Source organism: Heterocephalus glaber, unplaced genomic scaffold (genome assembly GCF_053883595.1).
Source record: "Heterocephalus glaber isolate CG9 unplaced genomic scaffold, H.glaber_assembly_v1.0 deba00001531, whole genome shotgun sequence".
NCBI lineage: Eukaryota > Metazoa > Chordata > Mammalia > Rodentia > Bathyergidae > Heterocephalus > Heterocephalus glaber.
Window position 1 is genome coordinate 23,928,929 of NW_028258329.1, and position 63,453 is coordinate 23,992,381.

The 63,453-nt window shown below is 45.4% G+C and overlaps 1 protein-coding gene across 6 annotated transcripts; it reads right to left on the minus strand.

The window, feature by feature from the left end:
• Positions 1 to 21,423: 21,423 nt before the first annotated feature.
• Minar1 (membrane integral NOTCH2 associated receptor 1) lies at positions 21,424 to 54,619 on the minus strand. Of its 6 annotated transcripts, XR_002392131.2 has the most exons (5): positions 54,520 to 54,619; positions 33,349 to 35,702; positions 29,745 to 29,999; positions 29,340 to 29,405; positions 25,330 to 25,451 (listed from the first exon to the last, which is right to left on the minus strand). XR_002392131.2 is itself a non-coding variant. In XM_004874807.3 (4 exons), exons 2-4 carry the CDS (start codon positions 35,650 to 35,652, stop codon positions 25,254 to 25,256), a joined length of 2,727 nt encoding a protein of 908 aa, XP_004874864.1. In that variant the 5' UTR covers positions 35,653 to 35,702; positions 54,520 to 54,619; the 3' UTR covers positions 21,424 to 25,253. The 6 variants fall into 6 exon arrangements, 4 of the variants coding, with proteins under 4 accessions (XP_004874864.1, XP_004874863.1, XP_012924725.1 ...); XM_004874807.3 differs by lacking the exon at positions 29,340 to 29,405 and having other exon boundaries at positions 21,424 to 25,451; positions 29,745 to 29,969; XM_004874806.3 differs by lacking the exon at positions 29,340 to 29,405 and having other exon boundaries at positions 21,424 to 25,451.
• Positions 54,620 to 63,453: the final 8,834 nt, after the last annotated feature.

Genomic DNA, 63,453 nt, shown 5'->3' on the forward strand with positions numbered 1-63,453 from the left:
GCCCTTAAGGAAAGGATCATCCCTTTTGCTCCAAATAGGCCTTCACCTGACTGGATGGGGCTCCCCTGTGCCGAGAAGGGGAATCTGGTTTCCTCAGTCTGCAGATTCCAGTGTTTGTCTCATCCAGGCATCCTCACAGACACACCCAGGGTGATGTTGGATGGCACATCTGTACACCTCATGGCCCATTGAGGTTGACATATGACTTAACCTTCCTAAGAACAATCCCATTTTCCCCAAGGAAAAGCTAGGAATATCTTGTCTGTCAGCCAAGGGATCTGTTCTTTGAAATGGTTATATAGCCACGATTTAGGGTCACAAATGCTAACTTAACAGAACTTTCTAGCATCCTTCTTTAGCCCATTGAGATGGGCTCCTTCAGTAGTGCATTCCCTCTCTCTAGAGCTGCCCAATCAGAAGCTAACCCATATTGTGGACAGGAGGCATTGGAGAGGACCCAGCATCACATTCAGGGCCTGGAAAACAGACTTGAGCAGAGATTCCCCCCTAGCATACCCGGGAGTCAGTGGTTCTGTGACTTTATGGAAGCTTCCTACAAATGCAGGCAGTATAATTACCTGACATCTCTCAGGACAAGACACTTAAGATAGCTCATCCAACCACAGCATCCCAGTCATTCTCTCCTGCCAGAGTGCTCACGTAACACTCTTCTCTTGCTCAACCACCATCAGGAGCTCCCATCACTAGGGAAGAACAACCAGATTTGAGCCAGGGAAGAAGCGGAAGATCTGGGGGAGGATTAACCATGAGCACTCTGTGCACATGTGATTGGGCTTAGATTTCATTTTATTATGGCTTAGGTATCATTTCCCTTAAAAAAGCTACATAATAGTGATTTAAACAATCAGTTCCAATAAAAGATGGTGTGTTAGTGTTAAGGATGAGCAAGTTTCTGTGGGAAGATGAGAGGATTTTCCAGAGTGATGCTGGCCTGTGAGTGGAGGGGGCTGTCCTAGGCAGAAGTTCATCAGGCAGGACAGCCAACCAGGGAAAATCCAAGTCCAGGGGTTGTCAGGATGACCCAGAGAAGAACAAGATAAGATGAAGCCTGGGACTAAGGGCTAACAAAAAGGCAGGCCCCTGGATGGGGACATGATGGCCAAGGCCAGGGCTCCGATGGCCAATGACAAGGGGCCTATGTTAAACTAGTGTGATCCACCTGTCCAGGAATGTGACAGAAATAAGATAATAAATAACCAGTCCCACCAAATCTCTATTCATTTCCCTCTGAGGAGTGCCTTTGTTCTGCTTGTGCTGATGATTTTAGAAAAGTTATAATTAATGGTGCTTGCAAAAGTACACTTCCAACAAGTTCTTATAGGCCTACTTCTAAGTCAAACTTTCCTGCTTATAACCCCATAGAGTGATCTCAATTTGGCCCAGGGTACCCTAAGATGTAGTGATTTTTTTTGTGTATAAAAACCCCTTGATAAAGAGTCTCTATGGCAACCAGCTTGGGCTGGTATGGTGAGCTTTTTGCTTTCACTCTCCAATAAATGCTTTTGCTCATTTCTCTTGTGTGACTCTGTGCCTTCTAATTTTTTCAGGGTTGAGAGAAGAACCTACCAGCCAGACAATAACAAAACTCATTGGCTCATCATACAAAGCCTTCTAATAATGTCCAACCTGTCCTCACAACCTGATTCCTGCTGCTTCCTGTACAGACCCTGTGCTGCCACCCAGGGTGTGCCCTGGATGTTTGAGGGCTGTATATTCTTCATCTGAAGATGTTCTTCCAGTCTCTGAGTCCCCTGGACCAGGCTGTCCTCCTCTGAGTGCCCTCACATCAGCATGTGCCACCCTGCCTGTGATTACCTGGTTCCTTGGGTCATCATGACCAACACGAGGTTAGCCCAGGCCCCATGACAGCAGGAGCTGCAGCACTTTTGGCATTGTGCTCAAATACTGACCTCAGCACCTGGTACTTGGTGACAGTCTCACGCACCCGTTACTGACATGAAGGGTCTTTCACAAATTCCTTCCATCTGCAAGCTCTTCCTTCGCTTTTCCACAGCATTTTAACCCAGCCTGTATAATGCCACCCATCCAGCTGCCCATTCATCCAACTAATAGCAAATGTTTTCTAGGAGCCAACCCTTTCCTGGAGCTGGGGCTAGATCTGGGAAGAGGAAACAGCTTTGCCTTCCAGGAGGCTCACAGGTGACACAGACAAGAGGAGAGGCGATGACTAGACTCTCATCCTAACAACCTCCTTCACCAGACAGAGGCTCTGGAGGAGAGAGGATCCCAGGTTCTTCACCTTGCATCTTTAGCACCTAACCCAGAGCAAGTAAGTTGCATGTCACTGCTGAATGAATGAATGAATGAATAAGTAAATCTAGGTAACTGGGCCATCTCTAGCCATACTATCTAGAACTGAGACAAAAGAGTTTTGGAGCTAAAAAGAACCTCAAAGTTCAGAGCCTGGTCCCTTATCTATGATTTTAATTCCTTCCAAATGTCCCTACAATTGGCTTTGTAAAGACAATCTTGAGCACATAGGCAGAGAAAAATCATAAGAAAATATGCTATTTTTTGCTGAATTTTAGATATGGTAGAGATGGAGATTTGCAAACCACATACTCCAAAAACACCAACATTCTGCCTATAGCTGGCACATCCACTGGTGTCACACATCTGCATTAGTACTAGTACAGTGGAATAAGATCCACCCTGTTACACCAGACAGTGACACCCAGAACTTCTGCTGGTGAGAGTCATCAAGCTGCAGCCCACAGCCTGCTGATTCCACACTAGTCACCCAACAGGCACAAATAAAAGAACCTGGGCAGTTCTCTGAAATTCACTGTGGTGGTATTTGTGTCTGAATTAAAATCACATTAATTGGGCATGTGTGATAATTCATTTGGGTTCCTTTGGCTTGGCTTGCTGTGCAAATTGGTACTAGATACAAGGGAAATATTTAACATAATTGAACACACATACGCCCATACAGATTCTGAGTCAGTCTTAAACCACTCTGGCAACTGTGTTATTGAGGACAAGTAATAAAAGTGCTAAACACAGGCAATTTCAGCCATGTATAAAAGCACTTGCTAGTTTTCATGGTGCTATTCAAAAGCTTGTCTCCAACAGCAGCAGCAGAGCAAGAAATGAACTTATGTGACATAATTAAATTTTCACAAGTCTTTGCCATTTTCTTACCACCTCTTGTTCGGGGATCCATGAGGCTCCACAGTAGGAGGACTTGGGAGGGCTTGAGAGGGCCGCGGGAGGTCCTGAGCCTGTGTTTTAAGTGACCAGCATGGTGAAGTGAGTGGTTGTGTTTCTGTTCCTAAGAACAAAGTCCAGTGTCAGGAATGAGGCTTTGGGAAATTCAGAGAACATCACAACACTTTTATGCCCTTGAGAACAAACTTATAAACTTGCAAACATCTGGTAAGGACATAGATTGGATCAATAGGAGCTGGGTTATCAAATAAATTAGGAAGTAAGAGATTTGTGCTAGAGCTTTGGAAACACAAACTGGTGTCAGTTATGCTGCACCCTTGTGTGATCTGTCTGTAAAAAGGAAGCAGTCACCTCTCCACGGGTCACGGGAAGAGGAGGTCATGCACCCAAGCAACTGACTCAGCCCCTGACCTTGGTGCTCAGGAAGTGGGAGCGCTCTTACTTGTGCAGTCTGTGGCAGTGGCAAGTTCAAGAGTTCAGCTTGGGCCCTTCAAAGAGGAAGCATCCCTAAGAACAGTTAAAGGAGTGAGTGATCAACTGTACTCACCACCATCCATTATGAGGGCCAGGAGAGAATGTGACAAAGTGCTTGGCTTTCTTTCTTTTGTTTTTGGTACCGGGGATCAAACTCAGGACCTTGCGCTTGTGAGTCAAGAGGCGGCATCACTGAGCTAAATCCCCAGCCCTTTCTTTTCTGTCTTTACATTAACACATTTATCAGCACAAGAGAAGGAGAGAGGAAATAAAAGAAGTGCCAGTGTCAAAGAGAATCTCTTACTGATTTTGTTCTGCAGGATGTTCTCAATGAGAATGGGAAGAGATGGTTTCTGTAGGTGTTGAGAAACAACCCCCCTCTGTACAGGAGGACAGCCATAGTGGCCTTGGGTGGCCCACCTGGCTCTCAGAGTCTGCACTTCCCCTCTGTCACTTTTATAAAAGAAGGGGCGACATGAAGAAAAGAGAGAAAAGAAGGAAAATGAAAACAGTGCTTCATTCTTGTACAATGGCCTGAGTGTGTAATGGTGAAAAGTTGGAGAGCTTTGGGTTTCAATCCAAAATTGAATCCCAGCTCAAGCCTGGTAACTGTGCAACTGGGAATATTTACTCAACCCTCCAAACTTGCAAAGTGCTATGGTTTGAGTCTAGATGTCCCCCCAAAGCCTCATGCCATCATAAGTGAGGCTTTTCAGAGGTGGTTAGAACTAGGTGTGTGATTACTAAATTAGTCCATTGACTGGTTGGGCATAATTCTGGGTGTGGATAATGGGAAAGCCTATCCTGGGTGTGAGCACTACCTTCCCTGAGCACTTGTAGCCTGGATAGAATATAAGAGACAGAAAGGGCTGCTACTGTTGCTTGCTGCTTCTTCCTTACTTCACTACTTTGCTGCTTTGCTGCCTGCTATGGACTGCCCCTCCTCTGCAATGCCCCTCTGCCATGCCACCCTGCCTTGGAGCCAGACAACTAAGAACTGAAATCTTTGCAAACTGTGAGCTAAATAAACCTTTCCTCTCTTAACTTTGGGTGTTGGGTGTTTTGTCTCAGCAATGAGAAAAGTCACTAAAACACAAAAGGTCGGTGAATAGGTGAAGGAAACTGTCTTGAGAGCTAAGTGGTTTTGGCTCAGAGCCACAGAGCACAGTAGACAGGAGGGGAAGTGCAACTCAGAAGGCAGGGTTGAAAATCCCATTTCTGCCCCTGCCTCCCTGGGGATGAAGTACTGCACCTTGGTTTCCCCTCTGCTGTTTTCATTTGGTGATGGAAGGGGTGGGTGAGTAAGAGCAAATCTGAAATTCCAGGCTCTTGAGTGAGAGTTATGGTCACTGCCTATGGACAGTCTGTTCTAGTGTGGAGGTCCACTGAGCCCCCTCCTGGTGTTCAGAGAGGCAGGGTGCCTTCCCTAGGTGTGGCTCCCTCATGGCACTGTGTCTCACACTAAGCTGGGCATCTTGGGAGAGCACAAAGGCTGTTCCCACCTTGGAAAGTCCTTCTTTGAGAGCCCTTGTCACCTACTTTGCTGCCCCCACCCTGGACTAAGTTCTGCCCCTCATTGTAACAGCTCAGAGCCCTTTTCCTCTCTACATGCATGGGAATAGTGCACTGGGTGTGTTTTCTTAGGGACTCATACTGTGAGGGTGGGATGGATGGCATTAGAGCATCCCCTTCTGTATCCCTGACTTTTAGCATAGTCCCTGACACATTGGATAGTTCAAGAAAATGTAGATGAAGGAATAAAAGGATGAACAAAGGGCACACCTTGGTAGCAAAGGAGAACTCTGAGAGCATGCAACATATTTGGGTGAACTACACTTCCTGTGCCACAATGGGCTCTCCCCCCACTCCCGTGTGCCTCAGTTCCCCATGCCATTTAGACCTGCAGAAAGTGGTTTGCTTTGAGACCAATACTGCCTGTCTTGATGGGTTCTGGCAAGACTCTGCACCTCACCAGAGATCAGTGCCCACCCGAAGGTGCCCACAGACCCATGGTGTGCACAGCCTGAGCCTCATAGCTTTGCACACAGGGCTTTTGTCAGAGGGACTCAGGCGCGCTCACTGGTTGCCACATGGCAGGGAAGCTCCTCTGTCCCAATCTATGAAGCAAAGTGTGTGCACCTCCCCACACACCTGCACACGTTCACATACAGACACCCCCCCACAGATATGCACACATACACACACACGCTCATGCACAGCTTGTGTATACTCACAGTCACAGTCACAGTCACACTCAAAGCAGACTCACATGTAACCACTGAGCCAGGAGGGAGAGGAAATGAACGAGGCTCCTGGTCTTGCAGAGGCAGTGTCCAGCTGTCCCCTTGACTCTGGGCAGGTGAGACCCCTGGTCAGCAGCCAAGCTCTGAGACCTGGCTGTCCCACACCAGGCCTGTTCCAGCTTCACCCTTGTGCACCTCCACCCTGTCCATTCCATCTCCTAGACCTCGGGCCACTGCTGTCCCTCTTGTCCCAGCACTAAGTGGCAGATGTCCCACCCTCGAGACAAGGTGGACAGGCTGTGGGATCAGCAGATGAAAGGCTGAATCCTGCCTGGCCACTTTCCTCTGGCTTTGGGTAGATGTGGCTCAACTTTCTCTGACCCTGGTCCCCTCTTCTATGCACCATTCCTGTCTCAGAGGAAAGGACCTTCAGTTACCACCCTTTCCTGGATCACCTTCGCTCGGCTGTCCTCTTCCTTCCCACAGGGCTGGTACTGTGGTTGCCCCCTCAGGACAGAAGGGTGAGGGGCCCCTCACCTTCCCCAGATGACTGCTCTGATGTGGGGCTATCTTCTCTCCAGGCCTCAGTTTACCATCTATAAAATGAGAGTGTAAAAGTGTGCTGCATTTTTGCACAGCTGTGTTCAGTTCTTATCCTGCCCCTAGGGCCCTTTCTCCCAGAACACTGGGCCTGGGTCCTCTGCAGCCAACCAGCCCTGGCACATGGAGGGTCTCCTCTCAGTCCTCAGGCCTTGGGCCTGAGCTGGAAATTCGGGCACTTCCGTAGCACTTCCCTTCTGTGCCTTCGGGCTGGCCCCAATCTGGACTGACCTGGGCTCCCACTGCCTGTCTACTCTGCTGTTTTTGGTCTATGACCCTGGGAGCCGAATGGCTGGTTGTTCCTCATCCATACTCCAGGGGAGACAGAGAGGCCAGGAAATGCCAAGCAGAGGAGGAGAGAGGTGCAGCAGGACAGAGGCTGGGGAGCAGACTGGAGCACACAGGATGTCTGCCCTCAAGGTGGGCACCACCACATCCGGCCCCACTCTGCCATCTTCCAACTCCCATCTCTCCGAAAAGAGTAACTCTTATAAAATACACTTTTAGAGATGTCTTCTGTCTATAGATAACAATACAATAATATGATCCCTGACCCTCTTTGTTTTTAATACAAACAATAGTATAGTAGGACTCAGTATCTGCAGCTGGATCGCTTGGCAATGTGTCTGATAAAACTCTCAAGTGGTGCACAAATGTAAGCAATGACTGTCATAATGTTAGAATATTTTAGTAATGTCAAATGGTAATTATGAAGATTAAATTAATTTTTTCTTAGGACTTGTAGAGAGAATGACTTTGATACAATACAGCTTGGATGCTTTAATGAAAAAAATGCTACTTATTTCACATTTCTCTAAATTTAATTTAAACACTCCCTTGGCTGTAAAGAACTGATCGCAGACACATCCTCACACCCAGGATGTGCCAGGATGAGGACCAAGCAGCTGCCTCCTTACCCGATCCTGGTGGCCACGCCTTCCAGGTACTGCACCTTCCTGACTCTTCCATGGCTCCCTTACTTCCTGCTGTCCTTGAAAACCCTTGGACCCTAGGAAAATCAATTCATTTCCTCTTTTCTACATTTTAATTTTCATGACTAATTGACCCTAAGAACACAATGCTGGTCCACATATGGATTTAGCAAAGGAAACATCTAGGTTTGCAAGTGTCGAGTCATATCTAAGGAGCCTGAGGTCTCTTTGGAACCTCAAGCCTGCTGGTCTCCAGCCTCAAGGCCTTTGAAGGACGAAGAGGATGATGACTTAGAACACACTCTGAGGGCGTAGGAATTTGCATTTGCAGCAACTCCCCAGGTCAGTAAGGGTTGGGTTTGAGGTTAAGGTTAGGGTTGGGTTTGGGTTGGAGTTGGGCTTAGGGTTAAGCTTTGGGTTTGGTTGGGATTGGGGTTAGAGTTTGGTTTGGGATTGGGCTGAAATTTGAGTTGAGCTTGAGGTTAAGGTTTGGGTTTGAGTTTGGGTTGCATTGGGATTGGGGTTGGGGTTGGGGAGATGGCAGGTCCTTAGCTGTTGGAAGTGTCACCGCTGCCCTTGGGCAGACCTGGCCTGAAAATGTCCCTGCAGAGGGCAAAGCACCCCCAGAGGGCCATGACCTCCTGAAATTCCCAGGCCAGCGTGATGAGCTGAGGCCTCTGCTTTCTCCACACACTGCTCAGCCTCTTCGCTTTGCTTTGCCCCTCTCTCCATGCTGCGATGCCCATGGCAGCCCTGGGAATCTCCTGTTAGCAGATTTCAGTCCCTTGGAGAATCCAGCCTGAGACACTGCTTCCAAACTAACTGCTTAGCCTGCTGACTACAGAGAAAGCTCCACAAACAGCAATGTAAAGGTGGCTTCTAGACTGTGTGCACTGTGTTTATGCAAAGGTCCATTATATTTATTTTTTTAAATTGTGTTTTACGCTATTTCATATAACACATATAAGATGTTTCAGGTAATTTGCAATTTATTTATAGATTTTCTTAGTTCACTGAGTATTCCAAGTCCACATTAATAACATTCTTTTCATGGTAGGCAACATTTCTTTTAAGCACTAACATGTACTGGTTTTCACCTTTAAAACAAATATTAAGCAATATCCATTCATTCTTTCCACAAATATTCATTGAAAGGCTTGGGATTTAATTCTATTCTAGGTGTTAAAGATGTAGCCCTTATGGAGATTCTATTTTAGAATAAAAGATGGAGTACAAATTGCAAGTTTTATAGATGAAGCAAGACTAGTAAAGATGTAGACAGTGTCTGGGCAGGGAACAGTTTTGGGGAGGTGGTTGGGGACAGCCTCTCTGAAGGTGGCATGATGACAACATTCATCCTGGTTCAGCAGACAGTGAGTGTGGCAGCCCTGAGGGTCAAGCAGGGGCCCATGGGCCCCAGGAAGGTGAGGTAACAGGGGAGGAGGTTGGGGACCTGGCTGGGTCCTGAAGATGCTACTCTAGTGTCACAGGGCACCACTGGGGGTGAGGGAGCAGATGCCAATGGAGTACACTGGTCTCTGTGGCTTCTGAAAATGAACTGCAGGGTAAAGGAAAAGCAGAGACCCAAAGGAGAGGATTATTATCATAGTCCAGGTGAAACCATGGTGGCTTGAAGGAGGGTTGTGACAGCCGAGACACTGGAAGGGTCTCATTCAGAATATTTCTGTGAAGCAAGGCAGTGAAACAAGTGACAGACTGGATGGGAGGAATGAGGAAAGAGGACACACAGATGCCTCTCGGGTTCTGAGCTGCACTGGGGGCAGTGACCTAATCAGGAAAGGAAGATAGAGAGCAAATTTGGAGAATGACTCTAGATTTCCAGCTCTGGCATTAAATGTGAGGCATCTGTTAGCTGTCCCGAGGACATGTCCATTGGGCATTTGGCTATGGATGCTGGAGGTCAGGAAAAATCAACAATGAAGATTAATCAGCATTAAATGATCCTTTGAGCCAGTGTGGTATAAAGCACTAGCTTAGGAAACCAGGGAGTCAGAAAACAAAGAGCTCAGGATTAAGCCAGAGCATGGAAAAGGGTAGAGAGAAAAGGAGGAGCAGAGGAAGGCTGAAGGGAGGAAAAGAACAAGAGTAAGAGAGAAGCCACAGAGGAAGGAAGGAAGACTGGAATGGGAGGCAGGTGGGGGAGGAGTGGTGCAGCTCCTGCACTTGGAGGAAGTGGAACAGAGAAGGGACCACTGGGTCTGGCCAGAGGGACATCACTGTGCACTGTGGGAAGAGCAGTTTCAGGTTGCTTATGGGATCCACTGGAGCAGTTTGAGGAGAGAAGAAGGCTGGGAAGCAGAGAGAATGCAAATAGCTAATTGTGTTACACAAAGTTTAGGGAGGTTGTTGCTGCTATTGTTGTACTTCTAGGGTGGAAATTACCAGAACATGTTGGCTTAAATGAGCATCACCCAGAAGAGAAAGAGAAATTGTTAGTGAAGGAAGGGAGGGAGAGAGCAAAGAAGGAAGAGGAGGGGTGGAGGAGGAAGAGAAGAGGGAGAAGGACGAATAAGAAAAAAAGAAGAAGAGGAAGAAGGGGAGAAGAGGAGCGAGAATGAGAATATGATGGCAGCATCAAAGTCCCTAAATAAAAACAAGGGCTAAGATTCAGAGATTCAGTGAAGGGAGTTAGTCTGTGATAGGAACTAGAAAATCCCTGCCTTCGTAATGGAGGAAAAAAGCAATGAATATGGGGATACAGGTTCAAAACTAATATACATAATTATTAACTAAACTCCATAGTTCATTTGCTTTCTTTAGTGTTTATCTAATGTTCCTTTTCTGATCCAGGATCCCATCCATGATACCACTAGTCATCATGTCTCTTTGGCTTCTTTCCTGGAGCAGTTTCTCAGACCTTACTTCCTAATTTTGATGATGTTGACAGTTTTGAAGTGTACAGGTCATGTACTTGGCATATTGCTCCACTGTAGAAATTTGCCTGATATCTTTCTCATAATAAAACTGAGGTTATGAGTCATTAAAACAAAGACTCAAAGGTAAAGTGACATCCTCGTTGCAGAATTTTAGGTTCCTCTGTCTTTTCCTAGCTTGATAGTTCATGTGTTTTTTTTCTTGCTCAGTGATATTTCACTGTATGCATGTACCACAGTTTGCTTTTCCACTCTAAACTACTGAAGAATTCCTAGATTGCTTTTAGTTTGCAATAAGTATAAGTAATGTTGCTGATTTTTATGCACACGTAAGTTTTCAATGCAGTTAAGTAAATACCTAAATAGTATGAGTGCTGGATCAGATGTTAGGACTATGTTTCCCTTTGTAAAAGACTGCCAAACTGTCTTCCAAAGTGGCTGTGTGTTTTGCATTCCTGCCAGCAATAGATGAGGTCTTGTTGCTCCGCATCCTTGCCATCCTTTGGTACTGTCAGTGGTGTTGTATGCAGTGATGTCTTATTGTGGGTTTAACTTGAAGTTTCCTGATGATAAGTAATGATGAACACCTTTTCATGGGCTAATTTCCCATCTAAATACCTTCCTTGGTGAGTTGTTATACAATGCTTCTCATAGCATTGTTCTTTGTAAAAGCTCCAATTTCTAAAGTACTCACATGCCTGTAAACAGAATACATAAAGACAAATATTTTGTACTGAGGAATACAACACAGCGATAACAGACAGCAAACTACAACTATTGCATAACATGTGTGGTCTTGCAAACACACTGTTGACAGAAACATACTCAAAAAGTGCATAGAGTATGAATGCATTTAAATAAGCTTCAAGAAAAGTTACAAGTAATAAGGTGCAAGTGGTAATATGATCTGAAAAGGTAATATCACTTTAAAATGCAAGACTTTATGGTGGAAGAGTTCTGGTTCTCTCAGTGGCTGACCTGGTTGTTTCAAATACCTATTCATGCAGAACAAGGTGCTCTTGTGTGGTGTAGGGGAACCGCACACAAGGGTGAGCACCAGTAGGGGGAGCACTGAGGACAATCTCAGGTGTTACAAAAGCATTACTTCAAATCATTATAGCAAAACTGCTGAAACCTGGAGACAAATGGACATGTGAAAAGCAGCCAGAGAAAAAGAAATAATACACTCAAAAGTGCAACAATAAGGCATAATCAATGGAATACAGAAGACAGTAGAACAATACCATCAAAATGCATGAAAATTAAAATACATGTTACGGCAACCTAGAAACCTGACAAAAAGTCTTTCATAACATGAAAACAAACACATTTTTAGACAAGCAAACCTAAGGGAGTTCATCTTAAGATAAATGTTAAAAAACATTCTTTAGGCAGAAAGAAAGAACCCCAAATGGAAGTTTGGAGATACAGGAAAGGGTGAAGAGCTGTGGAAATGGTAAATGTACAGGTAATCTAAATTATTTATCCTGTAAAGCTATATCATAATGTTTTGAGTAAAGAAATATTAACAAGAACAGAAGCGTAAGAACTAGGAGGTGGTAAGTGGAATTAAAGTGTTTTAAGGGCCAGGAGATTTAGCTCAGTGGTTCTGCTGCCTGCGTCGCAAGCACAAGGTCCTGAGTTCGATCCCTGAACCAAAAAAAAAAAAAAAAAAGGTGTTTTAAGATCCTTGCATTGTCAGACAAGTGGTAAATGTACTAACTTATGTTAGACGATAAAGACAAGAGGGTCTGTTAAAGGTCAAGTATGCATATCAGACTATCACTAAAATAATGAATTTTTTTAAATGGATAATTATCAAGCTAATTGGGTTGTAATGCCCCATAATATAAAAGGCTTATTCCAAAGAAAGAAACAGACAATGGACAGACGTACAAAAAAACAAACAGCAAATAGCAGATATAAGCCCAAATTTATAAGTACTTACATTAAAAGTAGTTAGAATAAATATATCACTATTTTAAAAGGAATTTCAGACTAGATTTTAAAAAGAATGTCTGCTTTCAGGTACTATAAAAAACATCTTTAATATAAGAAAAAAATATTGAAAGTCAAGAGATGGAAAAAAGATATATCTTACAAACACTAAAGGAAAGTAGACATAACTGGACCAAAATAGACGAAGTGAATTTTGAGAAAATGAACTCGAGTAGGGATAAGACAAATATTTCGCAGCAAACAAGAAGTCAAACCACTAAAAACGTTGTTACAGTTTCAAAGTTTTATGTACTTAATGACACATAGCCTTAGAGTGCATAAAAAATGAACAAAAATAAAACTTAAAAAATAATAAAATTCACAGTAATAGGAGAAGGTTTTATCACGTCTGTTTCATCAGTTCTTAAAATAAGAAGACAAGGCAAAAACAGACAGGAACCAGAAGATTTGAAGAGATTATTGCACTTTTGTCAGTTTTTGCTTCGGGTGTTGTGAAGACTGGGAATCAGTACATTTAAGATCCTTATGAATTCTTGAAGCATTGGAGCACTTATTCTTTTATCATTATGAAATATTCTTCTTTGTGTTTGGTGATAGTCTTTGCCCAAAAGTTTTCTTTGTCTGATTTTTATTTTATTTTATTTTATTTTTTCCAGTACCGGGGATCAAACTCAAGGCCTTGTGCTTGCCAGGCAGATGCCATGCCACTGAGCTATGTCCCAGACCTGAAGATTATGTCTGATTTTTAATATGGACATTTTCACTCACCTGTGACTAGTATCTACAGGTATATCTTTTCCCATATTTTTTATTTTAACCTACATCTTTAGATTTAAAATGTATTTCCTGTAGACACAACAGAGATGAGTCTTACTTTTTTGTTTTTTGTTCAGTTAGATTATCTCTGCCTTTTGATTGTTGAGATTACATTATTTACATTTGATATCACCATCGATATGTTAGCATTAAGTCTTGTTATTTTCTTTGTTCCACGTGTTCTTTGTTAATTTTCCTCTTTGCTTATCTTCTTTGGCTCAATTAGTTATTTTTCTATTTCATATTACCTCTTTTATTGGATTATTGGATATATTTCTTTCCTTTATATTATTTTCTCTCAAGTCTACAGTAAACACATTTAATTTACTACTGAATATCTTCCAATAGTTAAATATCACTTCATAAAAAAATGGAAGCACCCTACAAATAGATACTTCTATTTCTTGCCACCAGAAATTTGTGCTGCTTTTATTACACAGTTCACTTGCACATTTTACAGATCCCATAATGCATTGTTATTTTTTCCTTAAAAAGGAAATATCTTAGGGACATCTGCTTCTGACCAACCTGGAGGAAAAAGTTACAGATTTTCCTTCCCACATGTAACAACCCCAAACAACTAGACAGTATGCTTAAAACAATAGTTTTCAATATACAGGAGTCAGGCAAACAAGGAGTGATCTTTGAGGTACAGCAAATAGGTGAGACCCAAGTCTGTCTGTCTCTAGGCCACAGCACACAGGGAGATGCTGGGGCCAGCAGACCTTTGAGTTAAGAGACTTAATGAGAGTCCCCAGGAGCCCAGGTCTTTCAAACCCTTGGACGTGGTCCCTGAGCAGTGCGGTAGGGAAAGGCCCATCTACAGGGACCGGGAAGAACAGCATCCAGTTCTGAGCAGAGCCAGGAGTAGTGCCTGTTCCTACAAAAAGACTGGAAATTTTTTTTTTCCAGTACTGGGGATCGAACTCAGGACCTTGGGCTTTCCAGGCAGGTGCCAGCACTACTGAGCTAAATCCCCTGCCCCTGGAACTTATTTTTTAAAAATTATTTAAAGTAACTTGTGGATCAAAGAAAAAATCAAAAGGAAAATTTAAGAGTATTTGAACTGAGAAAGAATGAAAACACAACATAAAAAAATTTGTAGGCTGCTCCAAAAGCAATATTTAGAGACAAAATTATAGCACTAAAATACCTATGTCAAAATAAGAAAGGTTTCACAAATGACTTCAGCTTCTAACTTTAGCAAAAAAAATCCGGAAGAGTAAATCAATGTGAAGTAAACAATAAAGGAAATAAAGGAAAACCAGTGGAAATTAATGAAATAGAAAAACAATACAATCAATATAACTAAATGCTGGTTTGTTAAAGAAGGTAAAGTTGAAAAATCTCTAGTCAGAGTGATTAGCAAAAAGAGAGAAGCAATGAGAGAGGTGACACCGTTACAGATTATGTTATTAAAAGCAACATGAGAAAATAATACGAATAGCTTTAAATCCTTGGACATATTTATAGTAGCTGATTAAAAGTATTTGTGACTGTTATTTCCATAATCTCATTCATTTTGAGTTTGTATACATTGAACCTTTTTTTTTACTATGAGTCCCATGTTTCTGCTCACATTTTCCTGCTGCTTTATAAATCCAAGGATTTTTTTTGTTACGTGTTTGACATTGTCAGTGTTATGTTATTCAGTACCTAGACTGTCCCCATCTCCTTTAAGGAGCATCCCCTTTGCTTTGGCAGGCAACTAAGTGACAGTCAAGCTGCTTGTCTTCTTTGGAAGCCTGTTCCAGAAGATGTGTTAGCACAGTTCTAGAGTGGTCTTTCTCTAGGATTACCTTAGCCCTGATGCTAGGGTATGGCCCTTCTGGACACTCCTGGCTCAGTGAGATGATCCTACTTCGGCCAGCCAGACTCTGAACATCTCTCTGTCTCTGAGCTCTGAGACTTGTCTCCTTGGAGGTGCTCAGCAGTGGCTCTCCAAACAGCCTTGCTGATTGGCCCTGCAGTGTGGACTATTTGCTCATCTGAAGGCTGGGGGAGGAAGGGACCAGACTGGCTGAGTCTGCAGAGCAGTGGAACTTCTGCTGCAGTGTAGCTCATTCTCCTGGTGCTCTCCCCTGTTCAGCTGCCTGCATGTTCACAAGCTTGGTCCAGCCTCTCTGCTCAGTGAGGCTATGGTGCTCTGCAGACCCCTCTTTGTCTCCAGCCACTGTGCCACTGACTGCAGGGTCTGAAAGCAGTTATTTCATTTAGTACATATATTTCACCTAGTTTTCTGAATTCTACCTGTGGGAGAGCAAGTCTGGTGACAGTTTCTCTGTCATGGCTGGAAGCAGATGTTGACTCTTTTGTATTATGTAGTCATATTTATCAAAGCTTTCTTTATAATTGCCTTGATGTCATACCTAGAAAAGGCCTTTTCATTTACTTATATTTGCTGTCAGCACCTTAATGATTTCATATTTTAAGTGTTAAATTCTTTCGCCCGTATAGGTTTTAATTTGATGAAAGGTGTAAGGCATTAGTCTAGCTTTTCACAAATGGTTAGCCAATTGTGCTAACCCAATTTACTAAATAATCTATCCTTTCCTTAGAGAAAAAAACCTCTTTTATATACCTAAATTTACATGCAATTGCGTCTATAGCTTGACAATGTTTTGTTCAAATAAATTGTCTATTGCTGAAGCAGTACAGGAAAATTACTGTGTGCCAAAATGCTAACTTAGAAATTAATTGTTAAAGCAAACTCCATAGGAAGAAAGGGTGCTAGAACCAAAACAGTGTGGGATCTGGAGGCCAGGAGCACTGGCTTGACTGTTCTGCCCCTTGCTCCTGTTCAACACTGGACAATTCTCTTGACCCTGGAGCTCTACTTTTACTAGTGGTAAAGGGGGCACTAGCTATGGTGTTCCATTCTTCCCACTTCACTCGAAACTTTGTACTCTGGCAGGACAGGACATCTTTCCTTTTGACATCTCTGTGCACTGGCTCAAACTGTTTTCTTGGTGTTAGGCAGCTTCCTGTTACTATAAAACAATTACCCAAGATAATCAACTTAAAAAGCCGAGAGGTTTATCTTGGCTCACAGTTTCAGAGATTTCACTACCTTTGTCATTTGGGCCTGTGGTGAGGCAGCAGATGTTGCTAGGAGAACACGGTGAAACTGTTCATCATGTGTTCAGGATGTAAAAGAGGGAGATTAAGAAATTGGGGTCCCCATTGCCCCTCCAGGGACACAGACCCAGAGATAACCCCTGCCTGCCAGGCCCCACATCTTCACGGCTCCATCCCTTCCCCACAGTGCCACAAACCAGCCTTCAATGGTCTCGGGAATACAGGTGGAAACCAGGGTACTCTGCTCAGAATAGCTGTCTTATTTTTCTCTCTTGTTGAACTCTTCCTCATCCTGTAAGAAATAGATACCCATGTCATCTTCTTAGATGCTTTTCTGGATTCTCCAGGTTACATAGCCCTCCTCTCTCCCAACAGCCTATGTCCACACTTCATTGTGGTACAATTATTTATTTACCTCTATGACTCTTGTTGCTGAGTTTAACCTCCCTGGATATTTAAAAAACTGTGTTTTTCTTATCATTCTCTGATCACCATCATTTGCACTTGGCAGGTTCTCGGCAGACATTGGTTGAATGAACAGGTGGATGGGTGGGTGGTATAGACACAGCCATGGCCCATCAAGTTGCCCTTGGTGATCACACCTCAGACATTTTGCCTTCTCAGCACAGTTCCTACATTCAGCTCTTCTCCCTGGTAATGGAGAAGAGATGTCAGAGCCCTTTTCTCCCTTGCAGACCCCGGGACCTTGATGCTGGGTCTCTGAACACCTATTTCGCATGTTCCCAGTAACTGTCCACTTCTTTTCCAGCAGCCACTTTGTTCCCTGCTTTCTGTGTCAGCTTTGAGTTCTTATTGCGAGGTTTTGTAACCTCTGGACATTTGCATTAAAAACTCAGGTGGGTCAGGCTCCGGTCCACTAGCCTCTGGAATTGTGGCTTTCTGGGGTAGTGCACTGGCTCCCAGCCTGGCCCTTCTGTCCCATTCTCTGGCCTCTGGGGTGACCAGCTGGCCTCATGACCTCAGAATTACAGAAAGGCTGCTAGTGTTCATTGAGCAATTATTATGAGCCAGGTGCTTTATGTATGGCTTTGCATTTAATCCTCTGAAAAGCTTATCAGATTGGGGTTATTTTTTCCGTATTATTTCTCCAGGCTGAGACCTGCTTGAGTTTAAGTAGAGGATGACAGAATCAGTAGCAAAGCTTATTTCTATCTGATCCTCAGCACCGTGCCTCTGCCACATCCTCCTGTGAACTGTCTGTCTGTTTTCTAGCATTGTTGGTACACAGCCACCACTGAGCTGAGATGTGTTGGGTTGTGCAGATTTACTTAGACCTATGCAGTGGATCCATGTGAGTGGCTCTGACTAGACTCGAAGTGAGAGGTGCCCCCACCCTCATGCTTCCAAGTCAAACGCCAGGCAAGTGCTTGGGATTTAGAATTAGTGCACTTGGGCTCACCCAAATCGGAGTTCATGTTTGAGTTGTGTTGCTTAAGGACAGACCTCAGGCAAAACTCATCTCCTTGGCTTCTCTGGCCTTCAGTTCCAATCCCTACTCATCAGGCTGAGGCCCTCTTGGTCTCTTGTACCCCAAGAGCTTCTTGCCATGGTCTGTCTCTTCACTTTTCTGGTGGGGCACACCCCTGTCTCTCAGGAACCATCTATTCAGTGGCAATAACCTTCTGTCCTGTCAACCTTATTTATCTCTAATTTTATATAAGCACTTTCTCCTTCAGAACAGGCTGAGTCCAAGAGTTGAGAAACCAGTTGTACCATCTAAGACACAAAATTCTGTGGCTCCATGCCCTCAGCTGGAAAGTGGGGAGAGTATCCATTTCTACTGAAGGTGGCTGTGATAATCAGGAAAGAGATGGCTTGGCACCCACTAGTGCTCAGCAGAGTTACCATCCTGTCTGGTCACCACTGCTCCACACGTGTGTTCACCACTGACTCACCAAGTGCCTACTGTGGTAGAGTGCATAGGCCAGTGGTACGCAGTAGCAACCTTCTCTTAGACAGTGGCATGCGTTTAACACATTTTCCACTTTTCCTCAGCCTTCCGAACACAAACCAAAGCCTCTTGGAGTCTGAAGAATTACAGTTTGTTTATGAGTGGCCAGGGAAGAACCCAGCCAGAGAAAATCCCTGCCTGCTGTGGGCCCTGAAGGAGCTGTTGTCTCCGATGATCACATCTCCAGACCAGCACAGGTCCCAGGGGGCTGCTGTCCATACCGTGGCAAGGTGGGCTCACAACAGCAATATGAACTTCGGGTCAAAGTGAAGCCACATAGGGACCCAGCTGTGAGCCAGAGGTGCCAGAAGAATGACTTCAGTCAATATCTTAAGTCAACAGCCTTGAGTCTGGAGAGAGTAACAGGAGAAAGCCAAATTGTAGGTGCAGACATCTGTGCAAAGAGTGCGTGGTATGAAGTCAGAGCTCTACTTGCTTTTTTTTCAGGAACCAGACTGAGACCCGCAGGTGGAGAAATGGTGGGGACACAAGGATCGAAGACTGTCATTCACTCCTGTGTTCACTCACTTGCTCCATGATACTTCCTAAGCATCCAGTGTGGACAGGACATTGCTTCTCTGGAGACACAGCAGGCAACAACATTCCGCCATCCAAAAGGTAACTTTGGTATTATTATTGCCCAATAAATACTGCCTAATGATGCAAAGAAATTAATAAACAAAAAGGTTGACTTAGAAAAGAAATATATAGGTCACTTGTACATTGCTAATTGTAACAATGAACTTTAATAAGAAAGCAGCAAGATGCTAATTTGGCCAGGCTGAGACATCCAAATCAAACAGCATTGGTCCAGAGAAAAATGAGTTAGGATAGGCTCCCTCCTTGGGACTTTTGAAATTATGCAAGAATCATTAAAATGTAGAACGTGGCTGGGAGTAACCAGCATGAAAATACCATGTACATTTCTTCTATTACTCAGTGACTTATTAGGCATAATTTATTAAGTGCTTTCCTTGAAAAATGAAAGGAAACAGTATTTGCAATTAACCATACTTGCACTGCTGATTCCTAACAATAATTTTATGTACAGGATTTAATGAATCTTTCAGGAATTTGCATAATCTGCTATGAGCCAAAGCCAATTTTAAGACAGCAAAGACAGTGTTTACAAGAGCCACGTTCCAATGGTGGAAATGCCAGAAACTCAGCATCTTGCTGTTCTCAGGTCCTACCTTATTTTTCACATGATATAGTATCACTTCTCTGTAAAGTCACGTGGACCTTGTCCCTTTGCTTTCCATCACAAAGACTGACGAAAATATAAACTAAATCCACGTACAGAGAAAGCTCAATAATTCAGGCTTACAGTGGAGAAAGCCAGTGGGAACTACTAAAGCCTGACATTTAGAGCCCTAGGAGATGGTGTATACTTTTCAAAAAAGTACATCTGATAATGTGAAGTAACTTAACCAAGTATTGACTTTTGCTAGTCCTTGGGGGGGGTAAATTAATGATAGATTAAAATGCCTCACCATAGCATATTGCATATTGATTTGTCCTCTTTGGGAGAATAAACATTTTTTCCCTACAAGATAACTTCCACATTATTTCTTAATTCACTTTTTTCAGAGCACTTAACATTCAATCTAGATCCAGTCCAGCTAAATGCAAACTTTGAATCCTTGAGTCTGAATTTATATTTTACTGCAAAACTAAAAAGCATTCTTATGCCCACTGTTGGATAGTTACCCTGACATTCTCCAAGATCTTGTCAGAGATTTCTTTCTGTGTTTAGATGTCAAGATATTAATTGCTTTTTTCAATGTGCTGTGACTCATGCTTAAAGTAATTACTTTTCCTTAATGACTCAAGCAGGGAAGCCGGTGACATTTGTAAATGGTAGAAGGGATAAAAGGAGCCGACATGCTCTCTTTTCACCATCTTCCTCCTCCATGCTGTGATCTCATCTGTGAGAAAGGTGCTGAGATGACTTCCTTTGTCAGCTCTACCCACTGCTTCCAAGGTGAGGACACCCAAGTGCCTCTGGGAGGAAATTACACTGAGGGAGGCTGTGCTTAGTGAAAGGAAAAGACTGGACCACTGGAGAGAATAAAGAGCCCCAAAACCTAATAAATGCCACTGATTAGTGGATAATCAAATATGAAACAAACGTCTTCATCTCCTGCTTCACGTCATGTACAAATACGAATTTCAGCAGGAGTACAGATCTACAAAAAGTAAAACAGAACTTCTAGAAGAAAACTTGGAGCATCTTCATAATTTTTCTTAAAGGTCAGATAAAGATTTCTTAAGCAGGACTAAATTGCCAATCACAATGGGAAAAATAATGAATTTCTGTATTAAAATCAAGAACTTTCATTCATCAAAAAGATATCATCAAGACAGTAAAAATATAGTTCACTGAATGGAAAAATAACATTTGTAATATATCAAAGAATTCATTTTTGTAATATATAAAAAACACACAACCCTATAGAAAACTGGATACAAACATAAACAAGCACTTCACAAAACAGGGTGTCCAAATTACCGATAAACATACAAAAAGGTAGCAAATCTCATTAGTCATCAGAGAAATGCTAATTAAACACACAATGAGATTATACTACACACTCAGCAGAATGGCTAAAATGAAAGACACTAGCAACTGCTGAATGGGATGTGGAGAAGGGAACCTCCAAGTGTACCCCGGATGACAGTATAGCTGGTGGAACCATGCTGAACAAGGTTCTGGCAGTATCCACAGAACCAAAGCACTGGCATGTCTCATGACACAAAAGCTTTACTCCTGGGCATATGAGTTACAAGAACGCTGACCAGAACACACAGCCCTAATGTAGACACCACCTAAATGTCCACTCAGTGATGAAATGGTAAGTCAGTCACGACATAATCCCAAGAAGTGACTGAAGCGGGAATGAGAGGAATACAAACACACCACAGCATGGGGATTTCTTGCCAACATTGACTTGAGTGATAAAAGACACAAAAGAGTACACGCTATCTGGTTAAATTTACATAACACTCAGAAACAGCTAAGCTAAGCTAAGCTGTCTTCTTAGAGAACAGGAGGGTGTTTTTTCTTTGCAGGATTTTTAACTGGAGGGCCTGTCTGGATGCTTAGATGTTCTGGTTTTGCTCTGGGTGCTGACTCCATGGAAGTGTTCAATGTATGTAAAAACATCAAGCTGGACACTCACTCTGTATGCATAAAACTGAACACTTACAATCTGTGCATAGAATAAAATCTTGCTGCCAGATATTTTACAGTCTCCAGTTTATTTCTGATTATATTTGGAGAGGCAGATTTTACATGATAGCTTCAAACCAACCATTTTACATTAACCAAATTTTACACAAGCCATTTGAAAAAAGATCTAAAAATGTGCTTAGTTATTGGTATTATATAACATTTATCAAGCACCAAGAGTGTGCTGAGAGCTGTACAGAACAAACGCAGAAAAGACAAGGTCCCTGCCTTTGTGGATACCCATCCCATAGGGTCTTGCACATAAAACTTCACCTTGTATTTCACACTCTTTTGTTCATAAGGCATAAATAAGGAAGTTTGTTGCATTTCTCATTGTTACTGAATAAACAGCTAATACCCTTTTCTCCAGGTGTACGAACAATCACTTGTATCTTTGCCTTTAAATACAAATTTCTGTGATACAATATACAGTATATATTGATTTGGTATTCATACAATTGATCACAATATCCTTGCAGGTTGGTTATAATATGAAGCACGTTGAATTTCAACATTCACAAATTTTATACCACTTAATAGAATCTTTTATTGTTGGCAGAGGGTTTTTTTTAAAAAACAAACAAATGAGGTGTCACTGTAAACAAAAAAACACACTGCCTAGATTCCAGTAAGGGTATCAGACTATGGCACAGACACTCAGGATAGTGATTTAACACACAGACTAAACTAGCCTTGCAGATATCAGTCATTGACTGCATGCCCCAAAATACATATGATCAGCAAGTAATGGGTGACATGAGTATGATCAGCTTCACTGTATCTCCAGGTTAAACATGGGAGAACTGGTATGAAATGTCTGAAATCTGTGAGCAGGGAAATTTTCTTTCTTTCTTTTTGGCTTTTCTGCAAGGCTGTGTTCAAAACAAATTCAGATTAGAAAAGAGGAGAAAGCAATTCTGAATTTAATCATTGGCTAAGGACATTGGACTTCAAAATAATCCCTTCAAGAATATCACCTGATTATTTTTTAAAATGCAAGAAAAACGAAATGAATTTTGATCATGTGGAGTACAAGACTTGGGCAGAAGAAATTGTACTTGATGTGACAGTGCCAAGGAGCGTGCTGCAAGATGGCCCCAGTGCAGAAGGGAGGCCACCCTCCATCACCTGGGAGCTCACTGAAGCCTACATGAGGGACAGGATAAAGACACTGGAGGAATGGACAGCTGCTCCCTTCTTGGCCAGACTCTGTCTTGCTCCACTCTGCAGACTGAGGGATGGGAGGAGCTGGGGGAGTCTGGAGCCCAAGGGAGGAAGGGTAGGGCAAACTTGGTCAAGGGAGTAAGGATCCAACTTTAAATTTTACCTTCTGTAGATCCCCAGACCCCAAGCATCTATGAGCCTTGAGAATGGCAAAGGTCCATCCTTCAACAAGGGATTCCGTGCCCACCTTACCTTTGGCCCTGTTACCTGCTCTCCCATGGCATTACCAGGTCTGGTTGTTTCCATTAGGTAGCAAGAACAGTGAGCTGAATTTTACAGTTCTACTGCACTTAGAGCAAAATGGATTTTCTCTGGCTACCTCCCAAGACATGATAAAGGCAAAGGAAAATTTTACAGTGCCCTCCTACTTCCATGCTTGAGGTGAGGCTTCGCCTCATCCCCTAGGTAACTAGGCACATGGCCCATAGGGCCCAGTAAGAATAGTTTCACCCATGGGCAGTGACAAAGCAGTTTGGTCCAGCCCCCAAGATCCTACCTGCCAGATGGAGGAGTCAGGTTGGGATCTGATAAGATTTTCCTTATTCTGGGTGAGCACATCTCTAGTGTTTTACAAATCACAGAGCAAGAGGTTGGGAACTACTATCTCTGATGCTCTGACAGCTTAATCTGTGATAAAGAGGAAAGTGGCAGGATTAGAATGTGGTGTAGAGTCTTACTGGTTGAAGTGGACGGGGGGTGGGGGGATACTCCCAAGGGTGTCAGCTAGTACCTTCTTTGGAGTGAAACAACCTTATTTAATGTGCCCAATCTAAAACAGAGCACCAAAAGACTAAAATTCTGACAACAGACAATAATATGTAGATATATTTTTTTCATTTTCAATTATAAACCCTCCATACTAAGGCTTAAGCTTCAGTCACCTAATTGAAAATCCACCATAAACATGAAAATAGATAACATGAAGACCTCTAAAATAAAGGTTCCTACAGATGACAGCATCCATTCTTTGTTTGTTAACATCGAAAAATGCACTGACTACCCCTTAATAATGGACAGTGAATTAGATACAGCAAGCTAAGCATTGTTGGGATTGTTTAGGATGATTGCTGGACTCCTATTGCTTTAAAAATTGAGATGCTTCCCAAATCCCACCTGCAGGAATTTATCATTCTATCCAAAATGACGATCCTGTCAAAATTAATGTATATCCTACTTTGCTATCAAAAGAATTTAAGGTTGCTAATTTCTGTCAATCATCTTTTCTTTAACATGTAACAAGACAAGAGATGCAGATGTTGATAAGGATTCGTTCTGTCCAGTTACTGTCTGAGCACCATTCTGCAGGTGGAAGCCAGATCACCCTAGGACGAAATTACACTGGGAAAACCTTGTTCTCCAGTTAGTTAACAGAGAAGACATAAATGAAAATTAGGTATCCAGACAGACATGTAGCTAGATAAATGGTTAAATAGATGCTATTTTTTGCACTGCTGACAAGTTTTCCAAACCGTGGAGTAGGTGTTGGGTAGTTGAGAAGACCTCAGTGCCAGTATCATATTGTTCAACAAGCTTTCAATATTTTTTTAAAGCCATTAGGAATGGCTGACACCAGTGGTGCATGAAAACTGTGGTTATAATATTGACATTTTGCCACTGTCTCTGCTCTTCAAGGCACAAGGACAAGTTCCAAACTCTTCAGAGTAAAACATCTAGTACCACTGGGAGAGAGAGTTTAGGAGTGGGGCCACATGCCAAAGCAAGAGGGGGACATCCTTAGGGGCGGCTATGACTTCTGAATATTGACCTTGCACCAGCAGCAAGCAGCTCCTGCATATCATGGGTTGGGGACCAGAAGGTCTCCAGGCCTGAATGCCTTGGCCTGTTCTGCAGAAAGAGCACAATTTGGGCCATGCTTGGCTTGGTAATCTCACTTCTTTCTCCCCTGGGCACAAGGAGGAATGTCCAGCCTGTTCCCATGAAGATCCACAATGAGGCAGACACTCTGCTGCAGTGTTGAGAGAAGGGCAAGCACGAAGTCAGCAGCCCTTGAGAAAAGTCAGCAAGAAGTCAGATCCTTGAAGGACACACACCCTATTTCTTTACCAGCAATGGCCTCAGAGCAGTAAGAAAAACAGCTCAGCCCTTGTTTTCTCATCTTCCCATCTCCCTTGGCTCTTCCAAGGAGACATGTATTAAATACCCTCTGTATAATTTATACCCCGCCACAAAACATCATCAATACGGGAAGAATGCAATTAATCTTCCCCTTTTTTTTGCTTAGTATATTTAATTTGGATTTACTGATAGTCCATTACATTCTTTTGGTAGGAAAAGATACTGCACTTCTAAAAATGCATCAAGAGTATAATTAAGTCAAAGCTAATAGGTAGGTAAATGTCTCTCTATATATGCTCTTAAGACTACCTTTAGCATTTACAGAAAAGATTCCATGATTTCATCTTTACTTCAATCATCTGTGGCCACACTGCTGCAAGCTTTTAAAACACAGAGGAAGAGGGCTGGGGATTTAGCTCAGTGGTTCCGCTGCCTGCCTCGCAAGCGCAAGGACCTGAGTTCGATCCCCGGTACCAAAAAAAAAAACCACAGAGGAAGACATGGGTCACGGTAAGCTGCACACAAGACCAGTCCATGGGCTCACGACTTCATGGTGCAGATGGGCACAACAATGACAAGGATGACAGTGCACGTAGCAGCCGCAATCAGAGCAGCTATCTTGCAGACCTTGGCTCGTCTGAATTCAGCTTCTTTCCGTTTCAGTAATGAATCATAGCCTGGAGTATAAATGTCTTCCATCCAATACTCTAAGTTGTTTGGATTTAAAGATTCTTGTGTCTAAAAGTGAAGAGAAGATGTTAGAAATATGGTGAGTACTTGAAACCAGGTCAAAGGCATTGTGACAGTCATCACTCCTGAAGCACTTAGGAGCTGTCTGCAGCTGGGAGCTGGCAGGGACTGTGTCAGAGTTGCAGCCCCAGCGGCCCTGTGCCCTCCATGGCCACCAACGACTCAGCTGCACATCATGGACCGACCTGGACCCTCCTTTACTAAAAGTGCCACGATGGTGACTTTGACATAGGAAAGCCCAAGGGTCTCCCGTCTATGAGCAAAACGGGGCTGGGACAAATAAGACTCTAAGCTTCAAGGGCAGACAACCAAAGGCAGGCTGGCCCCACTGCCAGGGAAAAAGGGAGTTGTTGTAAAACACTCTTTGCCAGCAGCCTCCCGGAACAGACCTGCTGGAAGCAAGGCCATCGTAGGACTCCAAGTCAATTCCTATTTCTCAGAAAGACTTAGGCTAAAAATCAAGGCACCTCCAAGATAAGCAGCTCAAACAAAACATAAAATATTTCAGCTTCAAACCTTTGTTGAGCAGGTCAGGCTCAGAGTCAATGTCTACAGACTCGTGGCCAAGCGTCGCCAGGCTCACCTTGGTGACCATTGTGGGTTGGGTGTAGCTCAAAGAGACAGATCCAGGGGTGCCTGTCTCCTGGGGTCCCTGAGATTAATGAACTGTCTGCAGGAGAAATATCATGTTGAACCTATATTGCTCATGATCCTTTTCCATGTTGATGGTGATAATCTACTTCCACAGAGAAAGGCAGTGTCTCATTTTATGGCAAGCATTTGATAATGTAAGTGTCACATAAAGTGACAACACATTGTACTTCCAAGTGAGGTCACCTGAATCTCCAAAACATAAACCAAATACCTATTTTGAAGATTTCTTTTGAATTGGTTAATGTTCATAAACACAAGGACACTAAAAACCACACACACACACACAAGGATCAAAGCCAAACCCTTCACTACCACAACAACCTCAGCTGTACTAAGCTGTTGGTGAAACACTGATTCTGATGCATGTTAGGAACTTTCCACCTGCACCTTCGCTGTGCCCCAGGAGATGGACCCGTATGGTGCTTTATGGGGTCCCTGTGTGGGGTCAGGCTGGGGCATGGAGGACAGAGAGGTGGAGGCATTTGCTCCCTCAGCTCCGTACCTGCTGTGCTGCAGCCTGGCTCCCACAGCTGTGGGTCTCTACAGGTCTGAGAAACAGCTCACACCCTGGGCTCTAAACACAGAGTGGCAACAGCTTCTGCCTGGGCTGGTCCCTGTGGCCCTGAGCCTGGTTCCTCCATGGGCACAGTGCCATCCTGACCAACCTCCCAGGCCCCTGTGTGTACATTCTGCTACCTTACCGCTCTATTCCTGGTCCCTGCAGACTGTGGCCTGCAGATCCCACCTGCAGACCCCTCCTCAGACTGGCTTTTCTATTTCTAAAACCTTGAAAACATAAAAAAAGAATAATATCATGTGACACGTAAAAATTATAAGACATGCAAATCTCAATTAAAAACTAAAGTTCTGTTGGAACACAGCCAGGCCCATTCATTCACAGATTGTCTATAAGTGCTTTTGCATTGCAGGGAGAGTTGAGCACCTGGGATGGAGACAGCCGACACTCTCAGGACCCCTGCTCCCAAGCTATGTGGAATGGCTGGGTACTGTAATGGAAGAAGGACACTTACTCGGGACAGGTCTTCAAGTGCAGGTGATCTGTTTGCCTTGATCCTCTGCAGGACAGGCCTGGGCAGGGGCCTGGCACCATCCCACAGTCTCACTTTGAGCAGCTCCACCAGCGCCACTCTGATATGAGAACATGTCCTTGCGCCCAACTACCCCCCCAGCCACACACACACACACACACACACACACACACACACACACACACCACAACCGTGCACACAAGCACATAGAGCTCTACCCTTGAGGGCACTAGGGCTGGCTGCTCTCCCAGGATGAACCCACGATGGGCTGATTCTGCACCATTTTGTCTGCGTGTTGGGGGAGGTGTTACCCCACAGCACTCCCGACCTGGGACGCTGAAGGTGGAAAGGTGGAAAGAGCCTGCCTGCCTTTCTTCCCAGCCCCCGGGGCTGGCTGAGATGGTAAGCAGTGTGTACAGGAAACATCAGATGTTGTGCCTTGTTCCCTCTGCCTCAGATAGAAGGAATCAACCTCCTTTCATAGCTACTGACTTTATTACAGGCTAGGATTCTGCCTGTGAAATAAACTATTTTTAATTAGCTTTTTTTTTTTGTAACTGCAAGCTGTAATGGTACTGCTTAGCATAGAGGTAATCTCAAGGTTTCCAGGGGTGCGGGTGGAGCCCTTCATAGCTAATTAGGCTGCCAGACACTGGAAATAAATACAGGGCCACACCTTTGCCTGCCCCTGCAAGAGGAAGCACCAATGGCGAATGCACATCTGGACAACACGGACCTCCAGATGCTCAGCTGACCTGAGATGGTGCCTGTGTCTCTGCAAAGGCTGAGAACAAGGGACTCGATGCCTCTCTATCTCCATCAGGCTCTGCTTCGAGGCAGACTTCTCCCAAAACACAAAGCCATTTCCTCAGCTGTGTAACTGGATGCTGCATCCTTCGCATTGTATGGAGTTTTACCCAAAGCTCTGTAACCTATTATTATTTTTTTATAACTGCCTCTATGCTTGCAAACATTGGTACATTAAAATCACACATATCCATACAGGCAAATCTTCCAATTCCCTGCCCCTAAACCTTAAAATGATGTTCTTCAGTCTCATTTGAGGCATCAGACTTGCTCAAGGGCATCCTGTGGCACTGGAAATACTGGGGATCCCACCAGTTGAGCTTTTGGCACCTGGGGTCCTCTCTGGCAGCCTGGAGGCTCGTGGCTGCCTGACTCCCATACAGCAAGGTGGCAGCAAGCTCAGCAAAGCTACACTGGGACCCACTTGGGGAGACCAAATCCTTGTCCACAGGAAGGTCACAGTGGCCCAAAGGACAAGTGACAGGCGACACGTGGAGATATACACACATGGAGGCTCTGACAGAGCTTCCCCTTCCTGTAGTCGCTGTCGTTTAGGGCCTGGATATAAATGCAACTGCAACCAGCTATTTGTGACATAAAGCTCTAATAACTCTTATCAAGAGAAAAATGAACCGGTGTAGAGGTGAGACTTACTATGGGATGCTCCAATGTGAGTTTAGGCTTGTCTGACCTGGGGCAAGTTACTGAGCCTCCTAGTGCCTCAGTTTTCTCATTTGTAAACTAGAGATGGTGGTGACAATCCCTGCATTGCAGGCCACTGTGCCTGGACCTGGGTGATTCCTGGGAAGAGCACCATTCCACGTTGACTGATTTTAGCACCTTTACCAGCAGTCTGGGAGCCTACTTAACTCCAGCTCTTTGGGCAGATTGCTTCAGGTCCTCACAGGGATGCTATGACATTGCCCAATAGTATGGCCCATTGCACAGGTGAGACCAGTGCTCCAGCTCACGTGGCACAGGCACCTGGGCTGGAACCCAGTGTTGCTGGAATCCCGTCCTTTCTGTCCTCCACCTGCCCCTGCGCAGACCTCTGCCCCACAGCTCGGCCACCGCAGGGAGCCTCCCCACACCAACCCCTACCGGAAGCTCTTGCCAACTGTGCCTCAAGAGCACATCTTTCTGGGCATGAACGGGTACCCTTGGTGCTCTGACCTCGCTGCCCACAAAGCCTCACCCACAGGCGGGAACAGGTGCTTCCTTTGGCTCGTGATGATGTGGAGGCTCAGGTAGATGTTTGTGGGTGGAACCAGGAGCTACCCAGCAGAATAAAAGTGTGGCCCAAACCCAGCCCTGCCTGCCCTCTAGCCACAGTGGCATTCCCAGATCTTCCAGGGATGGTTCTTACCTGGGGCTGTTCCGAATGGAAACATAATCCATAGCTTGGCTCCCACAAATATGCTTATCCCACGTGCTACATAGGGAGGGAGAGAGCAGCTTGCGTTTCATTAGGCTGTTTGGCTCAGGTCTCGTGAGCAAAGATTAGAATCTGCACTTGGTCTTAAACGTATCGTTAGCACATCAGACAGCCAACAAGTAAGTAAACAGACAAAGCAAGCATCCCCACTGCTAAAGGTTTACAAACAACTAAGCTAAGTGACAATCCCCTTGTTAAAAATTTCTGCTCTCTGATTCACTAAGGCTCAGAACTTCGTGTTGGTGTTGGTCCCTGGAGTCGAAGGGTAGGGAGTCATGGCCTAGTCTGCCCCAACTGCTACTGCGCCTGCACCTGCGGGCAGAGACAAATGCTCACCTGCAGGTCCAGGGCCGCCAGCTTGCCTTTGTCGCCGGCATTCCGCGCATACTCCTCCACTGTCCAGGAGGGTTGCCCCCGCCGTACCTCAGCCAGCTCCGTCAGCCTCATGTCTGTGTACAGGGGGTTGCTCTTCATGTGGGCCTTGAGGGACGCAGGGTAGGGGTGGGGGCTGAACACCTGCTCCACCAGGAAGCCATCCTTGGGTTGCTTGGGCAGGTGGTGCTGTGGGGGGACATCATATTGCCTGTCAGCCTGCAGAGGGAACAGAGAAGGCAAGAAGCACGGCTCTTGCAGTGCCACAGGGCAGACAGTGGCTTTTGTCACGATGCCCTGGCAACTCCAAGCTAGCAGCATTCAGTCACTCAGGAGCACACAGGAAGAGCAGCTGTGCAAGGCAAATTCTCTTCTGACTGAGACTGTACTAATCTGAGCTAAGGTTTCCACCCCAGGAGCAGGCCCTTCAATCTGACTCATTCACCCCAGCTATACTGCGGTTCGGGTGTCACCTGGCCTCAGGGTTTATAACGGGGCCTCTGATGCCTTCCCCTTCTACCTTCTGGCCCTCAGGTCTCCACACTTCACTCTTTGCAGCAAGCCCTCCCTGGCCCGCAGAGGTCAGGACCGTGCTGGTCCGTGTGACATCCTAGGACTGGTAACAGATCCCTTAACCAGCGTGTGTCACACTGAATGGTCACTACCCATTTGCCTGTCTATCTCCCTGCAAGGCTAGGAGACTCCTGAAGGCAGGGGATCATCTTGCTCGACTTTCAATGCACTGAGCAAAACACTTTCCATCACTATTCACCAAAGGCAGAGAAGACAAGACAGAAAGTTGAGTGTATGAATCAGAGAGCAGCCCAGCTGGAAAAGAATGGGAAGAAGGAAGTGTAGCCCATGTACATGTAAGGAGAAGGAGCATGAGGTCTTGAGACACACAAGCCAGAGTGTGTCACTTGTGGTGGCCCATTGTGTCCCTGGCCCATTCCTGTCCCCAGAGAGACCACGGTGCCTGCTGCTGCATTCTTCAAGGATATTGGCAGAGACACAGAACGTGAGATGAACTCAGTGAAACCCCAAGAAGAAATAGGGTACTAACTCCCTGGGAGGCCCCCGTGGACTTTATTAACCTGCACATCACCACTCCCAACTCCTGTGCAGCCCCCACTGTGCCCATGGCCACCCACAGCGGCAGCTCTGGAGTGGTGACCACCGCGCAGTGCCAAACGCAAGTCCTCCCGCTGCATCTTCTCTTGGACATCTCAGGTTGTCCCTGCAGTGATCCCCACTGCAGGTGTGGAAACTCAAGTCAGAGAGGTTAAGAGACTGACAGGTTGCATAGCTACCGAGGGGCGGGGCAGGATGCACTCGACAGGTCGTTAGTTGCTGTTCCTACGCTGAGGAGTTTATGTTTACACTCGGCAGTCAATTTATGCACACATTATGTGTGCCTTAATCCCTGTCTGTGCTGGCTCCACCTGGACAAAGAGGCCCAGGACCTAGACTGCAGAGACCAGGAAGCTTCCAGAAACTCATGGATGAAAGGAACAGAGGACTTACTTAGATCAGCAAAGAGGAGGGGGATCCACTACTTCTTTCATTTTTTTCTGGTACTGAGGATTGAACTCTGAGCCTTCACACTGAGGTGTATCCCTGGTCCTTTTTTAGTTTTGAGGCAGGGTCTCGCCAAGTCACTATGTTTCCCAGGCTGGGCTTGAAACTTGGGACCTTCCTGCCTCGGCCTCCCTGAGTTGGATCAGCCATTCTTGACGGAGGAACTGCGGACGTAGAATGGAGCCTGGCCACAACAAATGCTTGGCTGGCACCACAGACTGGGTCACAAAGTGAGTGAACAGGGCTCAGGGTGAGCAGAGTATGCTGGCTGGGGAGAAATACCTGAAATCTGCAGAGCTTTAAAGTCCAGGCTAAGAAATTTGACATTTTTTTCTACAGCAATGAAAGGAGAGCCAAGAAGGCATTGAGCACAGGGGTCCTGCACAGCTACAGAGAGTAGAGTTAGGGAAGTGTGAACACAGTGGCCCCTGAGCTGGGAGGAAGGCAGGGAGTGAGCCCCAAGCCCCAGGGGGCTGTGTTAAGAGCCAGACAGGGTGGGGATTCAATGGAGAGGAGGCGGGAATGCAGGAGACATCACAAAGACAGAACCACAGGGTCCAGAATGTGCGTGAGAGTCCAGCACAGCATCTAGGTGTAGAGAAAGGCTAGAATAGACCCCCACCAAAGGGAGTGACAAGGAGGAACACCGGCTTTGAACACATAGAAAAGTCTGGTTTGAGACCTGCAGGAAGAGATCTGGGGCCTTCGACAAGAGGAAAATAGGGGTAGAGGCTCGGAGGGGGCCCAAACAGAGCACCACCATGGGAATCACCAGCGCAGAGGAGGCGAGAGCCAAGAGAAAAAAGCAAGGTCACAGGAGATCTTCCAGTGGAGGCACACAACTGCTGGAGTGCCCCAAATGCCACTTTTCATGTTAACATGGCCTAAGCTAGGGGCATGGACCAGAGGACAGGGACTATGCTGGGCACCTTGTCTAAGGGGCAGGCATCACCCTCTGGCCAAAGTCTGCCTCACAGTGACTGGCACAGTCCCCACAGGATGCTTTGGAGTCAGGGAAACAAATGACTTCTTCAATGTCCTCTTCTCACTGCTCCGGACCCTGAAAAACTTACATAGAACTTAGTTTTCCAAGCTTTTATTTCTTTGCATCACTGAAAGATTCAGCCTCCTGGGCTTGGAAGCCATGTCTCCCTCCCTCTCTAAAAGTCTGTCTTTGGGACCTCAGCAGCCCGAAGTCTGGCCAGTGACCTTGAAAAGCAGGGAAGGGAACAGAGGCCAGCAACAGACTAAAGCAGCCAGAAGAGGTTTGCCAGAACCCACTAGGAATGAAGAGGAGGAGCCACAGGTCCCACTAAAACGATCTTTCTTATGGCACGAGGAGGGAAAGAGGACAGCACTGATTATCTATGTGAGTGCACAGGTTCCAGAGTGAGAGGTGTGCAAAACACCGAAGCTCACACACAAAGCACAGAACATACAACTGTGAAGGGGGAAAAAAACTAAAGGGGAAAGGAAGATTGCATATTAAAAGCAAACAATTTTGCCTGACAGAATAATGAATTAGTTCCTTATTTACCTTCTCTTCTTACTAATTATCTGTCTGCTAATGAAAAAATAAAACCCATTCTTTTAAAAAGGAACATCGCCTATATAGCAAAGCTCACGAAAGGGGCAGGTCAGCATTTCCCCTGTTTACCTCCATGGGCCTCAGCAAGGATAGGAAGCAAAGCTCAGACATCCTCGCCTGCCCTGACACACCACCTTCTATGAAAATCATCCTCACTCCACCTTCCCAGTATCCCAAGTGCACTGTTGGAAGCCGAGAATCACAGTGTGTGCTCAAGTAGCTGCCTGACAGCTTGGCTTGTGTCACCCACTCTATACCAGGGGCAAAGCAGGCCAGTCTGGAAGGGGATCAGCACAGGCAGGCCAGCCCTCTCTCTGGCTTAGTGCAAAGCTCACTCACCACTTGGACGAACACCAAGGCTGTGCTCAAGCTGCACCAAATTTACAGGCACAACCCCATTACCTCTTTGGATTTCCGGTGCCAGTCCTTGGTGTCTCCCGGACCTGCATCCTTCACCTCCTCCTCACTGGGCCCCACACGGCTGGTATAGGTGATGGTGCGCCAGTCTCGGGGGGAATTGGAGATGCTGGCTATTTTGGACTCGGTGGCACTGTTCTCCTCAGTCAGGGACCTGGAGGATGGCCTGGCAAAGAGCCTTTTCTTCAGGGCCTTAACGCGCAGACTTTCACTGTTGCTGCCACTGGCATCCGAGCAGCACCACTCCACACTGGGCTCTAGCTTGGGTGTGTGGGTGCTGTCGTGGGCGCGGAATACTCTGGGGGAGGTGCTGTCATAGGATGGGGCCTCGCTGGTCAAAGAGTTCAGATCCATGTGCACATGCACCTGCTCTGGCTGCTGCATCTTCTGGTCCAGCTTGTTCAGCTTGCCAAGGACCTGAGAGATCTCCTCTCGGACACCCGACAGTGACTCAAGCTTCCTCTCGATCTCCCCAATCCTGCGCACCAGCTTGCACACACTGGTCTTCAGCTCCTGCTCTGAGTGGTGCAGGTTTTCAGGCCGGCTGCCCTCATCTGCCTTGCTGTTGCGGACCCCGCTGGTAATTCTGGTGAGGTTGTGTTCTGGGGAGCTGTCACAGTCTGATTTGTGGAGCTGAGACAGGGATCCAGTGCTGTTGTAGCAGGATGAATGTATTACCCCAGTGGAGCCACTGACGCTCATGTCATCGAGAAATCGGAAGATGTCGCTGATGTCCTCGCTGACGACCTCGGAGTCGTCATCCGAGTGCTTCCCAGCGTGTCTGTCTCCATACTTGCCCTGAGCCGCTGCGCACAGATCTTTGCATTTCTTGGGCTCCATCGCGTGCTGCTCTGTCTGGGTACCCACACTGCTGGTGTCAGAGCTGACCTGCCGGCTGGCACAGCCAATGCTCTTGTCCTTGAACTTCTTTGCTGGTTCAAACTTCTCCAGGTCAACAGGAGAAGAGAGCTCCTTGGATTTGAGCCCATTTGGCTTGGCCACATAGCCAACAGGTAGAATTTGCTGTGGATCCTTTGGCACTAAGTAAGCTGGATGCCTGTCTAGGGCTGAGAAATTAGGGGTCTGGCTGCTGGGATTTGGGTAGTGTAGCTTCTGCTCAGAGGGATTTCTGTTGAAAAAGGACCGCTCAAAGTCTGGGACCTCCTCAGTGTTCAGGCTCCAGCTCTTGACTGGCCAGGGAGTCTGCTTGCTGGGCCGCCCCAGACAGTGCCTGGCGTCCTGGGTCCCCATCACTGGAGTGGGTCCGAAGTAGGTAGAGGCTTGGAGATCATCTAAGCTCTCATGCTTCACTCGCCGCTTGTCAGGAACAGGGGAATACATAGGATTCAGGTACTGGTTGTGGTAGGGCATCTCAAAGCTGTGATTGAAGAATGGGGGCTTGTGGGGCTCCTTGTGGCCCTGGGGCTCCCCATGCTCACCCTTGTCGGCCTTGTTGCCTGGGCCAACCAAGCTGGGAGACACTGGCATGAGGTTGTGAAAGTCTTCTTTGAAAATGTTTCTTTTCTGCACGCAGGACTGGACCACAAAGGGCTCCTCGGGGGGGATGAAGGTCTCCTTGAGCCCCTGGCTGATGGGCAGGGGCTCCTGGCCTGACACTGACTCGCTCTCCAGGTTCATGGGAAAGTACGTCCTCTGCATCTCGCAGGGCTGAGGGCTGGCCACTGAGTAAGGGCCCAGGGCCTGCAGCCTGTCAAGGGAGGCGGCCCGGCTCTTCCCCTCCTTGCTGACACCCAGCAGGAAGTTGGGCTCTGAGGCAGGGACGAACTGTGGACAGTCCTTGCAGTCCCTTTTCCGGCACTTGGCAGACTGCCGGGTGGGGTAGCCACGGCTGAAGGGCCGCTCACTCAATTCACAGGTTAAGGGCTCACACTCATCCACACCACAGACCTCCGTGTCTGACCTGCACGATTCAAAGGAGGCTCCCTTCTTGCGCACCTTGGGGTGGCCCGTGGGCAGCTTCTCCTTGGCGGCACCCCCGCTCATCTGGATCAGGTTGAATATTGTCACAATATCTGCTGCCACCATGATCTTCTTTGACTGCTGGTTATTCACAGTGCACTTCATCTTGTCTTTGAATAATGTGGCTGGGAAGTTGGGATCAAGACAAGCCGTGTAGAAAAGCACGCTTCTCAGTTTAGTGAGCTGGGACAGGTCAAAGCGAGTACACAGAGATCTGCACAAGTCCTGGTAAGACACGGTGTTTTGCTTGCTGTCCAACTCCTCCAAGATCTTCACCAGGAAGAGAGATGTCTCCTGATTCACCTCCATGACTTAGGATTTGGAAAGTTAGCTGATGACGCTGAAACTTTGGGTCAGCTCTACAATGATAGTATCAAAAAGGAGGGGAAGGAAAGAGGGTTATAAATATCAGTGGAGTTTTAAATCTCGCTTGGTACACTTAAACACATGGAAAATCATGTTAATGACTAAAAATGTATTAAAGGCTTTAAAAATATAACACTTGATTTAGTAATTTTCCCCCATAATCTACCTTAAAGAAACAATTGATAACAATCAATGCATGAAGACATTCACTATAATGGGACATATAACTACGAAGAAATAAAATACTACAATAGCCAATTAATAGAGAAAACATCAATAAAACCAATGAAGTTCTACAAACATTAAAACTACACTAACGTATATTCTTTTAGCAAAATACTACTCATCCCTAAATAAGAACCAACTACCAGAACATGCAGTGACATCATGGAATCCCAAAGTGAGAGGAGCCCGAGTCCCAGGCCACGTACCACGCTGTACCATGCGGTTCTATTTTATAGAATTCTGGAAAACAGATCAACGGGTGCCAGGAGCTGGAGATGAAGGGAAAGACTAACCTACAAAGGGCTCAGAGGAATTTTCTAGAATGATAGATCTATTCTACATCTTGGTAGTGGTAGTAGTCACAAAACTATGCATTTGTCAAAACTAAGGGAACTATACACTGCAAAGTGTGAATTTTACTGTATAAAAATAATACTGTGACTTAAAAATTCCATAAAACTTTTTTTCTGACAGAAGAAAACTATAATATAATACTGTGTAAAAAATACAAAAATGAATCTGTAGATAGTAAGATTTTTAAAATTTAACATTATGTGTTATTGGAAACAACAATGAAATGTTAATAGTGTTTAAATTTAGATTTTTAAATATGGACCTTTGTCTGGACTAGGCATTCCTTTCCCCCAATATTTTAGGGTGCAAATTTTTAAACATAAAACAAGTTTGAAAAACTTTTATAGTGAATACCTATATACCCACCATTTGTCATTAACATTTTACTATATTATCACACGTCTATCCAGCTACCCATCATCAATCCATTTTATTTTTTATGTACTTCCAAGTAAATTGGAGACATCTGTATACTTCCCCCTAAATACTATCATGCATATCATTTAACCAAGTTCAATAATTGCTTAGTTTTTATTTTTATATGAAATTTGCATACAATTATATTAAGTGTGCACTGGTTCAAGTCCCAACAAATATGTAACCAACACCTGTGTAAAGATCTAAGAGTTCCCACAGACCTCAAAGTTTCCTAACGCTCTTCCCTGCTCCAGGGCGCCACAACATTACTGTCCTCAGAAGCCGTCTCAACATTCATTCCTGTTTTGCATGGCTAGTGAATTACTAATCCCAGACCAAAAAACTACTCAAAAAACCAAGGCCCAGAACCTCCTGAAGAGAACAGCAGAAACACAAACATTATGGTAAGTATGAGTCATATTTATCCAAAGTGAAGTCCAGAGTCTGTGAGTGGACACAGGTGCAGGGAAACAGATGAAGCACAGATGCATGGACAAAGATGCATGGACACAGCTGTGACACATGTGCATGAATACAGGTGTGGCCCGGGTGCATGACCACAGGTACAGACACAGATGCATGGATGCAGGTGTTGCACAGGTACACGGACACAGGTGCATGGACACAGGGGCACAGACAGGTGTGGTACAGGTACACGTGGTGATGGCCAGTCATCAGTGACCCTCCACTTGGATTTGCTGCAATGCACTGAAACTCAGAGAGGAAATGGAACAAAGAGTGATGAAGCATCAGAAAACAGGCTTTTAGGCAATGTCTGAGACCCAGTGTGGAACACGAAGCCACTGGCCAGCTGCCTCATCTGACCACACAAACACTGCTGCAGCCACAGTTTATAATGATGAAACTGTGGAACAGAGAGGGGAGTAACTGAATAACCCAGAGAGAAGGCAGCAGTTGCCCAGATCCAATCCCAGATTAGGGCCCCAAGGTCTTCTGACACTGCTGAAGGGACACCAGGCTCGTCCTCCTGCCAGAGGAGGAAAATCATCCTTTGCCAAGCGATGGAGGTGCCACAGAGATAACATGGGCTGACCTCCGGGAGCTCAGCTTTGAAAGGTGACTGCACTCTATTCAAAGAGCAAGACACCCCCACCTAAAGCATGATGTTGGCCTATTTTACATTTTCAACTTCCTTACAGACTTCAGTTCCCACTGTTGAAAACTCCACCCTCAACCACAGGCTTCTAGGGACCTCCTTTAGGCCCATGAGTTACTCCTCTGTCGGATTACGCACTGCCTCAGAGGAAAATAAACACACAGCCATGGGACTCATTATTCAGTTCTTGTTGACGTTCAGGAACTGATCCCAGGTGGAAGATCTGAGGGCCACAGGTTAAAATTATCTGCTCAATACTCGGGCCACCCCCTCACCTGCTCAGCACACAGGACCCCAGTCCATCCTGGCTCCCTATCATCTCTGGCATCCACCTCTGCACCTACTTCCTGCCTCCTCTGAAGTTCTGCAGGCTCAGCCTTACAAAACCAAAGGGATTCAGCCCCATGAAACTACAGACACCTGGCCCTAGGAAGCTTTTCCTGGGTACCAGGTATGTATATGACACTGTGCTAGGCACAGCTGGAAAGGCCAAGTGCACTGCCCTCATTGAGCTTACAGTCTCAGGGAAGAAAGCAGTCTTTAGGGTCAAGGCTGGGTGGGCCACAGTGAACAAAGGGCCTAAGCCCCTCATTTTATGGACAAAGAAACTGAGGCCCAGAGGGTAACAAGACTTTTCAAAGGTACATGTGGAAGTAGGGACAGAATTGGCTCAACAGCTGGGTCCTCTGACACCTGGGTGTCTACAGGTGTCCAAAGTGCCTGAGCTGACTGCCAAGTGTCAGGGGAGCTTAAACCATGGCCAGACCTAGGTAAGGGTGAGCTGGAGTCCAGCCGCGGGCCTAAGAAGCAGCCAGCTTTGCAGATGCCTCAAAGACTGAAGGGGCAGTGGGTGTTTGAGGTTCTGGGGGACAAAGGAGTGATCTGGGCAGAGGGCAGGGGGCCTGAAGGTACAGAGTAATGCAGCCAAGTGTGTATCTCTGGTCAGGATGGGAGAGGGAGGGGAGCTGGACAAGCAAGTAGGATTTGGTCAGGGGACTTGCTGTGGTTTGAATGGTCCCCTCTGAAATTCAGAAGTTGCCAAGTGATGGCATTGGGAGACGGGGCTCTTAAGAAGCCATTAGGCCATGAAGGCATCTCCTTCACATATGAGATTAGAAAAGAGGTTCCAAGTAGCCATTGCTCATGGCTCTTCCCCTTCCGCTATGTGAGAGTGAGACAAGAAGCCCTTACCTGATACCAGAGACTGGGTCCTTGACCTTGGACTTCTTAGCTTTTGCAACCGTGTGCAATAAATCTGATTTCTATAAATTACCCAGTCATAGGTATTCTGCTACAGCAACGCCACCAACTAAGCCAGGCAGAACACTAGACTCTGAATGGGGGCACAGCTGGATGCTGCCAGAGTAGGCCTGGGTGAAAAGGAGCAGGAACCACACTCCTGATGGTCTTCCTCCTGTGGCACCTACTCATGCCTCACCCCACACTTCAGTGTGACGACTGCTGCTCAGTCTAGTTGTTAGGCTCACGTGGATGTCCACCCATCCACAGCTGGATGTGCTTTTAACTGTTCAAGTGTTGACATCTGATGTTAATCAAAACAGTAGAACAAGAAAGATGATTTAGGGGTGTTATTTGTAGGATTGCTGTTTGAATCTTTGGACAAAAGATAAGCTCTCTGATTTTCATTTCTACCAATCCCCTTAAAGGTTTAATCTTTCCTTTTGCCACTGACAACCCAGGAAGTCGGATGACAATGAATGCTATAAACTGTGAGCTGGATTAGCAAAACTCAATTACAGTCTTACTAAAACTTTCTCATTTGCCATAATACATTGATCTTTCAAAAACTGAAACAAAGTGCAGAGATGTAATGTGGCCACAATGTTCTCACTTCACGTCCATGAAAAGCATGAGAATTTATCTCCATCATTTGTGTAATTCCTGGCTTGGTGTTGGCCTGTTTATTGTCTGGAATTGTGTTTTATTTTATTATGTTTTCCAACATTGAGGTTGCTACAGTGATTTAATGAAATTATGGATTCAGTGAAACTGTAAAAGGAAGGAATCAATCTAGGAATCTAAAATGTATGATCAGGAATTTCCACCTTCTTTGTGTTTAACACAACTGCAACTAAAAGGACATTCTGTCTCTCCCAAAGGCAGCTTCTCCTTCACAAAAATACCCGAGAGGGTGTCAAGGAGCTGAGGTGGGGCCACTCTTGTTTGCCAAGAGTTTCCTACAAAGCCTTTGACAAAGAAGCCAAGAAGTTATAAAGAAATTTCCAGATCTGGCAAGAAGGTACACTTAGAAAATGTAACCAAATTCCCTTATGAACACCTAGAAATACAGGACAAAATGTAGGGTTTTTTTTCCTTAAGATGAATAGGTGAGCTTGCAGGAGAGCAAGATAAATGCCCAGGTGCCAGAGGCAGAGCCAAGCCTGTACATTATAGAAGTCAGGAGGAAGGTGGGTATTGTGGCTGCCCTGGAGGTGGGGAGACCTCAGAGGTGAAGATGGGAGCACTGACCCCAAATAAATCTGGGGCAGTTGAAGGACTGTCCCTAGCACTGAGTTAAACATGAAATACAAAAAGAATCTAGGACTCTGGTCAGCTTCTACCTGGGCTCTATCAAAAAGTCCAAGGTTATCCTTTAGAAATGCAAAATAATGATTGTGTCTTAAAGACTTTAGGTCCCAAATTTATGTTGCCAAAGATATAGGAGCTCTTGAGCTCACAGAGTGATATAAGAATTGGTTCCATGTTGATAATGGTAGTTGAAACAAGGACAAAAAATAAAAACTCAGAGAAGACAAACCACAAGTTTAATTATATCTGTAAAAATCACATGGCTTCACAATGAGTAAAAGCCAAGAGACACAAGGAAACCAGAATTAAATGTTCAAAATCTTCTCAAAAGGAAACCACAATTGAAAAAAATATTGTAAATATATTGAAAAAAAGGTAAAAATTTAAAAATAAGAAGTCTGCACTGACACCAAAAAAATAGCATAGATTTGGAAAAGAGCTAAACAATACATTAGAAAATAAAACCAATAAAGTAAAAAACAGAATGGACAGATTCGGTAATATTTTATAATTAAGTTAAGGCAAAATTGGTAAAATGTAAGATTTAAGGGAATTTAGCAGTACATAGTACCAAAGAGATACAAAGATGAAAATAGGAAATCAGTATAAAGAGACAGAAGCCTAGATGGAGAAGTGTCAGCAAATGTGTAACAGGAATTCTAGGGTAGAGAAAAGAGAACAGCAGAAAGGTGATCATCAAAATGACAGCACTGAGGAATGTTCCAGAATTTAAAACATGAGCCTTCAAACTCAAGGAGCTGCATAAGTACCAAATAAGACATGCAAAGATGGATTCTGCATCAGACACCTGAACACATCAGATTGAAACTGAAGGATACCAGAGACACAAAGAAAACCTTATCTGAAAAAGTGAATTTTAAAATGTATTTTTCAAGAATGAAAATAAAAAGAAGTAAATAGGAATAAAATATTTAAAGTGCTACAGAACACTGACACAGTCTCTAATGACAGAGGGAGTGATGAAAGTCAAAACTTTTTATGAACTACTTTGTATTATCTGAAGATGGAAAAGATGTTAAATACATTTATATAAGCTTAAATTATGAGTAATCATTAAAAGGACAAAAAGTATAGAACTCAAAATAGGACTTCTAAATCAGTTTAGAAAAAACAAGTAAACAAATGAAACACAGACAATTAAGAGAATATAAGAAAAAGGGAAATAAAGAAGCAAAAACAAAGCAGGACTAATAAAAATCAATAAGCTGACAGACACATTTCCAAAAACATCATATCACAATAAATGTAAATAGTATAAACTTACTAGTTAAAAGACAATGACTCTCATGCTGGATTTTAAAAAATTAAAATGAAATACAGCCAAATGCTACTAACAAGATATACTTAAAAATACTATCACAGAAATATTAAATGTATAAAAATGAGATAAGACATATCAGTCAAACACAAATCATAATGAAGTTAGTATTCATTGCAGCAGAATGGATTGTGGTTAAAGATCATGGCCAGGTTCAGATTCCAGCTCTTCTATGCCCTCCATACATGACTAGACCAGGCTAATTAGTTTCTCTGTACCTCAGTTTGCTTTATAAAATGGGGCTGATGATAATAGCATCTATCTCATATGACTGAGTTCTTTTATGTAACTATGGCTGACATAGTAAGCACTGTCTTCTGTGAGCTGTAACTATTATTATTGTATTAAAAAATAAAGACTTTAAGGTAAAAGCAAGTAAAAGAACAGAGAATAACTACAAAAATGATAAAAGAAACAATTCACTGTGAAATAAAATAATTCTATATCTATGAAGACCCAATAATATATCTTTTTTTTTTCTAGTACCAGGAATTGAACTCAGGAACTTGCACTTGCTAAGCAGGCACAGTGCCACTGAGCTAAATCCTTGGCCCCCAATAATATATCTTTCAAACTACATGAAGCAAAAACTGACAAGTTTAAAAGGAGCATATTAAACTCACAATCATATTAGAGATTTTAAAAACATCGCTCACAAAAAGTGGTGGCTCAATCAAAGAAAAAAATGTTACACCTGTAGTAAAATATTAAAAGACCAATAATAATCTTTATTGACTACACATAAAGAACACTGGATCCAACAATAAAAGAGCAAAATTCTTCTTTTAAAGCAAAATATTTCACACTAACATTCTAAAGAACTAATATTATTTCTTTCAAAGTAAAACTTGGCCACACATTATGACACAAAAATATTTCAAAATACCAAAGAATTTACATCCTGTAGAGAATTCTTTAAAGAAAGCAATAAAATGCCCAAAATATCTCCTTATACACATGGAAATTTAAACACATAAGTATAAACTATATGTAGGTCAAAAAAATCATAGCAAAAATTAGACTGTAAATGTGCAATGAGAAAACATGAGGTACAGCTAAACTGTTTCTAGAGGAAGACTGATACTGATACATATGACTACTGGGAAAAAAGTTTGAAAATCAGTGAGCTAACCATTCCACTCTACAACTAGGAAAAATTTAGCATAGTAAATACAAACAAAATATATATCATAAGATAAAACAGTGAGATTGGAAATAAAGAAATATTACCATCAACAAAACCTAAAATAATTTCTTTGAAATGGCAAATATAATTGGAGAACTGCTGAAAGAATGATGAGAAGAAAAGATGCAAATAAGCAATAACAATGACAATGAAACGTGACATTTGAGGATAACTTACTACATCTCAGATAGGATTTTATGTAGTTTATAAGCATTGACCCATTTAATCTTCAAACAAACAAAAACCTGGAACTAAAAGGATTATCATTTTACGACTGAGTTCACTCCAGCACAGAGCAGGTAAGTAACTTGTCCACAGGTGAACAGGACCTGAACTACATAGACTAAGCTCAGAACTCACCTGTGTAAGCACCACGTGCTGCAGCCCTTCACAGAGATGGAGCCACAGACTCTCTAGGTAGCTTTCTGAAAGTCTGATAACACCAAGTAGTGGTAAAGATACAAGCCAATTCTTCATACACTGGAGGTGTTTAAACAACCACTTGGGAGAGCAATCTTGCAATATAGATGAGATCAAGGTAAGCAAAGGCTATGGCCCTCCAAATCCACTTTTGGTATTTATCCCATCTTAGTTACATTTATTGTTGCTGAAACAAAATACCCAATACCCACAAGTTAAGGGAGGAAAGGTTTATTTAGCTCACAGTTTGCAGAGGTTTCAGCCCATAATCAGCTGGCTCAAGGCAGGGTGGCACAGCAGACACTCTTCACAGAGGAGAAACAGTTCATAGTGAGCAGAAGGTAGCAAAGCAACAAGAGAAGACCACAGTTTTTTCTGTCCCTTATATCTTAGATGACAAAACAACTGAGCTAAATCCCCAGCCCTTCTGTCCCTTATATCTTATCCAGGCTACTTAGAGTGAGTAGCACTCACACCCTTAATCCTAGTGCCCTTGATCCTAGCATTGTACCATGAATCAATTCCAGTGTCACACAATCTACATCCAGTCACCTCTGAAAAAGCCCCATCTATGACCACATGAGGCTTTGGAGGATATCTAGACACAAGTCATAACACCCCAATAAACACACAGACCACAGGGAGGTGAAACTTATTAAGCACTTTTTATAGAAAATGAATACACCAGAGGAATTCATAAACTTAGGTTTACTCACATAATGAATATAATACAGCACTAATACAAATTAACTTATTTACAATACATTTAAGGATGAACCTCAAAAATCTAAAAATGTATAGAAAAAGAAAGTTGGAAATCAATCTCCCATATCATAGATGCAACTGGAAAAAAATAGATGGCTTGAGAATGTATACATTTAAAAGAAAGTACAAAAGCATATACAAAATTGAAATATACCAGGTATGGGAGAGTGGCTTCCAGGAGGGGTGGAGGGAAGAAGTGTGTGAGGCCTGAAATTAAGGCTCACTATTATAGAGCATCCTCAACATTCAGTGAAGTGGAGGCATTGACTGTCTAACCACAGGTCCCACTCTACTGCAGAGAAGCACTTTAGAGAAACATTCCCATTGAGGGGCCGGGCCCAGGTCCTATTTTGTCCTGAGTAAAGGTTTGGTCCCCTGCCTGTCCACATAAACATTCACACAAGCTCATCACGTCCTCCTGCAGAAACCAGGGTCCTCATCCATCTGATGGGGTAAAGACTGCCTCCCACCACTCTGTCCGCTCTCTCTCTCCTGAGCTCACTCAGCTGTATGGCCTGTGTGGCCTGCAGGACTCAGGCAAGAGATCAACACATCACCGCCAAACTCAGCCCCATTCCAGGTGTCCTGGGCTCAGCAGTCCCTGTGACCTCAGGGCAGGCCCTCCTAGCAGAGAAAGAGCAGGTGACCACCACCAAAGGAGTGGCAGGTGGCACTTGAACCATAACACAGTCTTTTCTTCAAAAAACAATCCTACTGAAACAAAAATAAGAAAATGTTAAAACATTTAATCCCAGTTGTACAGCAATGTCTGTTAGATCATTTTCTGTACTTAAATTTCTGAAATATGTACTAATCAAAAAGTACATTTTAGGGCTGGGGATTTAGCTCAGTGGTTTCTCCGCCTGCTGCGCAAGCGCAAGGACCTGAGTTCGATCCCTGGTAACAACAACAACAAAAAAAGTACATTTTATGCCCTGGGATTTAGCTCAGTGGTGCCACCGCCTGCCTCGCAAGTGCAAGGTCCTGAATTCGATCCCCAGTACAAAAAAAAAAGACATTTTAAAGCTAGAAAAACAATTTGCCACTTACCCATTTCACAGAGACCTGTCAAAAATGGGGTCAACAGAAAACATGCATAAGTAAGACTCTAAAAGGTAGTAGCGGCTAAGAGAACTGACAACACATTTTTTTCTATTGTTTATGGTTTGCTGGCGGGTTTTTCCTCCTTTTTTAAGGGGAGAGGCTCTGCATGTTAGAGGGAATACTATATGATAATTTGCTTCAAGTTTTGCTTTTAGAATTTAAGAAATCTACTCAGAATGGCAATCCATTTGCCTAGCCCAATATTAAAACTTACCACTGAGCTTCTGTAAGTTGACGAGGGGGTCAACAGGACAGAAAGACAGGAAGCTGACAGACACAGATCAGATTCAACACGTGTGAAGGATGCATTTCAAGTCAAGGAGGACAATGTTTATTCACTACATAATTGTGTCAACTGGCTTACTGGTTAAGTATTACTGGAATAATCAGTGAATCAACTGATAAAAATATTAATTTGGCCCCTACTACTTGCCATATTCAAAAGCTGAAATAAAAACGAGAATATGAGTCAAGATTTAGATAATCTGAGGTTCTGAAAGGAGTTCTCACACAAGATCCTCACAGTTGACATCATTAAGGAAGTTCACCTATTTGGATAAATGAAAATAACTTACTTACCATGCCAATAAACATAACACAACTTGAAAAAGACAGAAATCAAACTTTTTGGGGGGATACTGGGGATTAAATTCATAGCCCTCACACTCAACTATATCCCCAGCTCCATCCTTCCTTCTTTCCTTCTTTTCCTTCCTTCCTCCCTCCCTCCCTCCCTCTCTCTTTCTCTCATTCTTTCTTCTTTTCTCTCTTTCTATTTAATTTTTTTTTTTTTTTTTTTTTTAGTACCGGGGATCGAACTCGGGTCCTTGTGCTTGCATAGTAGGCAGCGAAACCACTGAGCTAAATCCCCGGCCCTCTTTCTATTTAATTTTGAAACATGGTCTTGCTAATTCACTAAGTTGCCCTGGTTGGGCTTGAACTTGTGATTCGCCTGCTTCAGCCTCATAGGATGCTGGGATTTACAGGCCTGCGCCACCATGCCCAGCTCAGAAAACAACAACAACAACAACCAAAAAAACCTTCTTGTATCTTATTGAAAGCTCTTAAAAATTAATGAGAATGAACAACTCAAAAGAAAAATGGTCAATTTATAAAGAAAGGCAAAAAAACCCTCTGCATCATAATAAAGAAAACAGCAATTTGATTATTTTATTCTTTATAAATCTAAAGGACACAAAAAATATTTTTTTCTGAAGTGGAAAAGTACCAAATCCCATGAGGTTTTTGCTTACTGCTATTGTTTGGATAAGTGTTCCCCAAAAGCACATGTGTGGAAGACTTGGTCACCAGCCAAAGGCACCATGGGGGTTAGTGGACCCTCCAGAATTAGGGTCAATGGATGTGAGGTCACTGGAGGATGCCCAGCAGGGGACATGGGACCCAGTCTCTCTCCCCTCCCTCTTTTTGCTTCTCTGCCACCATACAATGAACAGCCCTTCTTTACCACATGTTCCCACCATGATGAGCTGCCACAGGCTCGGAGCAACATGGCCCAGTGACACGGGCTGAAAGCCCCAGACATGGGAGCCAAAATCTCTCCCCTCAGTAAGTTGATTATCTCGGGCATTCTGTCACAGTAATGCAAAGCTGGCTACGATACCTATCATTATTTATAACCAACACACAGTATATTGGTTCCAGTATTTAGGATCAGTGTCACTGCTACTGGCCAAGAAGCAGGCTCCTACCACTTTTGGGCAAATGAGGAAAAACAGGCATTTCCACATATCATTGAAAAAGTATAAATTTGTACAGCTATTATAAGAGGTAATCTGTAATAAAACTCAAAAATATACTTAGCCTTTAAATGAAGGAAATCCACACTTCTATTTATCTAAAGGAAATAACCAGCTATGCATAAAAGTGCTACAAATATATTCTGATCAAAGTTGCTTAAAAGAAAAAAATCAGCAATAACCTCCATATCCAACAATGGGCTATATAAAATTGTAGTACACTGATATAATAGATTACTATGCATTTTTTAATAAACCATGTTGTCCAAATATATTTACTGGCAATTTTTTTTTGGTACTGGGGATTGAACTCAGGACCTTGTGCTTTCGAGGCAGGTGGCGGAACCACTGAGCTAAATCCCTAGCCTTGCATATTTAATTTTTAATGATATGTTCTTAAGTGGAAAATTATGCTACTGAGTGGTAGAGAATAATATATAAAATTGTACATATCTACTCCCTCTAGGAAAACATTAGTAATTGTCTCTAGGTACTCTTTTCTTCCTTCTGTTTCAGATCTGTATTGCTTCAGTGCTCTAACAAAAATGAAGAGGGAAGCATTTGCACACAAATCCTGGCAATGGGAACTTGGGGAAATAAATTATCATCTCTGATCTTTGGTTCTCTGATCTAGAAAAGGAAGCTACCAACCCCTTCCCCTGGGCTATTAACAGGGTCAAATGAGACAGATGTTTATTCATTCAGAAATATGTATTTTGTAAACCTGAATCAGGCACTGTTTAAACTAGGGGAGATACAGCAGGGTATAAGGAAGACAAGCAACAAAAAAACAAAAAAGCTCCTCTACCCTCACCAGCTTACATTCTAGTTGAAAAGACAGATAATAAGCAAAATTTAAAAGTCAAAAGTATAGTTGATTATACAGTGGAAAATGATACGGAGAAAAGGAGGCAATTAGAAAGTACAGGGGGAGGAAGTTAGTTTTAAATCAGATGGCCAGAGAAAGTTTGAGGGACAGACGGCAGCTGAATGAATTTTCCAAAGAGGTAGCAGAGCAAACCATGTGCCCAGCAGGGCAAGGGAAGAAGGAAGGGGAGGCAAAGGTCCCAGACAGAGGACCTCAAATCCCAAGGCAGGAGGTAGATGTGTGACCCTGGCTGGCCAGGAGAGTGCTTTACAAATCCAGTGTGCAAAATAAATGGTATTTATCAGCGTTATTATCACTGACATAATGTCTAGCTCCAGATGTTTATTTTCTTTCTCAAAATGTCTTCAAAGCAGCTTCCTAATGCTCAAGCTCTACTCATGTTCCATTTTACAGTGAAATTCACAGACACAGAGCTAACCCACCCTACAGTCAGTCTCTCTCCAGACCTCTCTCACCTGGACTGGATGACAGAAGTCAGGATGGAGAGGTACACAGCTGAGAACTGCTGGCTCCTTTCTCCCCATGCAAGGATTTTTCCCACTCCTCTGCGCATGTAGCCTCAGTGGTACATGTAGCCACTTCCCTGTGTTCTGTTTTAATTCATCTTAACTGTTTTCATGTGTGTGATAAATCTGAACTCATACTCTAGATCCTTTGTATGACTTCCTTGGAATGGAGTAGCTACATGGTTTCTATGCTTTTGGGACCACACTGAACTTTCATTGCTGTGTTTCCCAAACTGTGGTCCCTGGAACCTTTGGGATCCAGGAGTGCATTTTGAAAAGGGTAGAGTTTTAGGATTCATGGAACAATGACTAAAGGGAAAGTCCGATTCAGTCTCCAGACATCAGGTGTCCCCAGAGGGAGAAAGACAAAGCTGTGCCTCTGAGGCTGCAAAGCTCTGCTGTCTCCCTACACATGAGTAGCAAATCCTGATAATCTTAGAGGTTGTCTTGTACTCATTTCCTAAGGACCATGAATGTATTGGTCTCAAGCACTATGGACTTACCATCTTACAGTTTTGGAGGTCAGAGCTCCAAAATGAGTTCTAAAAGCCATGGTGTCAAGGCTTTGTTTCTTCCACAGGCTCTGGGGAAAATGGGTCCCCTTGTACCTCCCAGCTCCCAGAGGCCACCTGCACCCTTCAGCCCTTGGTCCCTTCCTCTATCTTCAAAGCCAGCAATCACATCATCCTGACCTCCACTCTGATGGCCACATCTCCTTCTCTAACTCTGCTGCTTCCTCTTCTCCAGGTATAAGTTCTTGCAATTACATTTGGTCTATTCAGATAACCCAGCATACATCCAGGCCCTGGAAAATCACATCTTCGAAATCTTTCTCATTGTGCAAGGTAACACAGTCACAGGTCTTGGGGATTAGGACCTGGCTGCCTTTGGGAGCCCTTATTCTGCCTCATACAGGGCTCATTGGCAGAGGGCAGGAGTCCCAACCAACCACCTGTGCACTCAGGGAAGGCAGGAAAGCATGTCCTTCCTGCCTTCTCCTGTTTGAGGCCTCAGGCAAGCATCCTGCCTCCTTTTGATGAAATCAGCCCCATCTATCAACTGGCAGCAAAGGATAAAGGCAACTGGTGATGTTAATAAGAACTCTTGTCAGACTGAAACATGTCCTGCAGTCCCTGGAACCTCAAAGAGAAGAAGACTTGAAGGCCACACTTCGTCTCCTTCTCCCCACTCTTCAGTTCTCACAGCTACCCGATGTGTGCCTGCCTAGGCTTGATGGCTCCTGAGGCAGGAAATGGTCACTGTTTCCCACGATGACATCGTCCACCTCTCTAAGAAGTTGCCCTTTCACCCACTGGTCCTAGTCCCTGCCCTGGGGACATGCAGAAGTTGAGTCCCTTTTTAAAGGGAGCTCTTCAAGGACTGCAGGGTGACTCTTCCATCCCAGTCCCTCCAGCCTTTCCCAGCAGGACCAGGCTGTCAGAGAGGGGACTGTGAGGTGTGGCCTCTGACTTAGAAACCCGCTCAAACCCAGATCTTCCCCTTCCTCAGCACCTTGAAACAGTGCTTGTAAAACATGAGGAAAAATCAGTTTTCAGGCTGCCCCTGTCTTGAGATTCTGGCTCATCTGTCTGAGGCAAGTCCAGAAATCTGCACTTTGGAAGACACCTGAGAGATGTAGGTGTGGGCCGTGTACCCACAGGCCTGGGGGAGTCTGTATGATACACACCACGGAGATGCTGACCTCAGGTTCTTCCTGGACACGGAATCAGCCCAAGAGCTTCCAGGAAGTGTCCTGGCACTGAAATCCACGAGGCTCAGGGGACTCTTCCTCCTCTACCCTTCAGCAGAGAGCCTCTCATGGCCACACTGTGCCATGCATTCAGGCTAAGGTCAAGGGAGTCCAAATCACTGAACGTCTTCCTCCATGTCAGGTTCAGGGACGCACCACCCACCCCTGCAGACAGGTTTGGAGTCATCAAAGGCCTCACTCAATACCCATTTCCCTTGGCTGCCACAGGAAACTGGCACTGCCCAACCCATGCAAGTGCTGGACTCCTCACAGAAAGGAGCAATGATATCAGGCTTCCCTGTACTGAGAAGCAGCAGTGCAGAGGACAACCCAGAGGAGCGGACAGTCTGCACACAGCACTGTGGGCCCTGAGGCCAGGGGGAACAGAATAGATGGATGGCGAACTCCCCACAGCATTCACTACTTACCCACACCACTACTGCCTACCTACACCAACACCTACTCACACCACTACTGCCTATCCACACAACTGACTACCGTCCCACCCCACTCAGTGCTTATGCACACCACTCACTACCTACCCCACACCACTACCACATACCCACACTTCTGACAGTCTACCCACACTGCACAGTCCTTACTGGCACCACTGACAAACCAACCCACATGAACAATTACCTGCACACACCACGAACTACCTACCTGCACCCAGACCACTCACTCCCTACCTACATGCCTCTCACCAGGTCTTTCCCTCTCCTTGGCTCTGATGCCTCTGACAGCCTGGTTTCCAGTTCCTCTGTTCTGGCTTACCCATGCTTGTCTGTTTTATGTTGGCATGTTGCTCTGGAACCCCTCAGTTCATGTTTGTTTTCCCTGGGCCTTTAGTTAAGCCCCCTTAAGTAAGCATATAATGTGCATTTTTAGTATCCTGCTTAAATCTGTTGCTTCTGGAAACCCCAGTGTTACCTACAGGCCCAAACTGATCATCACACCTTCTGAGCCACTGGAGGTCCAGCCACATACAAAGCAAGGGGCGGGTAGAAAGGGTACAGCCTTCACGCTGGGCTGTCCTGTAGGTCAGGTCTGGGACCTCTGGCAGCTGAGGTTACAGGAAATGCTAACAGTCCCAGGAAGTCCTGCAGTGAACCTGTTCAGCTTTTTATGCTGGAGGTACAGTGCTGCGTGACATGTGTCCACTCTGAAGGGATAAGAAGAATCTGTCAGCATGCCACAGCTGTGTATGACACTGTCTGGTCACTGTCATTCCGCTGAAGGCCCTAGCTTTAGTTCCAGGCTCATAACACAGGGTGTCCTTACTATCTGGCTTTAATGGACATTTCTCCCTGATCAGTGCACATGTTTATCAGATTCCTCTTCCCACTAAACTCTTACACTAGCATATTATATATAGCTTGTCCATCAGGCTGTGGGATATCTTGTGTCTTTTCTCCAACCAGTCACAGTGACAAGCACCTGCCTCATTGTGGTGTTCACATGAAGTCCTGTTTCAGCAACCACAGGCCTTCCCAGACATTTCTGCTACCCATGTGGGGATTAGCCTCAGTTCTGCACATGCTACAGCAGGCAACACATGCTGGGATATGCTGCAGCAACAATCCCCAGATTATGACAGATTCAAACCCAATGGCTTCTTCCTCATCTACACCTGTGTGTCCAAGTGGACCATCCAGAAGCTCCTTCCATGTCTGCTGAGGAAGAAGTCCCCCTGAGCTGTGCCTGCCACCAGGGCACATGGCCAGGCACCTGCAGACTCACACCTTCTCTGACCAGAAGAGCCGTGTAGCCACACCTGACTGCAATGAGCAGAGAAATGCAGCCCTACTATGCATCAGAAGAAGGAGCCAAAATCTTCATGCAGAGTTGGTAACGACCACACATGTATAACCTACTTTCCTTGGGGCAGTCTTGCCCAGGGTTAATTTACAATATTTACTTTTTTTTCCCCCTGTGCTACTGTTCCAGGCACTGGCACAAATGAAACCAAATCCCCACACTGCTACCATCCACAACATAATGGATCCAGCGCTGGTCCTGTTCAGCCAAAATACTCTCACTCCCTTTTCATTCCTGGCCCATCCAGCATGCACTTATTAAGCACCTACTCACACGAGGTGCTTTAGTCAACTCAGTGGGTCCTGGAGCTGCCATTGCAGGGAGCCAGTACAGGTGAAAGCCCCATGACACATCATAACACAGAACCAGTTGACTGCAACCTTTCATTGGAAGCACTCAAAAAGGGACCGTGCCATAGTCCAGAGAGAGGCCTTGCAGTGAGTCTCAAACTGTATACTCAGGGGTGCTTCAGACAGCACAGGTGTGACAAGGCTACCACAACCCCCCCCCTTAGCTCCACATCCTTAACTCACATACGAGATTTAATTTAAAGGGCTTTGAACTTCTAAAAGACAGAGAAAGGGAAAAGGGAGGATTCGATAATCTTGTCTGATGCTCTCTCATTTTGTATATGGGAAAATAAATGTAAGAGAAAGTTAAGTAAGTTAGCAAGGTCACATAGTGAGTGAGAAGCTTGCCTAAAACAGGAGCCACCTGCTTCTTCTGCCTTAAACTTAGAAGCCCTCTTTCTTTTCCTCCTTAATTTACACCGATTAGGCAGAGTAAGCTCCCAAAACAAACATCTGAATGTCAGTGGGCAGAGCTCATCAGCGGGTATTAGCAAGCTGTCCACAGAGGGATCTGGAGCTTTTCCCGGCTGGCTGTGGCTGGAGGAGCCCGGCCTCCCCTCCCTCTCCTGTCTTTGGATGGATCCTGCTCTGCAGCACAGCCATCCTGGCAAGCTGCCTTCCGCTTCACATCAGTCAATGGGGCTCCTGCTTGAGAACCCCCCAGCTCAGGTCTCTGTGCTGGGGACAGAGGAGAGAGGACTTCCCAGGGGCTGTGCGTTTCAGGCCAAATATCAGAGAGGTAATAAACACAGCAGCTTTCAGGGGCTGGAAAGGCACATCAATTTTTCCTGTAGCATTGGCCAGGGGGAAGAAAAGACATTACATATCTAAAATTCAAACGGAACAAAACACCCACAAAGAAGTCTTTGTCTCTCTTCCGGGTATTAAGTGCTATACAACACCGCCTCACTAAGCTCATCAGAAATGCAAATGAACTGTTTGATCTATTCTTTTCCCCAGCAACTGACATTTATCTTCACACAATCCCAAATCTATACAAGTCTCTCAGACATACACAATAAAAATCAGACTTTATTTACCAGACATTTGAAGCTTTCCCTCCAGGCTCCGGCGAGCTAAGGAAATCTCTGAATGTGCTCTTTCTGCAGACTCGCCACTCTCAGGCACGCTACCCTCGGATACACAAGAAGCGAGCCCATTCGAGAGGGTTGTACAACTCCAGCACCCTACTCGCTTTACCCACTTCTCTGGTTTCCACAATCCCTGAAAATTGTTTACAGACTCTCAATGAGCTGCTCATCGGGGCAGCGCGGCCGCGGCAGGGCTGACAGCTCTAGGCGGGGAAGGCTGCGGGGACGCCGGGACCACACAAACGGGAAGGATGGGCCATGCACCGACTGCTGGAAGACTGGGTGCACAAAGGGGCACAGACGGGGCCACAGCTCCTCCCGGAAACTCTTCGTGTCATGCATTAAATCGCGGCAGAGCCCAAAAACCAAACCGGATCACAGCCACAGGGCGGACGCAGGGCCCCACCGACTCCAGTCGAATCGCCGCATGCACAGGAGAAATCGGCGCAAAGTCTGTTTCCTCTCTCGCAGACTGGATTTCTGCCCTCCCCTGAGGACTTTGCCAAAAGCTACTTAATCCCCACTGAAAAGAGCACCTTCCCTACTGTGCAGACAATCGTTTAACACGGTCTCCCGGCAAAACGACACCCGATTGAGTTCGATTAGAGTTGGGAAAGCTGCGGGAACACCGCGGAGCCTTCTGCTCCCCTGCCGCGCGCGCAGAGTCACTCGGGTGGCTCCGGAGCTCCGGGAGCACGGAGGGCGGCGGGAACGAGCACGCGAGCCCGAGCACCCCGGCCAGGCCCGGGTCCCGGTGCCCGTGGGCAAAGTTGGAAGCCTGATCTCCCCGAAACACCGCTCCCGTCCCATTCCACAGCCGACCCTCGCGGGGGGAACCGGCTCAGCCAGCCGCTGAGGTCTGCCCAGCTTTGCACCTCACTTTTCGCCTCGGATGCCGATTCCAACCCGGGAAACTTGCCCCACACCGTGATGCTTCTTTGCCCCGGCACGCGCACCCCATTCCCACCTCAGCCCTGCGCCCGCGGACAGGTCCCAGCTCCGCGCCCCGGCCCGGCTGGGGGCGCCACGGACGCACCTGGAACCGCACACGCGCGCGCACGTGGCTCGCGACCCGCCCCCGGCGACCCAGTCAGCCCCGCGGGTATCTGCGCTGCCCGGAGGGAGGCGAGGAAGAGAAAGCAGACCCCGCACAGGACTGGCTCTGTCCTCACCTGCACGCCGCCCTCCGGCCTGCAGCCCTGGCTCGGTGGCGCGCATGGCCTCGGTCCCGCCGCGTCACGGGCCGGGAGCTGCCCCACCGCGCCAGCTGGGCGCACGTTGGCGACTGCGCGCTCCTGGGGGCGGGCCCGAGCGGGGCGATCGCTGGGCGCCTGAGAGGCCAAGTCCACCAGCCAGGCCAGGGCGCCAGGAGCCGAGCCGAATCGCGAGCCAGGGACCTCCCCCCCACACCGACTCCCCGCCTGCGCCGAAGGTGACCGCGGCGCCCCGGCTCTGCAGCGCGCAGCCCGGTTGGGCGGAGCAGCCGCTGGGCTCATTGATTCCCTTTTTGCCCGGTGCCAGTTTCATGGGTACTCAGATTGGGGTGGCTAACGGGCACGTGACCACACACACACACTCACACTCACATACACTGATAGCCCTGCAGAACTGGGTTGTACTTCCAGGAGTCCACGTGGAAACGTGGATTGGAACCGGAGACATCCGTGAGCCCACCGTCCTGTAGTCCTGTTTCAAAGGGAAAGTAAAGCCCCACTAGGTCACAGGGTAGGAGGGCCCTTCCCCGGCCTGGTGTATGGTGAGTCCAGTGCAGGCTGCCCGAGCTCGGCCTCACTGAGATGCCCAGAAAGTGAACCTGGGCATCATGGATGTTTGCAAAGCCTCATGGGGTGACAGGTGCTGACGACTACATTTCCCCTTCTGCCTTTATGTCCTTACTATAAGACAAGCTCAAACCCCTTCCAGGGAGGGCCAGTGGATTTCAAGGAGTGAAGTTTGTTTATATCTTGCCCAGGGATTCTAAATTCTTAAGTAGTCCTGTCCCATGGTCCCAGGATTGCTCCTGGTAAAAGGAAGCCAAAGCCCTAAGAGTGGGAGTCCCTGGGGTGGGAAGCCTGCCTGGTGACAGACAGCCGAGGACCTCGTTGCCCTTTGAGTTTAGAGGGTCAATGATCAAGATCTAAGCAAATCGACATTTCTTCCCAAAGTGATAGGAGGAACCCATAGAGAGCAATAGAAAGGCCACCTTTCTGGGCTCCCACTGACCCTCATGTTCCCTCTTCCATTTTTTCCTGAAACACCATACAGACACAAGTTTTCAGAAGGAAAACCACAGCTTCCTAAAGCTCAGAACTGGTAGAAATCTGCCCCCCTCCCATAGGTTTCCTGAAAACCTTTTAGAAAACAACTCTGAATTTTTTTTTTATTTCATTAGTACATGTTTGCAGTACATGCGTTTTACAATCATCTTGGGGAGGTGGTACCTGTACATAATATAGATTGTTTCATTTTTAATCCCCTTCCCTCCCCCTCCCTCCCCTAGTTTACCTTTCTCTCTTTTCATTCTTGTTGATATTGTCGATCTTAATTCATATTTATGACATACAATGTCCAAGTTCCTTGAGGTTATGAGGACCTCATACCTGTCATATCTTCATTCTATTTCCCCATCCCCTTCCCCTTCCCTCTTGCCCTTGGTTCCCGGACCCCCTCCCCATCTTCAAGAGAGCCAGCTCCTTGTCTCGCTCTGTCCTTCTTTTGCTTTTCTCTTAGTTGTACTTTGCCTTACTCAGATGAGAGATACCATAAGGTATTTAAGTTTGTGTGTCTGATTTCTTTCACTCAACATATTTTCTAGGTGCATCCATTTTCCTATAAATGTCTCAAATTTGTCCTTTCTAGCCACCACATTTTCTTCATCCAGTTGTCTGTTGATGGGTATACACTCTGTTTTCAGGATTTAGCTATTACCAATTATGCTGTTATAAACACAGATATGCATGTATCACTATAGCATGATGTCTTAACCTCTTTGGGGAAGATTAGAAATTCCATGTGACTCAACTCTTAAAGTTTTAAACAGCAACTGATAGTGTAAACAAGGGTTAAAATGATTAAAATGAATAATTGACAATTTGAAATAGGAAAAAAGGTCCAAAGATGAAGGGGTGAAGGGAGGGGAAGGGGAAAGGAAAAGAGGGAAAGGAAAAACTATGAGAAAAGAAAAAAAATGTAAATGATGTCTATGTAAATAGGGAAGGGAGGAGGGCATGAAGGGTGCACAGGTAGTAGGGAAAAAATAACCAAGATGCATCATGTACAGGTACAAGCACCCAGTGATAAATGTAAATGAATTGTATACCTAAAACGTACCAATAAAAGAACTTAGAAAGAAAAAAAATTTAAACAGCATAAAAGGAATATGTCACAGTGCAGTGCTCTGACTTTGCAATCACTCCACTGTAGCCAGAAGTTGGCTGTGGCTGCCTCTCTCTGCTGCTGGCTACTGATCTCCCTAAATCTGCCACATCTGTGGGAAGCATTCCTCCCACTTTGCATTTGGCAACTCCTCCTCCTCAAGAGACACTCTTGTTATTGTTATTTTATTGTTACTGGGATACATGTGTCCCCCAAAGTCCCAGGTGTTAAAGCTGGGCTCTCAGGTAGGTGCTGTTTGTAGGAGGAGGAGCCTATCGATCAAAAGGCCTTTATAAGCCATGGTGGGTGCCCATGAAGGGAACTGTGGGACCCCAGCTGCCTCTCCCTCCCTCTTTTGCTTCCTGCCACATGGTAAGCAGTTGACGCCACCATGTACTATGTGATTTCCATCTGAAGCCCAAAGCAGTGGGTCTATCTGCCCTTGAACTGGAACATCCAAATCTGTGAACCAAAATTGCCCTTTTCTCTTGTAAGTGAATCACCTTGAGTATTTAGCGATAGTGATGGAAAGCTGGCACCACACACAGGTGTTCTCCCATGTACCCCACTGTTGGGGAGAGGAATTCTACCTGCCTCTGCCTTTTTGCACAGGTGTTTCTGGACTCACCCTCACCGCCCACCTGGGGAAGTGAAGGTTGGCTGTGCACCTCTCACCAAAGCAAAATTATACCAAATTGTTCATCTGTGGACCCAAGGCATTAAGTTGGGGTGGGTGCAATTTTATTTTATTTTAGTCTGGGAACAGACAGAGGAGGATGGTATGAAACCAAGTACTTTTGCGGAAACAGGAGTGGAATTGGCCTCCAGAACCCATTCAGCCTCTGCCTCTCCTTTCTTGTGTCTCGTGGGGTCCCAGCCAGGACTTCATCCTTTGTGTTCTATCATGAGTCAAGCTCTTTGGCTACATTTAAGACATACTGTAGTATTAGAAAAGGACCTGAGGTGTAGTGTTGTTAAATAAAGGTGCCATCTCCATCACCTGCAGGCTCAGTAGGCCTTTTCTTGAGGATGTTTCTCAACTTCTCCTGAGCTTCATTTCATCGATAGAAGTAGAATAAGAGGTTTTGTGGGGTTGCTTGGAAGATTGAAAAAGTGAAAATGTGAGCTTTATAACAGACACACAACACATGTTTGTGGCTCTTTGCAGGGGGCGGGGAAGAATGACAAGGAAAAGGAGGAGAAGGAAGAAGAAAGGAAAAGGAAGGAAGAGGTGGAGGAAAGAATGGCAGAGAAGGGAAGGGAAGAGAAGAAAGAAGGCAGGAAAGTGTGAGAGATGGAAAAAAGCAAGTGATTGTACCTTAGGCATTTAGGCAGGTGAGTTTGCCAGCAAACAAGGGATTCAGCACAGGGAAACTGTTCCTCCTCTAGACTGAGAGAGGAGCCTTAGATGTTGCTTTGCTGGCTGACAAAAAGAAAAACAATCATACCGTTGGTGCAGGTCCTCAGGTTTGGTGCATAGCAGCTTGATCTCTGATTCTCCTCTGCTCAGCCTGAGAATCTGTTGCTCCTGGGTACTCCGTGGTGTCGCTTGCCTCCTAGGCTGTGCAGCATTTAGTCTTATCCTAAACCTAGGGCTTCCCACATCCCATCCTGTTAAACTTCACTTATCCTGTATCGTACCTAAAGACTTAGAAAGATATATATCAAGTAGAAATAAATCTCAGGGATTAAAACATTAGTTTCAAACAGTAGAAGAGAATAGTATCTATCCTGTAACTCCCAAGGAAAGACTTTAAATCTAATACCTGTTCCCAGAGGAACTGCATCACTGGAAGGAATTTGGAAACAAAAGGCTTGTGAGGCAAAAATTTGAGGTGGAGAACAGAGAGCTCTCCAACCCGACTCCTTGGCTATGAGTTCAGTGGTAGAGACCGATGTTAGCAGATTGCTGATCGTGCCAATGGGATCTGGAAGGAACTGTGAACTTGTGAGCCACCCTGCACCTTAGGAATACATCTGAAGTTACACTTGAGTCCTTATGAATGCATCCCAGAGCTCACAGCAGACTTCCTCCTACAAAATGCTGCTAGGGTTAGAGCTCTGAGCAGTGCCAAGCTTCCCGGGAGCTCTGCCAAATCTGGCTGGAGCTGAGGGGTTTCTTCAGACCATATGAGTGTGGCAGAACTTGTACTCACCTCTGGGAGGCTGGGCACATGGTACCAAGCTGGATGCAGTCCAACTGGATGAATCCGTGGACCACTGGTTTCTACTCTGCTCCTTCAAAGTGTTTCCAAGCACAGGTGCTGCAGTGGTGTATTTGAGAGGTGCAGAGGACATTTTTATCATTATGTTCAATTTCCAAATGCTCTTCTTATTTTGGAGAAGGTGCCCTTGTGAAATTTTGATGCCCCTTTTCTGAACCTTGGCATCATAGACAGGGGCAGATGGCCTAAGCTTACCTAACCCTTGCTCTTGTCTGAGGCTGTGAATCTTAAGCTAGGCAGGGTGTAAAAGAATCCAGTGACTTCTAGGAAGTTGTTGCACCTCTAGGACCAGTGGCACCTGGAGACTGGGCCCAGGGGTAGGAGTGCCAAGGCCTGAACAGACCCTTTCTGTAGCATGACAGTGGCCTTGATTCCAGCATGTGCTCCAACCCCACTCCAGCTCCATTCAGGTCCCTCATGTGCATCTTCCAAGCCTGATTCTCTGGCCTCACCCCTTTCAGTAAGTTCCTTTCCTGCCCAGGCAGACACAGCCAGTGTCAGGTGTTCGCCATGCAGAGTCCTGACTGGCCCCTGAGAGGCTGGCTTTCCACTCCTGCCGGGTCCAGGTCCAGGAAGTCCTAGGCAGGGCGGCTGAGTGAAGAGCAACTCTGCATGGCAACCACATGCAAGACTTACCAAGTTGCTTCCTTCTCCCCTGCAGACCCAGGCTACACTGAGCAACAGTGAGCTACAGAGTGGTACACTGAGCAAGGAGACTGGGGCAGGGATGGTGTGTCTGGACCACCTTGGCAGGTACAGCACTATGTAGACTATATTCCCTCACTTCTTGTGTGAGGAGATTGCACCCTTGTTCCTGGGGAAGAGTCTCTGGCTGCCAGCTTCTGCCCCAGATGGTGAGGCTTCTTAGATGAACTGCCAGGAAGGAGAGAGAAGGGAGGAACAGAGCAGGAAGGGAAAGGAGTTTTGCCTCTGACTTCAGTGGTTTAATTTCACCTTGTGCGATAAGGAGGGAGGGAGATTTGCTGTCTTAGTAGAAGAGTAAGTGAAAAGATAAATGTCTCAGGCAACGTTGTTTGGGAGACCCAGTTCATTCTTGCCTATTTATTTCTGATGTCCAAATGGGAAACTGTCATACATGCTATTAAAGGAAAAACTATAGCTCCTCCTTTGGGAGACTACAGTTACACAACATTGCTTATGTCATGCATAGATGCTATTGCTTTTGTTGAAAGATGAAAGTTGAAACTTGAGTCACTGAGCAAAGTATATAGCCCTCCTTCTACTCGGTCTTGTCAACATCCGGGGATCCCGGCATCCGGGCATCTGGCCACACCCACGTAATGCTGGAAGGCGGATCACTGATGGAGCCCAAACAGGAAAAAAGTGCCGGAAGCAGTAGGAGGTCAATAAATATTCGCCAAAAAGACTTAGGTGACCTTGTATAACTTAACACAAAGCTCATCCATTTAAGTCTCCAGAACTAAGTGTGAGGCCCTATACATAAGAGGTGCCTACACATGTTCTGCATTTCTTGACATTTTATCTGGGCAGCTCCCAGCCCAAGCTCGGCCTTAACCTCCTAATATCCTCATGAGGGAGTTGGAGTTTGGTCTATTTATTTTCTTATCACGACTTGACAGATGGGAGAATAAAGGCACACACTGTGAACGAAATGACTTTGTCAAGGTCATCTGGAGAGAGGGGATTCTCGACTGCTGATCTAATGTTTTCTCCACTAGACTGAACTTCAAAAAGAAATTGATCTCAGTTCGGCATACCTAAATAATGTTTCCTGAAAAGGAGAGCTCAGCAAAGGGAAGCTCAATCAGAAGGCTGCTTAAGGAAAATCTATCTGTACTGTACTTGGGTTGCTTGCTGCTTTAGGTGCAATTTTGTGATCAGATCAACCCTGGCTTCTCTATCAGAAAGTTTGGAAACTAAGCCTCATTCTGAGATTTCTGTTATTTCCCTGAGCTATCTAGATCCTTGAGATAAAAACATTTTTAGGGTTGGCACAAATGGGCCTGCTTCCAATTCTCCTGAAGTAACCCTCTCCATCCCATCAGGTTATCATCCACAACTGTCTACCAGCAAAGCAGAAGAAATGCAGTACCGACAGCATCCACCTCAAGACGGGCAGCTTCTACCTACTCCATGAATACCATGGATGCCACCTCCTCCCAGGCTTCTTCTACACCCACCTGACCATAGAGAGGGCACCAGACACTAATAATCATTTAGAACATCTCACATGCCAGGAATCTGTCTTCTGATATATCTTACTTAATCCTTGCAAAACCATATGAGGCAGGCTATACCATTGTTCCCATTTTACAAATGAGAAATTGAGGCGGTGAGAGGTTTAGTTATTTCCCCAAGGCCACATAGTCCATAAGAGCTGGAACATTTGAGCCCAGGCAGTCTGAGCCTTATCCTAGATTCTAGATTCTTCACAGCATACCAAGATGAGTGCAGGTGGTCTCTGCCCTCAAAAGTCTTGCTGGCCATTGGGAGACACAGATACTAGGAAAATCCACATAACTCAGGATGATGTGTGAGGACAGAAAATGGAGGGCCACAGAGAGTCTTAGGAGCTTCACCTTGCTTACTAAATAAATTGTTTTATTATATCAACTAGGTGATACATACAATGGTATCAAATTTAATGACCAACTAGTTATCCTGTCCAGAGATAACTTTCTTACCAATTTTTTGCATGCAGCAACACAGCTCTCGACCACCCAGGGCTCCCTCCTTCCCCAGGTTCACCACCTCCCCACAGTGGTCTCCCAAGATGGCCATCACCTTCCAGGGACCAGAATGAGAGTGCCCGCTGTGACTTCCAAGGGAAATTGTTTTTAAAAACCATTTTCTGTCATTTCTGTGAGTTTGTAGATGAACTGAGTGACATCAGGGGAATGGCCACACCGTGCTCAAGTCACTAAAATAATCTTCATGGCAGTACTTTTAGAAGATACTTTGCATCTAAATATCTTATTTAATTAACATCTGTGTTAGGCTTTCAGTAGCTTTGCTGTGTGACTTTGGACCAGCTTTCAGGCCTGGATTCCGTTTCTTCACCTACAGAATGAAGGACCTGAGTAAGATGATCTTTAAATTTCTTTCCAGGCTGAAGTTCCTCATTTCTCTTTTAACTGTGGGTGTGTGTGACCAACACAGGGAGGCCTGTGCTCCAGATTCCCATAGACAGCTCCTGGCCTTCCACCTGTTATCTCCATGCAGAATCACATGATTAATCTCTGCTTCCTACCCCAGCATTTGCACCTGGCATCACAGTAGAGCCTTGTTAACTTGCATGGCATCACTTAGAATGTATGATAATTCTGTGCCTGGGCCAAAGTTTATCTTCATTCAGTACAATGTGACCAGGGAGTGCAGATGAGTGGTGGCAGCCCAGACATCCCTCAGCAAGCCTGCAGCCACCACTGAGTGCTCTCAGCCTTGCTCCCTCCTACAGCACCAGCTGGTTCTCCAGCCGCTGGGAGCATTTCCAGCACACAACTTCAGACCTACCTGGCTCAGCTTCTCCCCTACATCCAATGGCCAGGATACTGATGGGGTCGGAATCCAGGCCTGGCTTCTTGCCTTTTGTCCCTGCTGTGGGCCTGCTCCAGACTTTGGAAAATGGGAATAAATCTCTGATTTGTGGAAGAGGGTTAACCATACTTTGGGAATAAAACTGTGATACAGAAAACTCGAGTCCTGCAGCAGCAAATGCCACAGGATGGAGACACAGGACACAGCCAAGGAGGGACCCCTGATTAATGAAGGAGCCCTCCGAGGTGGTGTCTGCCTCCTGAACTCAGATATAAACAGGCCACTGAGGCAAGAAGCCTGAACTCTGGGAGGATAAGCCTGTGGTCAGAATACAACGCCACCCTGGTGAGGGATTCTGTCCTGATTAGAGAGCATTACTAGCTGTAGTGGAGACACACCCCAAAGTATGCCTGGAACTATTTGCATTTAATGGACAAGTCCATGAGTTAACACACTCCTAAACTGCATGTTCTGTATTCCTGTGCTTGCCAGGAGACACTGAGGGCCTTGTGGACTGAGCAGTATTTGCAACTCAAGGCCCAAATCTGGAGTGGATAGGCAGATAAACCAGCCACTGCTGGGAGGTGAGTGTGAGTACAGTAATTGGTCACAGCACAGTGTGTTGCTCTCCCTGGGGGTGGACAAGGCCAGGCCAGCTCATTCAAAGCTACCTATGCTGCAGATGTGATGCCTGGTAGCTGTCTAACCTTGCAATTTTCTGAGAAGGTGGAATTTTTCAAACTCCCCTGAAGGGCCCATTTTCAGCTGTTCTTATAGGCCACTCCTGCATCAGTGAGAGGAGTGGGCAGAGGGGAGGGTCCCACTGGTCACCAGTGGCCTACCTGACCCTGTGAAGGTTTGGTAGTTGTCCCTAGTATGGAGAGTTCACTGAGCTGGGAAGGCAGAGCTCTGGGTCCTGTTACCCTGCTCCCAACCTGTCCTGCTGACCATGGTGGACCCCAGCAGTCAGGGCTAGATCTTAAGATA

Excerpts from the sequence above, each read along its gene's own strand:
- Minar1 (XM_004874806.3), bottom strand. The coding sequence starts at position 35,652 with ATGGAGGTGAATCAGGAGACATCTCTCTTCCTGGTGAAGATCTTGGAG. Across the intron at positions 30,000-33,348 it reads GGCACCGGAAATCCAAAGAG|GCTGACAGGCAATATGATGT; the intron begins GTAATGGGGTTG and ends TTCCCTCTGCAG. Across the intron at positions 25,452-29,744 it reads TGGCGGCCCTGGACCTGCAG|ACACAAGAATCTTTAAATCC; the intron begins GTGAGCATTTGT and ends CTTCACTTTTAG.